We start from the raw sequence: 72,089 nt of genomic DNA on the forward strand, positions 1-72,089 counted from the left end.
ATATTTTGTCCTATGTTGTGTTTTATTATTCAGTTTGTTTCCATTTAATATGTATCATTATTGCTTATGTTTCTGCAGCAGGGCAGCACAGAGCACACTGGCAGTTAGTGGAGACAGAAACCAAACATGGATCCTATGAAGAAGAGAAGATGGGGAACATTTCTTTGTGGATTGTATATCATTATTTTGGTCAGAATTTTAAAATGTAAGAATTTAAAGGGACATTAAACCAAAACATGTAATTCCCCTTAAATAAATTATTGAAACAACATTTTAGTATATATAATTTGATTTTATTGTGATTACTACTTCTACAAAGTGATTGCTTAGTGTAGTGCACAACTTGTTTACAGCTAATCCAAATTGGCCACAATCACTCAGATAACAGCATACTTGAAGTAAATGTTGTGGTTTTTATCTGCTGACATTAATTATTAATAACTAGTCTTCAAGCCGTGTACACGGGCCAAAATGTGTCCAACTCCCGATCCCCCATATACTCGGATCCCCTTTCCCTCCTTCCCCCTCGCTGCAGCTCTCAACATTTTCTTTTTTCTGCAGTGTAGTGTTTCCACCCGCTCCCTCCCCCTTCCAGCCCCCTCCAACCCAATCCCCTCTCCCTCCTTCCCCCTCCCTGCTGCTCTCAACATATTCTTTTCTCTGCACCGTAATAGTCCCAACCGCCCCCCTCCAGCTATGGGCCACCTACCTGCCTCCCTCCTAACCCTCCCACACCACCAACGATCGGCACCACCGGTGCTTAACGACCAGCGCCGTCCTCGCACAGTCTCTACTGTCTCTACTGCGCTGGTCGTTAAGGGGTTAAGGCCAGGTATGTTTGTCTCGCACTGCAGTCTGTGCTGCGCATGACTGCATCGAACAAACATACCTGGCCTTTTATAAAATAGGACTATTAAAGGGATGGTAAATTCAACACCTTTATATTTTGCAATTCGATGTGAAATTTTAATTGATGAAAAACATAAATTTAAAACTTACTTTACTAACTTATATAACTGCTACTTTGCTACTGCACGGTCCGGCAGCCAAGACACTAAGGGGCCCATGTTTCTGGCGAGCCGTCAGAACCTTGCCAGAAACACCAGTTATGAAGCAGCGGTCTAAAGACCACTGCTCCATAACCTGTCTGCATGCTCTGAGGAGGCGGACAGAGATCGCCTGAAATCAACCCGATCGAATACGATCGGGTTGATTGACACCCCCCTGCTAGCGGCCGCGAATCTGCAGGGGGCGGTGTTGCACCAGCATTTCACAAGAGCTGCTGGTGCAATGCTGAATGCGGAGAGCGTATTGCTCTCCGCATTCAGCGATGTCTGTCGGACATGATCCGCTGATCGGATCATGTCGGACAGACATTTCATAAATAGGCCCCTAAGACACTGTTTTCCCCATGACATTCTCGCTGTTGTCCAATCAAAATCGTGGCATTTTGGCATGTTTCACTGAAAAACAAATGGATCCTTTGCGCATGCGTTACCAACGTCATGCGCAAAAGATCTGTGGTTTATTTTTTTTCATTGAAGCATGCCACAATTTGGATTGGACAACGGCAAAAACGTCAGGAAAAAAAAAAGTGTCTTAGTGTCGGGGCTGCCGGAGCGTGCAATAGCAAGTAGCAGTTATATAAATGTTACTAAAAACTAAAATTTATGGGGTTTTTTATCAATGAAACTAATATTATTTTTAAATTTCACATTGAATGGCAAAATATAAAGTTGTTTAATTTACCATCACTTTAATAATTGTTACATTTTTAAAAGTAGTGGGGTTTTTTTGTATTAAAAGTTTTTGCTTGCATTGCACTTGTATAATAATAGGAACATAGCATTGTGATTGCTTCCTTGTATTTATGTGCATATTAACACAAATACTAACACAATAAACTATTATATACATATATGATCCTCCTTTAATATTATAAAAGGGCAATACTAAATTAAAGGGACAGTCTAGTCAAAAATAAACTTTCATGATTCAGATAGGGCATGTAATTTTAAACAACTTTCCAATTTACTTTTAGCATCAGTTTTGCTTTGTTCTCTTGGTATTCTTAGTTGAAAGCTAAACCTAGGTAGGCTCATATGCTAATTTCTAAGCCCTTGAAGGTCGCCTCTTATCTGAATGCATTTTGATTTTTTTTCCCAACTAGAGGGTGTTAGTTTGTGTGCGCCATATAGATAACATTGGGCTCACACCCGTGGAGTTACATAGGAGTCAGCACTGATTGGCTAAAATGCAAGTCTGTCAAAAGAACTGAAATAAGGGGACAGTCTGCAATAGATACAAGGTAATTACAGAGGTAAAATGTGTATTTATATAACTGTGTCGGTTATGCAAAACTGGGGAATGGATATTAAAATGATTATCTAACTTTTTAAACAATACAAATTCTGGTGTAGACTGTCCCTTTAAGCAAAATTAATCAATAAATATTTAGCATATAAAAAGGAGATTAGGTTAACGTACACATCTCTGGGTCTGCACAGCACCAAATGCATTAGAGGCAATGATGTAACCTTATGTACTAGAAATGTAGCTTGCTTTATATGTGTATACATAAATTGGAGTTTAATTAATATATTTCAGCATTTAAAATCCTTAAACCTGTTGTATAACTGGAGCTATTAAATATGGAATTAATAAAGGTCTCCATAAAAAAAAAGTGTGCAATGAAAAACCCCTAATACAGTCAATGGGAGGTTTCAGAGGCATATCTAGAACTAACTGGGCCTTGGGGCAAAGGCTACAACAGGTCCCCCCAGGGGATAGGCAAGGTGTCCGTACACGGACACTGGTGTCCGTGACTAGACCTTGCAGTGTCTGCCACAACCTTAGTATATATTTTATTTCTGATTAAATAAAAGGAATAAAAAAAATTATGTAGTGTGAATAAAGTTAGTGGCTTGTCAAGAGACTGCTAGTGATATTGGGTGATAAGTTATGGAATAAATAAAGCCTGAGTGAAATACTGGATGTGTATCTGCATCTGTATAATAACACCCAGCTCTATACAGACACAGTAGTGACACTGGCACATGCGTATAGCCAGACAAAGGCTGGTTATAGGGTCAATGGTATGTGCATCAGTATAATAACACCCAGCGCTATATAATGACACAGTAGTGACACTGGCACATGCGTATAGCCAGAGGAGGGCTGGTTATAGAACCAGTGGTATCTGCATCAGTATAATAACACCCAGCACTATATAATGACACAGTAGTGACACTGGCTCATGGGTATAGCCAGAGGAGAGCTGGTTATAGGATCAGTGGTATCTGCATCAGTATAAGACCCAGCACTATATAATGACACAGTAGTGACACTGGCACATGGGTATAGCAAGAGGAGGGCTGGTTATAGGATCAGTGGTATCTGCATCAGTATAATAACACCAAGCACTATATAATGACACAGTAGTGACACTGGCTCATGGGTATAGCCAGAGGAGGGCTGGTTATAGAACCAGTGGTATCTGCATCGGTATAATAACACCCAGCACTATATAATGACACAGTAGTGACACTGGCACATGGGTATAGCCAGATGAGGGCTGGTTATAGGATCAGTGGTATCTGCATCAGTATAATAACACCAAGCACTATACAAAGACACAGTAGTGACACTGGCTCATGCGTATAGCCAGAGGAGGGCTGGTTATAGAACCAGTGGTATCTGCATCAGTATAATAACACCCAGCACTATATAATGACACAGTAGTGACACTGGCTCATGGGTATAGCCAGAGGAGAGCTGGTTATAGGATCAGTGGTATCTGCATCAGTATAAGACCCAGCACTATATAATGACACAGTAGTGACACTGGCACATGGGTATAGCAAGAGGAGGGCTGGTTATAGGATCAGTGGTATCTGCATCAGTATAATAACACCAAGCACTATATAATGACACAGTAGTGACACTGGCTCATGGGTATAGCCAGAGGAGGGCTGGTTATAGAACCAGTGGTATCTGCATCGGTATAATAACACCCAGCACTATATAATGACACAGTAGTGACACTGGCACATGGGTATAGCCAGAGGAGGGCTGGTTATAGGATCAGTGGTATCTGCATCAGTATAATAACACCAAGCACTATACAAAGACACAGTAGTGACACTGGCTCATGGGTATAGCCAGAGGAGGACTGGTTATAGGATCATTGGTATCTGCATCAGTATAATAACACCCAGCACTATATAATAACACAGTAGTGAGATTGGCACATGGGTATAGCCAGAGGAGGACTGGTTATAGGATCAGTGGTATCTGCATCAGTATAATAACACCCAGCGCTATATAATGACACAGTAGTGACACTGGCACATGGGTATAGCCAGAGGAGGACTGGTTATAGGATCAGTGGTATCTGCATCAGTAAAATAACACCCAGCACTATACAAAGACACAGTAGTGACACTGGCACATGGGTATAGCCAGAGGAGGGCTGGTTATAGGATCAGTGGTATCTGCATCAGTATAATAACACCCAGCACTATATAATGACACAGTAGTGACACTGGCACATGGGTATAGCCAGAGGAGGGCTGGTTATAGGATCAGTGGTATCTGCATCAGTATAATAACAGCCAGCGCTATATAATGACACAGTAGTGACACTGGCACATGGGTATAGCCAGAGGAGGACTGGTTATAGGATCAGTGGTATCTGCATCAGTATAATAACACCCAGCACTATATAATGACACAGTAGTGAGATTGGCACATGGGTATAGCCAGAGGAGGGCTGGTTATAGGATCAGTGGTATCTGCATCAGTATAATAACACCCAGCGCTATATAATGACACAGTAGTGACACTGGCCCATGGGTATAGCCAGAAGAGGGCTGGTTATAGGATCAGTGGTATCTGCATCAGTATAATAACACCCAGCACTATATAATGACACAGTAGTGAGATTGGCACATGGGTATAGCCAGAGGAGGGCTGGTTATAGGATCAGTGGTATCTGCATCAGTATAATAACACCCAGCGCTATATAATGACACAGTAGTGACACTGGCCCATGGGTATAGCCAGAAGAGGGCTGGTTATAGGATCAGTGGTATCTGCATCAGTATAATAACACCAAGCACTATAAAATAATGTTTTTAATTTCAAATGTACCTTGGTGTCCTTCACTAAGGTCTGTACTTTGGAAAATGTCCGCCACAGCCTTTGTCTGTGCCTATCCCTGGTCCCCCCATTCCAATAGCACCCTTTCTAGCTGGTTTTAATCAACGGGGCTGAGCAGCCACATATGAACAAAAGCAGCTAACTGTGATTCATCCTTTCCCCTTGGTTAGTCCACACATAGGGGTCTATTTAAAGGGACATGAAACCCCAATTTTTTCTTTCATGATTTAGAAAGAGTGTGCAATTTTAAACAACTTTCTAATTTACTTCTATTATCTAATTTGTTTCATTCTCTTGATATTCTTTGCGGAAAAGCATATCTAGATAGGAATACATGCACGCTAGCGCAAAATACATTTTCTTGGAACTTGTGATACGAACGCAACCCAAAAAGCGCAAAAATTAAAATACAAGCAGAGTTTTCGCTTAATAAAATTAGGTAAATTATCATACACAACTCCTTTTACCATGACTTATTGTCAGTTAAAAAAACAAACACAAAACAAACAAACAAAAAAAAAACAATGATTATTATTCTAGTTTCATTGGATAACTTTAAAAATATTAAAGCTTTACATAGTTAACAATTTAAACATTTCAGTATTTATTTAAAGTGATGTTCACACAATTTTGCCTATGTAAATTAAAAGAAAAAAACTAAGAAAGAGCAATCAGTGTGGTTGTCAGATAAGCCGGTTTGGTTGCATAGCAACTCTTGTAAACAGACAAGAAACTACTATTGTTCGTACAAAAGCAGTGATTGGTAAATCTGATTATTATGTCACTTCGCTGTTTTCCCTGAAGATTAACAGCAGCATTATCATTCCAGGTAAATACCATATTGCTGTTTATCTTGTGTCTCAAAATATTATCTATGCTGAAAGAAAATGATCTAAAATGATCGTCATTACAATAACTGAGCTCTGTTTTGAATGCCACTGATAGCAAAACTGTGCTTTAAGAAAACTATTGAAATGTTGCTATAAATTGATCTATTTGGTTTTTACTCACTTTTATGCACAATAGCAGACTTCCTCCTTATATTGCCCAGTGAGTTCGGCTTTAGAAGTTAAAGGGATAGTAAAGTCATAATTTAACTTTCATGATTCAGATAAAACTTGCAGTTTTAAACTACTTTCTAATTTGTTTCTACTCTCTAATTTGTTTTGTTCTCTTTGTTGAAAATCTTAGGGGAAACAAGGCACTTCTTCAAGCTAGCTGCTGATTGGTGACTGCAAATGTATGAATCTTGTCATTGGCTTGCCTGATATGATCAGCTAGCTCCCTGAAGTGAATTGTTTCTCCTTCAACAAAGGATACCAAAAGATTTAAGCAAATTTGATAATATAAGTACATCGGAAAGTTGATTAAAATTGTATGATCTATCTGAATCATAAAAGAAACATTTTACATTTCATGTCCCTTTAACAGATGAGGAATTATATGGATTTACTAAAGGGTATAAATATTATACTCTTTCAAGAAAGGGACATTTAATCTTAAGAAAAATAATTAAGTTGCTTATAAAATTACAAAAAAAAAAATGCCATTAATTTTACCCTGGCAATTGTGTCTTCTGTTATATTGTTTTTAAGCATATTTGGCAAATCTGAATGTGAGTTGCTAATGTTGTCTCTTATTTAAGCGAAGTGGGTGTGTTACTGCAGTAACCATGGGTGCTGCAAAACAGTTGTAAATGTGGCTATTGTAGGAAGGAGTTACCATTATGAGGAGGGGGTTCTTGGTTAGTATTTTATTGTGGTGAGAGATCTGTGGATTGATTGTAAGTTTGAAGGCACATGAAAGTCCAAATGATGTACAACATTGTTACAAACTCTGCTGCAATAGTGTTCAAAATATGGATATGAAGCTGTTAAAGTGGTTGGGGGTCACAAATAGGATTTTAATGTGGTGGGCGATGCAGATTGTATAGTGGTAATAATGCTATGGCAAAAGAAAGAGTTAATTTTAGCGCTGCAGAATCTGTTGGCACTCTACAAATAACCGATAATAATAACTTTGCTAAAGGTGTGCGAGAAAAATTAATGTGACAGCTAGTCTAGTGACCATAGGATCCCTAATACATACTGTAGGTACAACATATATACCAAGGTTCTATCTTCTGAGGCTGGAAGATCTTTCACACAAGGTCAAAAGAAGTTGCATTTTGTCAGGTTGCAGAAAGTTGCAACTGGCTTAAATGGACAGTAAAGTCAAAATTAAACATTTGTGATTCAGATGGAGCATGCAATTCTAAACAACTTTCCACTTTACTTCTATTATCTAATTTCCTTTGTTTTCTCTTGATATCCTTTGTTGAAAAGCACATGCACACATTTTTAGCATCAGCACAGCACTATTAGGAGCTAGCTAATGATTGGTGGCTGCACACATTTGTCTATTGTCATTGGCTCGCCAGATGTTTTCAGCTAGCTCCCAGTAGTGCATTGCTGCTTGCTCAACAAAGGATACCAAGAGAATGAGGCAAATTTGATAATAGAAGTAAAGTAAAAATTGTTTAAAAGTATATGCTGTATCTGAATCGGGAAAGAAAATAAAATGTGGGTTTTTATGTCCTTTTAATATACAGCCTCTGTAACAGTGGCAATTCATTACATAATGTTAGTAAAAGGCTGTCATTATTTTTTTAAAATGTTTAAATCCCATGGAAAGGTGCTGGTCAGGGCCGCCACTAGAAATTTTGGGGCCCCTGACTCAACCATTGATCAGGGCCCCCCCCCCCCTCCTTTGACATGTGCAATTTTTGACCAAGTGACTAAAATGTATATGCACTTTATTCTTAATTGTCTATTTAAACTTGGAAATGTTGTAAAGGTAGTAACATACACACACAGACACACTCATACAGTGAAACACACACACACTCACACATAAGGATTCACATATAGCAGACACACGCAAAGAAACACACTCAGACACAGAAACCCAATCAGACACTTAGCACTTGTTTACATTGACCTGACAAGTAATGAGGTAAACTACAGTTTTGTAAAAAAAGGAGATTTAGAAAACAAAATATGGAGTTCTGATTATCTTTTTCTAAAGGAAGATGACAACTAAATTATGACAACAGCATGTAGTGGCTGAAAGGAAGGGCCCTGAACTGCCTAAACAATAATTTAAAGGTTAAATGGTGGAGTGGTTACTTCCGGAAAGGTCTTGTTAGTCTCAAAGTCTGTAGAAAGATGTGAATAATTAGTAGTAAGGTCAAAATATCCTAAAAAGGAACAGACAATGGACACACACACACAAACTCAAACTTGCACATACACCCAAGGAAACACTGACAGAGACAGCCTCAGAAAACACACAAAGACATATACACACACACAGAGAGACACCCACATGAAAAACACAGAAAGACATACATACACACACCCTCACTGAGACATCCACAGAAAACACAGACATACATACATACATACACACAAACACCCTCACAGAAACACCCATAGAAAAAGCTCAAAGACATATGCACACACCCTCACAGACATCCACAGAAAATGCACAAAGACATACACACCCACCCTCACAGAGAGACCCACAGATAAAAAATACATACACATAGAGACACAAACCAAAGCACAAAGACATAAACACATACACCCACAGAAACACTCACAGGAGGAAACATTTATGCACCTTGCATCCCCTAAATCAACAGTGTGTGACATGCATGATAAAAAAATGCAGAAATTAAGAGATCACTTTTTAAAGAATCATATTTGTAAATGTGCAAACAAAAATAATTCTGTGAATTCAAAATTGTACATTAATGAGCTGGGTAGATGGCTAGATGAAGAAAAGTACCTTTAAAAGGTTGACATATGTTTGTTTTTTTTTTTTTCCCATTTTCCCCAACCAAGAGCACCACTTCAAATATAGTGTACAAATTTTCCCATCTGTCAGCTGTACTTATAGATTTTGAAAATGCTGTACTCTATATGGTCTTGGTGGGACCATAAGCTGTGGTACTTATACCATTAGATCTGGTTAAATGCAGGATTTAGGCTTGTTGGTATGTATTTCAAAACTAAGTCAGCTGTAGTGTAAACTGAACAGTTTTAAGTTAACCTGTCTCATTTCAAACACTGAGCAATCTTAGTCTGAGAGTATAAAATTTTATGCAGATGTAAAAATCTTAGATAAAATGCCTCCTTGCATCTGGAAAGTCCTTGCATAAAGGGGCAGTAAACTGGAATGTAATATATATATATATATATATATATATATATATATATATATATATAATGCATATCTGCCAAAAGGGCATCTACCATTTGTGTATTGAGGAGGAAACATTTCTGCATGCTTTTAAATATAATATTTCTACAGCATTGTCAAATAATCATAAATACACTGCTGCTAAAAAAAAATGTTTTTATGGACCCCTGGCCCCACCATACAACTACTACCACACTGAAGTTACAATCCAAAATTGCACAAAGAAATAAAAAAACATTTGCTAAGTAAGTCCACCTCCTCTTCAAATGAAAGTGATCTGCCGTCTGACTCAGGCACACACTGTACAAAGTGCCAAGTCTGTCTCACACTGAGCATAGTGGTTTAGTGCACACTAAGAAATCCTCTCAAATGCTAATACTTTACTACTTGTAATAACATTTCCCATGATCAATTAGCACTCTGCTGTAGTACCCACTGGTGGCTGCAAAAATTAAAAAAAAAAAAATTTTTTTTTTTTTTTTTTTTTTTTAGTTCTTGCCTCATGGGGCCCCCCTGGCTCATTGGGCCCCTGACAGGAGTCACCCCTGTCACCCCCTGATGGCGGCCCTGGTGCTGGTAAACTGGCTTACTCAATGACAACTGCGATAAGGAGGACACAGAACTGGCACTTTTAAGGGGGAAAACAGGATTAATTATGTTAGTTATAGAAATTACAGGGGTCTCTTAAAGATACCCTGGTGCTACCCACTCCTGATAAGTACAATGTAGGGGTATGGAGCTAGGAAAGGGAGCTATAGGGTGCAGCTATTTCTAAAATATGTAACTTTATTTTAACAGATTAAAATCTATTGGAGTTTAAATATGACCAATCAAAAAAATAAAATAATATATATATATATATGTACAGTATAAGTGAGAAAAAATATAAGTATTTTTATATATATATATATATATATATATATATATATACTATAAAGCATAGTATATATCCATACCCACTAAATCAAAAAAGAGCTGCGACTTCTCTCCCCCATGTGGCAAAAAAGGCCTTGTTTAGGAGGATTCCTTCTCAGGATGAGGAGAAGGGCTTGTAGGAAAAAACTGCAGGATGATGTCAGAGGGAAATGGCCCCAAGATTCCCGGCCGATAGCTGGATACCTCAGCATCGGGTGGGGACACCCCTCACACACCACCAACAGACAAGGAGTTAAACAGGACTTTTCAGTCAAGGTAATGCGTTTCGGCCCGTATATGGACCTTTATCAAACCGGAAAAAGAGCTGTAATGACGCGTTACCTTGACTGAAAAGTCCTGTTTAACTCCTTCTTGGGGCCATTTCCCTCTGACATCTTCCTGCAGTTTTTTCCTACAAGCCCTGCTGGTTCTTCTCCTCATCCTGAGAAGGAATCCTCCTAAACAAGGCATTTTTGGCCACCTGGGGAGAGAAGTCACAGCTCTTTTTGGGCTTAGTAGGTATATATACTATGCTTTATAGTATATATAAAAAAATTACTTATATTTTTTCTCACACACACACATATATATATATATATATATATATATATATATATATATATATATATATATATATATATATATATATATATATATATATATTGGTCATATTTTAACTCCAATAGATTTTAATCTATTAATATAAAGTTACATATTTTAGAAATAGCTGCACCCTATAGCTCCCTTTCCTAGCTCCATACCCCTTTAATGACAACTGCAACAGGATTATTATGACCTTTCTCTTAGAATATGAAAAGCAATAAATGTATATGCATTTGTGTAAAAGCAGAAATATATGCAATCACACGTTACTTGGTATGTAAGTTTGATATTAATGTTTAATGTTGATATTATTGCTTTCAATTGTGTTTATAGAGCATTACGTACTGGCTACAATGGACACCAGTCTAAACATTTGTGTACAAAATCTATTCTCTATGGAGTCTACAAGTACACTTCCAAAATGCAAGATATTAACAAGTGATATCTATAACTCAAAAAAACTCTCATGTCCTACAAAAGAATCATACCCAACAAAAAAGCAGTCTAAACAGCTCCAAGCAAAATACATTAAGAAAATATCTGAAGACCTTCACTTTTCAAAAGAAGTTGTTAAGGATCGAGGGTTGGCGTGTCTTCCCTACTATGAGTGGGATTCTAAAGGTATCTATGATGTCTCTGATATTTTGCCCAATTTAGAGAGGAAGAGGCTATCAACATTTTTCCCAATTCAACACAAGCTCTGTCACATGAGAGGTGCATTACTTTTTAGACCAAACAACAGAATAAGCTGCAGTAAATTTGGGAAAAGTATATGGATGAAACCTAAAGCTAAAGAAAACCAGATAATTAGTTATTCTCTTCCTCCTAAGACTCTAAATCAAGATGTTTTCTTGACTGAGACTGAGACTCAAGAGGTTCCATTAACAATTCAAATGAAAAGAAAATCTGACTTTAGTAAAACTACTTATCAAATTGAGAAATACTCAACATGGAATTCAATTTCTCTAAATAATGTGGAAAAGACCACTGGCGATTTGTTTGTGGATAAGTATTCTAATAATGAAGAGGTTAAAAGTAGACTGTGTCAAAATGATGACTTAAATTTCTCTGATAAGCTTATCAGGGAAGAAAACATGATTAACAGAGCAGATGACCACATTCAAGAAGAAAAGAAAACTGAAATGCCTCTTCCTGTCTATTATAAGTAAGATGTGTTAATTTCTCCATGTTTTGGAAAATGTCCTTCCTTAGATTAAAGCACATACAGTTTGAGCGCCAATGTATTAGTGATATTATAAATAAATGGTATTTATACAGTGATCATTAGATACACATTACAACTTAGTCCTATGTATGTATGTGCACTCATATACTGGCTCCACTTATTTTAAAGACATAAATAGTGTAAAAACCATATAGATGACATATAATATGTACATGAGAAAATGGATAATACTCACATACAGTATACACATATACAAATATAAACCCCTCAAGTATCAAGTCCATATACCTATGGAAACTCGCAATCAATATTGCGTTCTTGTTACAGCTGATGATTCGGGTGGCGATGCTGCTATTAATCATACAGGTGTTGGAGCACCTCTCAAGAGAAACATGTGAAAACAAAAGGGAAAACAGCGCAAAAGCCACTCTAAGTGTATACTGTTTAAAATCAATTTTTAATACATAAAAAAACAAAGACATCAGCACACTCACATGTCAAAACCTCAAAAGATATGAGGTATTAAAAGCACAGGAATCGCATATGCTGCGATAAAGCACTTTCAGCAGTATGTCCGTGGATGTAATGTTCCGGTGTACATGTGCTCAGGACACAGACCCTCGGGGCAGTGGTAGGGATTTGAAGACACCAACCCCTGGCCCGGGGAAGAGTATCCTGGACGTGGATAGATGATATTCTGTGATTCATAGTTGCTAGAAGTTATTGTAGAATAAATGGAGAGTGCAACATTTGTATATAATATATTGTGGCTTCACTGTGACTTATAGTTAGTTAATAGGAGTAGCTGCAGGATTCAATGAGAGAAAAATATAGCAATGTGGAATGTTCAGGCTTCAGAGTAAACTGGTAGAAGATTGACACTTAGATGCAAACTAAGGTTTGTTGCAGGTTCACAGTACATAATATTATATAGAGCTGTATGTCAGAATTAAGCAGGGCAGCACAGGTGATAGACAAGTTGCAAGATTTAGGCATTAATTACTGTTTGTGCATATATATGCAAACTAAGGTTTGTTGCAGGTTCACAGTACATAATATTATATAGCGCTGTATGTCAGTAATAAGCAGAGCAGCACAGGTGATAGTCAAGTTGCAAGTTTAAGGCATCAATTACTGTTTGTGCATATATTGGAGAATCACATAAAAGCTTTTAACTGAACACATAGATGCAGAGTTCTGAATATGTTAACATATTTGTAGAAGGATATTTCAGCTATGACAACTTGTAGCAGAGAATAGTTATAAAGTTCTGAGTAATATGCTGTTGTAATAATTAGAGAGTGATGATAACCAAAAGTATACTTGATTTATAATAAAGTTCAGAGTTTGTTAAAGGGATACTAAACCCAATTTCTTTCTTTCATGATTCAGATAGAGCATGAGATTTTAAGCACCTTTCTAATTTACTCCTATTATCAATTTTTCTTTGTTCTCATGCTATCTTGATTTGAAAAAGCAGTACTGTAAGCGTTAGAGCCAGACCATTTTGTGTTCAGCACATGGGTAGCACTTGCTGATTTGTGGCTAAATGTAGCAAACCAATCAGCAGCTCTACCAAGGTGCTGAACTAAAAATGGGCCGGCTCCTAACCTTTTATTACTGCTTTTTCAAATCAAAATAACATAAGAACAAAGAAAAAATGATAATAGGAGTAAATTAGAAAGTTGCTTAAAATTGTGTGCTCTATCTGAATCATGAAATAAAAAATGTGGGGTTAGTATCCCTTTAAGTAGCAGTGTCCAGGTAACAAAATGGAATTATTTGGATACTTGCGATTTGATGATTTTAAGAAGAGGAAATAGGGAAAGCTGAAGCTTGAATAAGTTGGTAGAATTCATGCAGGATCAGCCACAGACCTAAGTTGTTTTCAGGAACACAACTTCAAAGTTAATGCAAAGCACATAAGACCTGAGAAGGCTTAAAAAGAGGCTGAGGGAATCAGGTGCATGAATGATTAATCAGGCAGGCAAACTGAATGCAAATACTGCCCAAAACCAGCATGAGTGTCAGAATCAGGGAAGGCAGTCTTAAAGGGATAGTGACATTAGGCTGAGATATGTTACAGTGGATAACCTCTCTGTGTCATTAGTGGAGAATTCCTCAGTCCGTAATCCAATACGGTCTAGTGATCCTGCTACTAAAAATAAAACATCAGTGAGGTAGGAGGAAGAAAGAGAAGAGGAAAATGGGAAAGGTAGACGTGGTAAGATGAGGGGTGAAATTAGCACGGACTGAAGGGGATGTGAAGTGAAAAGCTACAGTCAGAACTAGAGAAACAAGGCAAGGAGCATAACTGTGGGGAAGTTACAAATCTAGAGAGTAATTAAAGGGGTGCTTAAAAGATGAGAAGATGGTAGAGACTGATGGATGAATAAAAATAAAGAGTACAGAGAAAGGAGGTAAAAATAAATTAAAATAAAGGGGCAGTAAAGTCAAAATTAGACTTTCATGATTCAGATGGAGCATGTTATTTTAAACAACTTTCCAATTAACTTATAATATCAATATTGCTTTGTTCTCATAATATAATTTGTTGAAGAGTAAAGCTAGGTAGGCTGATAGGAAGTCAGGAGTGTGCACACTTCTTTTGGTCTTTAGCAGTCTATGGCAGCAGTGTTTGCAACTATGTATAACATTGCTATAAACAATGTAAACACTGCTGCCAGAGACACATGCACACTCCTGAGCTCACTTAGGACTACACTTTAACAAAGGATACCAAAAGAACTAAGCAAAATTGCTAACAGAAGTAAATTGGAAAGTTTTTTTAATTTTTAAATTTTTTGAGGTGCCAACGTACAAAGAAAACAGTAAATTTAACAAGTTTAGTACAAGACACTTTAGGTAAGTCCATTCACGTTACAGAGTATGCAAATAACTTTGTGTAGAAGTGTCCTGTATGAGTAATCAACCAGAGGCTGGGGGAGCACAGGGGAGGTGTGAGGCACCTCAACTTTTCATTTTTACTTTTCCATAGGTTTTTGGTGAGAGTCTAGAGTTTCTTTACTGAGAGTATATGTTGGTTGGGAAAGCTTTCAACCAACTACACAATTGGTTAAACAGATTGTGGGGAAAATAAATGTGAGATAACAATGTTAAAAGAATCATGTTGTTTCAGAAGCCTAACAATCTGGCTTCATTGATGTAATATATAAGAATATAGTGCAAGTGTCTTAAAGGCTTCTCTTGTTTCCTGGAAAGAGAGGGGGGGGAAGAGAAAAAAAAAGAAAGGTGGGAGGGATAGAGTGTGAGTAAGGTGGGGATGGGGTTTTGATGGCCTTAGGATTAGACCTTTACTTCCTTACGATTTTTATGACGTCTAGGGAGGGGAGGAGGGGAGGGAAGTCTAAGGGTTGGAGTTAGCGGATCGTAGATAGCTCTTCCAAGGGGCCAAGATTTCTGAATGTAGGTCTATGGTTCCTCGGTTGAGGAAAACTGCTTCTTCCATGGTTTTAAAATATGAAAGAAGTTCGTCACCTTTTGGATGGCGGGGCGCCATTGGTTGTTTCCAGTGTCTAACTATCGTTAGTTGCTTTGCCATCATGAGGTATATGAATAGGGATTTCTGGGACTTGGGAATTTTAGGGAGTTCTAAGTGGAGAAGATATGTTTCTAGACACTTACTGGTTGTGAGTGAAAGGAGGTCGCACAAGTGTAGTACTTTCCTCCAAAGTTGTCTAATTACTGGGCAGCTCCACCAAACATGGTGGTCTTTCCCTTTTCCCCCTGATTTTTCTAACAGGTCTATGGGTTAGTTTGGGATATTTTGTGCAGTCTGCTTTTGACCCAGTGCCATCACATCAGGAGTTTGAAGTATAGTTCAAAGACCGTCACACAGTGTATAGTCTTTCTAGTGTCTACTATAGCCCTCATCCAGTGTTTAGTTTCAATCTCTTTATTGAAGTCTTTTTCCCAAGTTAGTATGCTATGAATTTTGTGAAGGGTTGGACAGTCTAGTAGACATTGGCAGTGTACTGTTAGCGGTCTGTGCCCCTGAAGCCCTGCCTTCCATCTTGTTTCCCAAGTTGTAATAGGTCTGGGGTTTATGCGTAGGAACCCCCAACTTTTTAGTAGGGATCGAAAGCGGATCTCTTCAAAGTGCAACCTGGTGGGGATATTGTGTCGGGTGATTAATTCTGGGGTGGGGGGATAACCAGGTCATGCCACTGTGTAAGTCACTCGTTGTTCTGATGTTGTGGTTGGACCAGCTGTTGGGGTTAGAGTCAGGTAATCCATGTAATAGACCTCTAATACTGTGTAATGGGGATGGGTGAGGGGCGATCATGACAAAGTGCCAAAGTGTATGCCATTGTTCTAGACAGTGTTTGATAATTGAATTGACTAGGGGTATAGAGGATTTACAGTGTTGTAGAATCCAGATAAGGTCAGATAGTAGGAGGTGTTGGGGTAAAGAAGCTTGTTCTATCTCGTACCATCTTGGATGCTCACCAGGAGTGCGCCATAGGGATAAGTGCATAAGCATAGCTGCTTCATAATAAAATTTAAGGTTTGGGAGGCCAAGACCTCCCCTGTCAATTGGAGCAAGTAGGATCTTGCGCAAGATCTGTGGGCATGAGTTTGCCCAGACATATGTTTAAAAGAGATTGGTAGGTGTCTAGGAGTACAGCCTGCAGTTTAAGTGGTAGGCATTGAAATAGGTAGGTAAGTATTGGGAGTAACATCATTTTGAAGGCTGAGATCCTACCCAAATTGGAAAGTTATTTAAAATACTGTGCTCTATCCAATCCATTTAAGTAACATTTTTACTTTAATGTCCCTTTAAAAACACCAGTTCAAAATGTAGAAAAAGTGGAGAAGAAAGATAAGAGATAAAGTAAATCAAAGAAATGGCAAAGTGAGATGAAGATAGTTATAGAGGACATACATAAGTACTAAAGGTAAATAAAATAATAGCAAAGTGAGATATAGGTAGTTATAGACAGATATAGAGGACATACTGTACATCAGTACTAAAGACAGGGGAAATTAAGATAAAGGATGATATATGTATGGGAACAAAAAAGTGAGTGAGAGTTAAAGGGGGACAAGCTGTACAGAAATAAGCTTGAGGGTGATAGAGGTGGTTAAAAAAGGACTGAAAAAGGGGAAGTGGATGATAGCATTATTCAGCAACTAAAAGATCTGGGAAAGAAATAATGGGAGGAGGACAAATAAACATCCATCATTTCCTTTCAGAGTAATTAGTGTTTTGAGTATTTTGAGAAAAGCTCTCCAAGTTGAAAGAAAAATCAGTGAGATCTGTAGGGCAAAAATGTTTAGATAATTATGCTTGTATTTGAGAGACAATTTCACACACACCCATGGAACACCCATGTTCAGCCCCTTTTATGATAAAAAAAAAAACAATTACGCTTTGTATTTTGTACTTATAAGTATGAATTTCTAAGTGTTCTTTGCACATCCAGTGTAATTATGATCTACGCTGTGCATATTTCGTTGAAAAAGATTTTTATTGTTTTTTCCTCAATCATTATAACATAACATGTAGGTTATCAGGGCTTGCATTGACAGTTCACAATCTAAATGATAATTCTAACATTACAACACAGGTGTTCAATGATGTGCTAAACAAAAATGTGATATAAGCATAGTACAAGGAAATAAAGTTCATGTCCATACTGTCAGGGCCTTGGCCACGGAAACACTCAATTCGGTCTGTATCAAAACCCACTACAAAGGCACCCAAATGACCTGTAAAACTTAAGAAGCATTCCCTCATCCTACTAATCCCAGAAAATCTTTCCATCCTCAGGGCAATATAACCGTTATCAAGGCCTAAAACCTTGAATTATGAATATTAGTTAAGTGCTCTGAGCATTATGGTGCGTAAATTAGGTAATCTCTCTTATCTAGCCTCTGTGAACATGATCCACGGTTCCCAGACGGATATAAACTGCTCCTTGGCATCCAATAAATCAGCTACATTACTGCTCATTTGGTAATAATATTCAATTTTGTTTCTAATAATCTGAAAGGAGGGAATTACTGTTTTCCAATATTGGGCTATATTCAATCTAACTATTGTACAGATAATAAATACAAACTTGTTTTGTGACTTATTAAACCCTGGTATAGGTTCATGCAAAAGGGCCTGAGTAGGAGTCACCTTAACGGATCTCCCAAAAATATCACTTAATAGGGTGGATGTTTGTGACCAGATGTCAAGGTCCTGGGGACAATATCACCACATATGTGAATATGTTCCAAGTTTGTCACACCCTCTCAAGCACTGCCTTTTACCCGGCTCAGAACTGTGTAATCTGGAGGGGTGGAAATACCACCGAAATGCTGTTTTCATATAATTCTCTTTTAGGTGTGTGCATAAAGAGAAGGAGGTCCCCGTATGTAAAATAGTGTTCCATTTATCGAATGGCCAAGTAAAATTAAATTCTTCCTCGCACTTCTGCATAAAGGGGAGTTTGAGTGCCCTTAATGGGGAGTTGAAAAGAACATATAACCTAGAGATATTGCCGTGTGATCTCTGTTCTGACAGACATATCTGTTCTAAATAAGTGATATTCCCTGTGTATGAGCTGCGCAGCACATCAGCCACCCTCGCCCTGAGCTGTAAGTAATGAAACCAACTGGGTTTGCCCTGTTCATTAAGACTAGTATATGTGTTAAAATCCATAAAAGTCTGACCCCGCAAATTGTCCGCGATCCTGTATAGCCCCCTATTAGCCCATTTATCTTGGAGTCCTAAATTAAATGTGGATGAGAAAGTGACTAAAGGAGTTGCCTTAGATGCCTTAGGGATAAGCTTAAATTTAGAAGTTAAAAAGTCCCATAATGTAATAGAGTGATAGAGAGGAAGGTTCTCCAGACAGCAGGTCTATGGGGTAAGAGGGCATCCCTGTCTAGTTCCATTTGTGATAGTTATAGGCTTTGATTTGAACCCTGCAATTTTAACAAACGCTGAAGGATGCGAATAGATAGTTGAGATTTCCTTACTAAAATTACGCGTTATACACATCGTGACAAGAACCCTGTCCAAGTAATCCCAGTATATGCGGTCAAATGCCTTCTCTGCATCCAAGGAGAGGAACAGAGAAGGCACCCCATTCACCGATGCACAATTTATCAAATCAATCACTTTTCTGACATTATCTGGGGCCTCCCTATTGGTTATAAATCCTACCTGGTCCGGATGGACAAGTTTGGGCATTACTCTGTTAAGTCTAGAGGCTAGGATTTTGGAAAATATCTTAATGTCTTGGTTTATCAAAGAAATCAGACGATAATTTCTGCAGTGCTGTTTACTTTTTGCCAGGCTTCGTAATAACCGAAATCCGGGCCAATAAAAATTATTTGGGGAGAAAGCCCCCTACCAACATGTGATTAAATGTGCTAACTAATAAAGGACCCAGTTCGTCCAAAAATAATTTGTAAAAAGCACTAGAGTATCCATCCGGACCAGGAGCTTTTTTGACTTTTAAATTTTTAATCGTTAGTCTAACTTCATTGAGGGTGATCGGTGCATTTAGGTTGCCCAGATCAACTGTGTCAAGTTTGGGCAAATTACACTGACTCAAAAAATCTTGAGATTTAGTTGTATTAACGAGATTGTTAGTCCCTCGGGGTAGGGCATACAAGGACTGATAGTATGAAGCAAATGTGTCTGCTATTATCTGCGGGTGATTAGAAGTGGACCCATCCGGTTTCTGAAGTTGTGGAATAGTTGTTAGCTTCGTAAAGTCTTTTAACTTATTAGCCAACATTTTGTAGGGCTTATTGGCATAAAAAAAATACTGTGTATCTACGATTTTAAGGGATCTGGCAGTTTCCTGGGACAACAACCTATCAAGCTCTTCTCTCTTAGCAGTTAAAGTTCGAATTGTTGTGTTACTATGGTTAGAGCAATGTTGTATATGTAATTGCTTGGTCTCCTCTCTGAGCCTCTCAATGAGTGCTTGTGCTGTTTTTACTTTGACACTAGCTTCTCTAATCAACATTCCTCTAGTAAAAGCTTAAAGCGCCCCCCATGTAAAGGCAGGGTTCTTTACTGACTGGAGATTAAGCTGAAGGAATCCCCCAATTTTTTTCTTCAGAGTCTGAAGAAATATTTTATCTTTGAACAAAGAGGAATTTAAAGTCCAACTTCAGTTTCTTAGGGGGTCTATCAGGCCTGATAGTTTGGTGAGCACTAAATTATGATCTGACCAAGTACTGACTACAATGTCAGTAGTTATAATTAAAGGTGCTAAGATCTGGCTAACCAGGATATGGTCAATTCTCGAATAAACCTTATGAGCTGTGGAATAGAAAGTGTAATCCCTACTGTTACCATTGTGCACCCGCCAGCTGTCTAGTAAATTGTGGTCCAGATGAAATATATATTAGTATCTTTCTAATATTTTGGGGCTGGGAAGAAAGTCCAGTACCAGACCTATCTAGCCCTGGATCTATCACTAGGTTGAAGTCTCCTCCAATAATTAAACAATATTGTTTCCAATATGTCAATAGTTTACTAATTCTAGACAAAAACTGATCTTGGAACTCATTGGGAGCATATACATTATGGCCTTTCGTCTTTTCACATTGGAGTGGAGTCCCCTGACATTATGTGTTATTACATTAAGTGTCATTAAGGGAATGGACTAAAGGTTGCTTTCAGCATACTAACATTGCTATACATTTCTACAGACATCAGCAAAACACTTCTAGGAGGCAGTACAAATGGGCCCAACCCTCTTGAACAGAATACCTCAGTTATATTTTGTCTATAATGCAAATATAATTGGTACCTGAAACCTGGTTGTCGTCGGAGACCTGACCTGTCGAGGAAAGAAATTTGAACATTGCCAGTATATTTGGATAACCTTAAAACAAGAAAAATAACCAATAACATGACAAACCCGACACTCGGGTTATTTAACTCTGAAACTGTGGGTGACCTAATGTCCCCCTTAAATTTAGTAAGAATTGTATGATAACTTCAGTGGCCTCAATGTGGGGGGAGGGAAAAGAGAGAAGGGTTAGGGAAGGTGAAAACCGTAAACTGTGATCACGTCCAAACTTGGTAAAAACCTAGGGGATGTACAAGGACAAGTACAACCCCATCTTCACAGCCCCCTAAACTGAGGTATTAACAACTCAAGTCATCTCAACAATGACCACTGTGACCCTGAAGGGTGTCTTCAAGTGGGGCTTTCCCGTTCTTGTCTAGATCTGGAGTTCTTGCCATGTCTGCTCACTGGTGTCCAGTCTCTTGCGATAGCTTTACGCTGTGGTTTTGGGGGAAGAAGACACCTCTGCAAGATTATTGTCCAAGTTCAATTTTCCTAGGATGGCCTGGCCCTCGGAGAGGGACGAGCACGAGTAAGATGTTCTCTCAAACATGAAGACCAGCTTCAACGGAAATCCCCACCTGTACTTAATCTGCGCCTTAATCAGAGCCGAAACCACAGGTTTGAGCTCCCTTCTCCTCTTGAGGGTTGCTGGTGAGAGGTTGGTGAATAGTTGCAGATTATGGCCTTCAAAGATGACTTTAGGTAGTTTATGGACTGCCTGCATGATTTGATCCTTGACATGGAAATAATGCAGCTTGTTGATCACATCCCTTGCAGCTGATGGTGTAGGTGGCCTGGCAAGTGTCCTGTGCACTCTGTCCATGAGAAATAGTGAGGAATCCACTTCCGGTAGTATTTGTTTAAACAGCTTCAAAAGTGTTTCCGATAGGTTATTGTAAGATTCGGGGAGATTACGTATTCTGATGTTAGATCTCCTGGATCTATTTTCAAGGTCTTCTAAAGAATCTTCCAGCCTTTGAATCTGTTCTTGCTGTGATTGAATGGTTGAATGAAGATTGGGTATCTCATCTGAAATGTCGTCAACTCTGTCCTCTAGAGCTTCAGTTCTGTCTCCTGTGTCTGAAATGTCTTTTTTTAATTCAGAGAGAGCGGCTCTCATCTCTTCTTTAAATAACTACTTTATGTGTTGCAGGAGCTCACCATTTGGTGGTCACAGTCAGCGCTGCCGGGGGACTTTTAGGAGAAGATTGCTGGAAGTCCCTATCAAGAGAAAGGTCCCCAGCTCCCTGCTTCTTTTTGAGCTGAGACCTTGAAAGGCAGTCTTTACAGATTGATTTCTCCCCTTCATTGCAAGAATAGAGCTGTATATTGCAAAATAAGGCTTGAATCTCAAATCAGGACACTATAGAGCCACCTATTTGGCAAGTGTTACAGAGGGTACATAAGGAAGGGAATCCCCCAAGTCCACTGAAACTGTGTTTTTCTAATACTGCTTCATTACTGTAGGCTCAGACATTTCTTGCATTTGGATTAGTGGTGAGCATCGGGGTGTCAGCTCTTAGACTTACTTGAGAAATCTCCCTCGGTGTCCTGTGCCCAAGGTGGTATCTCAGTTCTAGGGAGAGAGTGGACAGATAGTATAAAGTCTCTTAACTGCATTATACACCCCTTCAGGTGCAAAAAATCAAACGTGCATAACGGACCACAAAGCCCCTCTCCCCAGGGATGATGTCCTCACAGCACGATGCCGGAACAGGGAACTTAGGATATGACCCTCCAACACTCTGGGTGGCGGGAAAAGGAAGGGGAGGGAGTGATGTCTCTATGGCTGAAGGGCAACACCGGCGGAACAGCCAATAGAATGCGAGCTCAATCTGATTAGCTGATCGAATCAGCCAATCGGATTGAACTTGATTCTGATTGGCTGATTCCATCAGCCAATCAGAATATTCCTACCTTAATTCCGATTGGCTGATAGAATCCTATCAGCCAATCGGAATTCGAGGGACGCCATCTTGGATGACGTCATTTAAAGGAACCGTCATTCGGCTAGTAGGCGTCGGGAGAAGAGGATGTTCTGCGTCGGATGGAAGATGATGGCTCCCGAAGAAAGAAGATTGAAGATGCCGTTGATAGAAGACTTCATCCGGATCATGGACCTCTTCAGCTCCCGCTTGGATGAAGACTTCATCCGGATCATGGACCTCTTCAGCTCCCGCTTGGATAAAGACTTCAGCTGGATCATGGACCTCTTCAGCCCCCCGCTTGGGCTTGGATCAGGACATCGGAGGAGCTCTTCAGGACGGATCGGTGAACCTGGTATGGTGAAGATAAGGTAGGAAGATCTTCAGGGGCTTAGTGTTAGGTTTATTTAAGGGGGGTTTGGGTTAGATTAGGGGTATGTGGGTGGTGGGTTGTAATGTTGGGGGGGGGGTATTGTATGTTTTTTTTTACAGGCAAAAGAGCTGAACTTCTTGGGGCATGCCCCGCAAAGGGCTCTGTTCAGGGCTGGTAAGGTAAAAGAGCTTTGAACTTTAGTAATTTAGAATAGGGTAGGGCATTTTTTTATTTTGGGGGGCTTTGTTATTTTATTAGGGGGCTTAGAGTAGGTGTAATTAGTTTAAAATTGTTGTAATATTTTTCTTATGTTTGTAAATATTTTTTTATTTTTTGTAACTTAGTTCTTTTTTATTTTTTGTACTTTAGTTAGTTTATTTCATTGTAGTTATTTGTAGGAATTGTATTTAATTTATTTATTGATAGTGTAGTGTTAGGTTTAATTGTAGATAATTGTAGATAGTTTATTTAATTAATTTATTGATAGTCTAGTGTTAGGTTTAATTGTAACTTAGGTTAGGATTTATTTTACAGGTAAATTTGTAATTATTTTAACTATTTTAGCTATTAAATAGTTCTTAACTATTTAATAGCTATTGTACCTGGTTAAAATAAATACAAAGTTACCTGTAAAATAAATATTAATCCTAAAATAGCTATAATATAATTATAATTTATATTGTAGCTATATTAGGGTTTATTTTACAGGTAAGTATTTAGCTTTAAATAGGAATAATTTATTTAATAAGAGTTAATTTATTTCGTTAGATAAAAATGATATTTAATTTAGGGGGTTGTTAGTGTTAGGGTTAGACTTAGCTTTAGGGGTTAATACATTTATTAGAATAGCGGTGAGCTCCAGTCGGCAGATTAGGGGTTAATAATTGAAGTTAGGTGTCGGCGATGTTAGGGAGGGCAGATTAGGGGTTAATACTATTTATTATAGGGTTAGTGAGGCGGATTAGGGGTTATTAACTTTATTACAGTAGCGCTCAGGTACGCTCGGCAGATTAGGGGTTAATAAGTGTAGGCAGGTGGAGGCGATGTTGATGGGGGCAGATTAGGGGTTAATAAATATAATATAGGGGTCGGCGGTGTTAGGGGCAGCAGATTAGGGGTACATAGCTATAATGTAGGTGGCGGCTCTTTGCGGTCGGCAGATTAGGGGTTAATTTTTGTTGGTAGCTGGCTGCGACGTTGTGGGGGGCAGATTAGGGGTTAATAAATATAATATAGGGGTCGGCGGTGTTAGGGGCAGCAGATTAGGGGTACATAAGGATAACGTAGGTGGCGGTCGGCAGATTAGGGGTTAAAAAAATTTAATCGAGTGGCGGCGATGTGGGGGGACCTCGGTTTAGGGGTACATAGGTAGTTTATGGGTGTTAGTGTACTTTAGAGCACAGTAGTTAAGAGCTTTATAAACCGGCATTAGCCCAGAAAGCTCTTAACTACTGACTTTTTTCTGCGGCTGGAGTTTTGTCGTTAGAATTCTAACGCTCACTTCAGACACGCCTCTAAATACCGGAGTTAGAAAGATCCCATTGAAAAGATAGGATACGCAATTGACGTAAGGGGATCTGCGGTATGGAAAAGTCGCGGCTGAAAAGTGAGCGTTAGACCCTTTTTTGAATGACTCCAAATACCGGCGGTAGCCTAAAACCAGCGTTAGGAGCCTCTAACGCTGGTTTTCACGGCTACCGCCAAACTCCAAATCTAGGCCTTAGTATTGTATTAACAAGCTCATTAAAATTAACCAAAATTAAAAATTAACTGATAAAGAATAAGTGAAAAGTGTCCTAGTTATAATAACCTCAAATGAAAAAACCCAAACCCATATACAACCCATATACAACAGAAATGGGCACTCTTTTAATAAAACAATGAAATTGGATTTATCACATACAATACATAGTGGACTAGATTCATAGATGCTCTGGTTTTCTGAGGGGCCTTGTTCTAAAGTTGAGATCAAGTTCACCATTCATTGAACAATATTTCATCTATCTTTTGCAGCTTAATGTTAGTGGACGTTCCTGTCATAAACATCTATTGTTGCTTAGAGTGCCCAATACCAATACATGATATCTTGTATATTAGCCCCTTCACTACCGGAGATTTCAGAGGAGAATTTTTAGCATTTTTGAACAGAACTAGAGCCTTTTTTTTTCATTTACCTGCCAAAACTATATATATGTTTTTGTTTTTAAGTAGACAACCCAAGGTATTGATCTACTCCCATTTTGGTATATTTCATGCCACCAAATTTACCAAATGCTATCAAATAAAAAAAAAATTAACTTTTTTTACAAACTTTGTGTTTCTCACTGAAATTATTTACTTACTGCTTGTGCAGTCGTAACACAAATGGTTGTAAAAGGATATCTGGGATCCCCTTTGTTCAGAAATAACAGACATACATGTCTTTGCCATTGGTTTTTGGTAATTAGAATGCCACCGACTGCAGCTGCTCATCACACTTCTATTATTCCCAGCAATGAAGGGGTTATTCAGGTAGCTTGTAAAGTTAATTTTAGCTGTAGCATAGAGAGTACCATCCCACCCCCTGATCCCTACCTGATCTCTCCCAAACAGTTCTCTTTCTTCCCTCACCCCCAAAATGGTCACCACAATCTTAGGTACTGGCAGACAGTCTGCCAATATGCACTTTATTTTTTATTATTATCATTTTTTTATTTTATTTTTGCAGTGTAGTGATCCTCTTCAACCCTCCCACCTCGCTGATCCCCCCAAATAGCTCTCTAACTCTCCCCCTCCCACTAATTACGGCCATCTTTAGTACTGGCAGCTGTCTACAAGTATATATATATATATATATATATATATATATTATTATTTTTCTTCTCTGTAGTGTAGTGGTCCCCTCACCTTCCCCCCTCGTTAGCTAAAAAAATGACCTGTCTGATTTCTTATGGTAAAGTAGTTTTGGTGGATAGAACAAAAGGTATCTGCAGGGGCTGGCTGTGGGTGTTCCAGAGTATTCTAGAAGCGTGGTCAGGATTTTTCACCCACACCTCAGCCCAGCATGCAGAATTTATAAAGATACTATTGCCCCTGTAAAGTATCCTAGTGTTATCTCTTGCTTTTTCAAAGCAAAGCTGAAAAGGATGTCTTGTTTCTCTTTTTCTCTCATTTGCCTTTAACTGTTTTTAAGTTTTCTTTTTTTAACATGTTATAGAGGACTGTTTTATGGAGGGAGTTTTCCCCCACTTCTAATTCATTCAAGGTTTTAAGGTGTTTTTGTAAAGCTCTTGATTCAGATAGAACTGAATGTAATAGACTAAAATGTAATTTTAAGACACTTTTAAATTTACTTCTATTTTAAAATTTTATTTTATTCTCTTGGTATCCTTTATTGAAAAATAATATGTAAATATCCTACCCCATTGTTTCTCAACCAGACTCATCAAGTACCCCCAACAGGCCAGGTTTTCATTATAGCTGAACTAGTGCATAGGTGAAATAATCAGCTGATGGGTGAGAGCAAGTTAGAATCCATGGTTACTGATCAGCTGAATACTTCACCTGTGCACAGGTTCAGCAATAATGAAAACCTGGCCTGTTGGGCATACTTGAGGACCGCGGTTGAGAAACACTGTCCTACGCTACTGGTAATTGTTGGCTATACACATTTGTCTCTTTTAATTGGTTCACCAGATGTGCTCAGCTATTATTATTATTATTATCATTTATTTTTTATAGCGCTGCCAAATTCCGTAGCGTAGGGTACAATGATAGGAGTATACAATGACAAGGATTTGTGATAAATACAAAACATAACAAAACAAAACAAATCTATTACAGGAGGAAGAGGGCCCTGCTCCGGAGAGCTCACAGTCTACAGCAGTCTACTGGTAGTCTTGTTTGTTTTATCTCCAGTTTGAGTTTCTCTAAAATAAAAAGGGGTCTTAAACCACACCCACAGCTTGCTAAGCACCACCCCTAGCTGCTAGGAGATATTTAATTTTTTTCTTTCGAGACCTTCTGCAAAAGAATGGAGAGATGAAAAGAGACAGATACCCAAATAACTAAGATTACAAGATACTCTATCATCTTTGTATTCACTCATCTCTCTATTCTTTAGTAAATGGGCTTCAAAGCATATAGGAATTAGTCCATTGAGACTGGAGAAGCTTTTTCCAAATTTAGTGAATCTAGGGATGTAAGCAAGTGAGATTGCTTAAAGACACGTTGTTAAAATGGAGAGTAAACTTACCTGTGTTTTCATTTCCTGAATAATACTACTGTATTGTTCCTACCTCACATGGCTCACTGTTTTCTTATGCTCCCTAGAGTAGACAGCTTTAATACATGTACAGATTGAGCCACCTACTCAACAGCAAGACATAACTGGTTGTAATAGTACTAATTGCACAGTATTGACCATAAAAGGCAGCATTTTTTAAGGGAGGGACAGTATACACCAATTTTCATATAACTGCATATAATAGACACTACTATAAAGAAGGATATGCACCGATACTGATTTAAATGTCCATTATAAAACCATTTAAAAATGTACTTAGAAGCTCCCAATCTAGCACTGTTTTGAAGAGGTTAGGCTGGGACACCCACTGAAATGGATTGTGAAAGCAAAAAGAGCAGACGCTCCAATCTCCACCGCTTATGTAAAGACAAACAGGAGCAAGTCGAAATCTGTAGACCTCAGTATGCATATAAATCTTTGAGGCTTGGTTAGGAGTATGAAAATTATGAAAACATTTATGCAAAGAGAAATCTAGTGTACAATGTCCCTTTAATTTAGAAGTACTAAACTTGTCAAGTTTAGGGAGCTAATACAACTTGTCAAAGAGAAGTGTGAGGATTTTACGTTTCAACTGCTTTGCAGTTTACCCTGTGCAAGGATACTAATCAACTACAAAACAGATCTACCAAGGCCAATAAGGCAGCTTCTTCTTCATTTTTTATATCCCTACATTTTATTTCTGCTAATGTAAGACAGAAAACGGTCTCTTTTTTTGCTGTCTAAAATATACTATGCACAGCTAGTACTGTTAAAGTAGTGATGTCTGATGTAGACAACTGTCAAGAGCTAATACTATAACAACCAGTAATGTCTGATTGTAGGGTACTCTATGCATGTAATATAGTTGGATAAGGAGTAGGGTGTTCACCTCGGCCATGTTTTCCTGGACACTTATGAGTTACGCATGCTGCAGGGTAAGCAGGGACATCTCATGAATAGTGCTGATGAACAGCACAATAAATGTTCCTCCTTGCACACCCTGCAGCATGTGTAACTCATAAGTGTCCAGGAAAACGTGGCTGAGGTGGTTTATCTACAACATATACTTTAATGGTGTTTTTCTGTTGCAAATCATTAGATACATTTTTCTAAGGGGTCGTAATCAACCCCATTGTACTTTGTTTTCTGACTACAATGTCCCTTTAATTGGAAATTCATTTCTTAACATATAATCCCCTGTTGATTTTTATTTATTTATTTATTTTGGTCTCAGGCTACCAAATTATTGTACTGAACGTAAAAAAGTTGACGAAACATGTAGCAAAAATAAGACAGCAGAATCACTGGTGGTCAAGCATTTTGAATTGACTCCAACACCAAAACTACAGGATATTATGAATCCAAAAGCTGGAAAATATATCTATTCAACGGAAAACAAATTTGAAGAGGAACTCTATTCTGGTAAATATGATTGAATTCTGAATTACATTTGTTAGTTTTCTAATGGAATTTGTAATTTTCTATGTAATAAATAAATAAAAATAAACCAGAACAAGCTATTTGATTGGATGTTGATAGTCTCTCTATGATAGGATGTGGTTACTGGGAAATTTTTGAGGTAAAATATCCTCCAATTTTTTTATTTAGGATGCTCATGTGGTACTTTCTAGTCAACTTTTTACATGTATACAAAAAGAGAAGCTCTCTACCAGGAACACTCAGTAGCTTGTTCAATGGCAAGTTAACGCCCAGGAGCAGCCTCATTTTAGATGTATGCAGCATTTGTGTAACATGTCCCTTATTGGAGGATTGTGCTGATTTGGAGTTGAGTTACATTTGGGTACATTCTGTTCAAGCTGAAAAGCTTATTTTTTTTCTTCTGATTAAATCTATAGGGAAATAAAGACCTAGTTCACAAGTAGTACACACAGGAGTCATCATATAAGGGACATTTCTGTGTCTGCTAGTTCTTTATAAAGGCTAAATTTGTGTGACTGCATTAATTAGGGAGTTGGTATTTTTGTGAGGTTGTACTTAAAGGGACAGTATACACTCATTTTCATATAACTGCATGTTATAGACACTACTATAAAGAATAAGATGCACAGATACTGATATAAAAATCCAGTATAAAATGGTTTAAAAACGTACTTAGAAGCTTTCAGTTTAGCTCTGTTAAAAAGGCAGTTGGAAAGCCCACTGCAAGGGGGACACTCCCCCTCCCCCTTCTTTTACATATGAAAAGACCCTTTACACAGACAGGAGCAAGCTGGAGAAGGTAGCTGACGGTATTCAAATAAATTTTGGGGCTTGGTTAGGAATCTGAAAATCAGAGCAATGTTATTTAAAAATAAGCAAAATTATACATTTAAAAAAAAACAAAAACTTTATGGGCTTTATAAATAGATCATCTACAAAACATTTATGCAAAGAAAAAATGAGTGTATAATGGCCCTTTAAAGGGACAGTCTACACCAGGATTTTTATTGTTTAAAATTATAGATAATCCCTTTATTACCCATTCCCTAGTTTTGCATAACCAACACAGTTATATTAATATATGTTTTACCTCTCTGATTACCTTGTATCTAAGACTCTGCGGACTGCCCCCTTATCTCAGTGCTTTTGATGGACAGTTTAGCCAATCAGTGCAGACTCCTAAATAACTTTACGGGAGTGAGCACAATGTTATCTATATGACACACATGAACTAGTACTGTCTAACTGTGTAAAACTTTCAAAATGCTCTGAGCTAAAAGGCGGTTTTCAACGGTTTAGAAATCAGTTTGAGCCTAGCTAGGTTTAGCTTTTCAAAAATACCACCACAGGAACAAAGCAGATTTAATGATAAAAGTAAATTGTATAGTTGTTTAAAATTGCATGCCCTATCTGAATCATGAAAGTTTAATTTTGACTAGACTGTCCCTTTAAACACAACTTTACAGTTTAACAGCTTCATCTGGATATACCGACCACCAATACTGTTTGTTTGAGAGAAGCTGAAAAAATGGTTTTGCTAATAATAAATGCTGTTTACTATATGACAACAATAATTATCGATAAAAAAAGATCATGTGACCCTTTCCATTACTGTCGCTGTAACAGATCAAACTATGACCTCCTCCCACTGCATTAGTCCTACTGCAGCATATCTTAGTGCACTTTACCGCCCACCTCGCCTAAAGTATGAAAACCAGTCAGAGCTTTTTTTTTTTGTTTGTTTTTATTGAGGTTTTTATACATATTGACAAAGAAAATGTGTGTACAAGACATTTTCAGATCAAGACATAACAGTGATTATACAATAATACAATGCTTTGTTTCAAAACTAATTGAGTGAGAGTTGTAACTTGCAAGTCAGATGAGACATGGTAGGTAATAATAAACAAGCAAATATCAACCACAAAATAAAACATATACAAATGAAACCTCATTTTTCTTAAGGATTATAGAGTTTGATGAAACTACAACATATCTCTTGTTACTTGAGGAATTAACAATCCACCTTTTTAGATAAATAAGGGCAGTATGGTTCTCAGCAAAGGAAGTTTTGTTCCGTATGAATGGTATGATGAAGAGTATAGGCATAACTTAAAAGGATTAAGATTTCAAGTTTCACTTGTAAGTGGTGCTTATCAATTTTGCCAAACTAGGTAGGGAACATAAGGTTAACACTCTGCTATAATGTAAGAGTTGCTGTTATAGGTGGTGCTAATAAATTAACAGAATAGTTGAAGAATTACTGTTAAGAGAATAAGAGGCTAAGTAGGGGTGCGGTATAAGCAAGATAAACCGCTTAGTTAGTCCTCCCTAACTAGGGGGCACATTTCAAGTGGTGGTGGGGGGGGGGGGACGGGGGACGGAGGTGGTTAGTTAAATATACTAAATAGCATAAACTAAGAGTCATGCGTCTATGTAACACATGGTAAAATCGGTATATAGATCATATGATAAGAATAGAGTGCCGGCATTGAAAATATCTGAGGAACAAAGCCTGAAACTCAAGATCACTCATGTGTAGAGTCAAGCTAGCTTTTGTGGGACTATTACGATGGTCTACATAAAGCTATTGGAGGATAAAGTGTGACACTTAAAAGTTAACAGGATTAAAGGGAGCAGGGGACTTGTACATATTAAGTCATTGCCCTGGAGGGGGCTGCGTAGAGATGGGGACAGGGTGCTAATTTTCAGTGATAAATTTACGGGTGACTAATATAATTCTGTTCAATAGATTACTTGGGCTTAAACTGTGGTTGCTGATATAGACGGTAGCCTGTATGTACGTTCTAAAAAAAGATGCCAAGCAACATATGTAAAGGCATTATCTGAGCCAAATTCAATACTCTGGCTAACAGGTATTTCTCTATGGTACACTGATGAGGAGCTATATAGGTCAGAAGTTGGTAATAAATAGTATACTTTCTCCCTTAGAATGATGTAAACGTGCCGCCCCGGCCGCTGGAAGCACGCCACTTAGGGTAAAACAATAGCTTAAAAGGGAGAGGTTTGTGAGAGAGATATTGGAATTTTATAAGTTCCAAACAGCTGCCTAAGATTACATACCTTATAAATTCGCTGACTGAGCAATGGGACAAGATACATACCTACTCAGCTTAAAGAGTAACACAGCTATGTATAGGTAGCTCAAACAACAAATATTTATCGACAATAACAACCCCAAGATTTATCCTTAACAGACAGAGTCTTGTGTACACATGTGCTAGGTACATCCAAGCTAGTTCATTGTATGTCCATATATGATGCTTTCTAGGGAAACATCTGGTTGTGCCCATAGTACTAACCAGTCAGAGCTTTTTATGTTGATTAATTCAGAACTCTCCATAACAAAATAAACTGCTGTCACCCATCTAATAACTTCCACAGGGACGGGCAAGCAAAATATAGGGCTCTATGTAGGAAGAACCATGCAAACAAATCTACATTTGCTTGCACAGCACCTCCCCCTGCAAACATGTTTGGGGTGATTTATCTTTGCCAACTCAAAAGTGAAAGAGATGTTTAGAAGCAACAGTCATATGACCGCTGCTTCCTAGATTGCGGAATTCAGACTCACCCTGCAAGGGCTCCATAGTGGCATTCACTGCTTTGTTCATGGAGCCCATACTGTTAATTTTAGTTTTAAAGTACAAATCTCATTTCAATAGAATAAAATCTATCCAGAGATAAGAAGCTTCCAAAACATGGGGCCATCAGATCAATATTTTAGAATCATTAAGGGCCACATATAAATTTATGGCTATGAAACACACAAATAATATTTTTTCTAAAACTGGCTAGAGGCACATGCACAGTTTTAGGTAAGATTGTAGGGCACCCTCTGTTGGCTGTTTTTCACCCCAGAATGCTCTTTTATATTTTTTTCAATGCCCATTTCTTTCCAAAAGCATGGAGAGTCCACAAATCCATTCAATTACTAGTGGGAATTCAACTCCTGGCCACCAGGTGGACGCAAAGAACACCCCAGCAAAGCTTCAAGTATCCTCCCACTTCCCACAATCCCCAGTCATTCTTTGCCTGTGTACATCGTTGGTGGTGTGTGAAGTTGGTGTCTGAAGTAGATCAACTTGTTAATCCTTTAATGGGTACTTTTCCCTGCAAGTAAGGACTGGTGCTATTTTGTGTCCATGTAATCCTCTTTAGTAGGAGTAATGGTGTCTTTTAGCAGTTGGAAGATGGCGAGGTAGTCTTTGCTTACCTTCCAACATTTATGCTACCCCTATATAGAAAACCAGGGTTGGTTACTCTGTTTTTAATTTGTCTACAGGTCCATGTCAGAGGTTAGCTGAATCTGTCACACCTGTTGCTGTACCTGCCTTACAAGAGATCCACAGGTAAGTGCTGTTGCCTTCTAGGTGAGAAGGATGCAGCACTTAGAATATTTCTTTGAAAAGAAAAAAAAAATAGACTTTTAAAGGATATAAAGAGAACAAGGTGGATCTTTTTGCTTTTTGGGACTGGATTTCCCTTCAGTTGGGGGATTTATTTTGGACAGGAGATCAGGGCACTGCTCTGTCATAGGTGAGAGAAAGGCTCTTTTTTTTGGTTATATGGGGTTATGTTTGTTGCAGTTTACCCTTGTTTGTTTCAGGGTACTTTTTCTTTAAGGAGGTTTGGTGGTTCTTTTTTCCCCTGTTTGCACGAGTCTCTCCAGCTTTGCTGGAGTGTAGAGGTGCCTGTACTTAAAATAATAAATAAAAAATAATAAAATAAAAAAGTTAAATAGTTTTTTTATGTTTGGGCATTTGATATTTTAGTTGTGTTGGGCTATGGATGCTGATCCTAAGCTTTCCCTGTCCTTTGACAAATGTCTTTACTGTGCAGATGCCCAGGTTATACACCCTGTGCAATTTTGTTCCTCTTGCCTAAATAAAGTGTTATTGTCTAAAGATAAGGATACCCTATCTGAGCCTTCTTTCTCTCAGAATACTTCTGCAGTTTCATGCGGCTTTTTGTGGAGGAGGAAGAGAAAATCTGAGAACATTTCTATGAGTTCTGATTCCGCCAAGGTTGATTTGGTCAATCTATCTCAGTTATCTAGCAAGGATCAATCCTCTGCAGCTTCTGAGGGCAAGATCTGATTCTGAATCTGTGGTTGCTAGTACAGTAGATTCTGAGGAGGTTAATTTTAGATTTTAGCTTGAACATCTCTGTTTACTTTTGGAGGAGGTTTTGGCAACTTTGGATAACTCTGAAACAATTGCAGAGGCTCCTAAAAAGGCTAATAAGCTAAACAGAGTTTTGATGTCAACCCTAAGTCTGTGGAGGCTTTTCCTGTTCCAGATCACATGTCTGACATTATTTCTCAGGAATGGGAGAAGCTGGGTGTTCCATTTTCCCGTCTCCTGTGTTTAAAAAGATGTTTCCTGTTGCTAGATATTTGGCGCACCGTTCCTAGAGTAGAGGGCGCAATATCCACCTTAGCCAATAGAACCACTATTCCTCTTGAGGATAGTTTCTCCTTCAGGGACCATAAGAAGGATATTTCCTCCTTTAGCTTTTTTTTTTTAAGAAGGATGTTCTTACATCAGGGTTTGGAATGGCAACCAGTTGCTAGTATTGCGACAGTTGCTGGGGCCAGGGGCGAAAGGGTGGGGGCCCAGCTTAAAAATAAATAAATATATTTTTAAATAAAAAACGTTGACCTGCCACTGCCTGCACTGATATCATGTGAGTGTGACATGATGCCTCACTGGTGTCTCTGACTACAGGGGTTAGTCTTTCTGTTTTACCCATTGGTGTTTATGTGTGTGTGTGTATGTGTGTATGTGACTGTGTGTGTATTTATGCATGTATGTGTATGTGTGTATGTTTGTGGAACCAGCAAATTACAGACCTTGTTACTACAGCAAGGGCGGGCGGGGGTAAACAGTGTCACTATACAGTACCACTATATACAGTACGGGGGGGCTGGACCATGTCACAGACTACTGTGATCACTTTATAAAGTACTGGGGCGGGTAGGGTCAGGCCAGTCTTTCTGTTTTACCTATTGGTGTTTATGTGTGTGTGTGTGTGTGTGTGTGTATGTGTGTCCCAGATCCTTGGGCAGTGGAAATAGTCTCCCAGGGATAAAAGATAGGTTTCAAGTCCTGTCCCCCAAAGGGCAGATTTCTACTATCAAGATTATCTGTAAACCTCTCTGGGAGTGATTGTCCCAGTTCCTCTAGCAGAAAAGGGTCAGGGATTACATTCCAATCTTTTTGTGGTTCCCAAAAAAGAGGGAGCTTTTTGACCCATTCTAGATTTCAAGTGTCTCAACAAATTTCTCAAGGTTCCATCCTTCAAAATGGAGACTATCCGTTCTATTATCTCTCTAGTTCAGGTGGGCCAATTCATGACCACCATAGATTTGAAGGACGCGTACCTTCATGTGCCTATCCACAGGGATAATTTCAGGTTCCTGCCGTTTGCCTTTTTGGACAAACATTTCCAGTTTGTAGCTCTTCCTTTCGGGCTCACCACTGCCCCTCGGATCTTTACAAAGGTTCTAGGGGCTCTTCTGGCTGTGGTCAGATCTCTAGGCATTGCAGTGGCACCTTACCTGGACGATATCTCGGTTCAGGCACCATCTTTTCATTTAGCAAGATCCAATACAGATTATCTGTTGCCAATTCTCCACACTCACGGGTGGAAGGTGAATCTAGGGAAATGTTTCTTGGTGCCGTGTACCAGGGTATGTTTTCTGGGGACGTTCATAGACTCAGTATCTATGAAGATTTTCTTGACGGAGGTCAGAAAATACAAACTTCTTGCTACATGTCATTCTCTTCAGTCCTCTATCCGTCCTTCAGTGGCAGTATGTATGGAAATAATTGGTCTCATGGTGGCATCCATTTGAGACCTCTACAGTTATGCATGCTCAGACAATGGAGTAGAATAGTGCTAGACACTCAGACAAGAGATTTTCTGTCCTGGTGGATCTCCCAGGATCATTTGTCCCAGGGTACAGGATTCCTAAGACCATCTTGGAAGATTGTGACCACGGATGCCAGCCTGTCAGGCTGGGGAGCAGTTTAGGGTTCCTTGAGAGCTCAGGGTCTTTGGACTCAGGAGGAGTCTTCTCTCCCTATAAATATCCTACAGTTAAAAGCAATCTTCAATGCTCTGTTGGCTTGGCCTCAACTGAGTTTGGTCCGGTTTATCAGATTCCAAGCATCACTTCAGTAGCATATATCAACCATCAGGGAGGAACTCAAAGTTCTTTAGCGATGAAGGAGGTGACACACATTCTTCTGTGAGTGGAGTTCCACAATTGTCACCTTTCTGCCATTCATATCCCAGGGGTGGACAACTGGGAAGCGGATTATTTGAGCAGGCAGACTTTTCATCCAGGGGAGTGGGCTCTTCATCCAGAGGCATTCTCAATGATAACCCTAAGGTGGGGAATTCCAGAGTTGGATCTGATGGCATCTCGTCCAAACGCCAAACTTCCAAAATACGGGTCAAGATCAAGAGATCCTCAAGCAGCTATGTTCGACGCTCTAGCGGTACCTTGGGACTTCAGTCTCACGTACTTGTTTCCTCCGTTTGCCCTTCTTCCTCGGGTGATAGCTCGTATCAAGCAGGAGCGGGCGTCGGTAATTCTAATAGCCCCAGCCTGGCTTCGCAGAATCTGGTTCGCAGATCTGGTGAGGATGTCGTCGCTTCCCTTTTGGAAGTTGCCTCTGAGGAGGGACCTTCTTCTTCAGGGTCCCTTCCTCCATCCAAACTTAAATTCTCTGTGGCTGACTGCTTGGAGATTGAACGCCTAGTCTTGTCCAGACCAGGGTTTTCAGTAAAGGTTATTGATACTATGATTCAGGCTTGTAAGCCTGTTACTCGCAAGATTTATTATAAGGTATGGCGTGAATACCTTCATTGGTGCGGAGCTAGGGGTTTCTCTTGGAGTCAGGTGAGAATTCCCCATATTTTGTTTTTTCTTCAGGAGGGCCTGGAGAAGGGCTTATCAGTCAATTCTTTTGCATAAGTGTCTATCTATTTTGCCAGATGTTAAATCCTTTGTCCAGGCCTTGGTCAGAATTAGGCCATGTGTCCATGGAGCCTTAATCTTGTTCTTAGGGTTCTGCAGCAGGCCCCGTTTGAGCCTATGCATTCTGTTGATATTAAATTGTTGTCTTTTCGAAAGTCTTGTTTCTTCTGGCTATTTCCTCTGCTCGTAGAGTCTCTGAGTTTTCGGCTCTTCAGTGTGACCCTCTTTATCTTATTTTTCATGCGAATAACGTGTCCCTTCATATTAAATTAGGATTCCTTCCTAAGGTGGTTGCAGACCGCAATATTAACCAAGAAATTGTCGTTCCTTCGTTCTGTCCTAATCCTTCTTCTCAGAAGGAACGCTTGTTGCACAATCTAGATGTTGTCTGTGCTCTGAAATTCTATCTGCAGGCTACTAGAGATTCTACTGCCCTTTTTGTTGTATTCTCTGGTAAGAGGAAGGGTCAGAAGGCCACTTCTTCTACTTCTACTCCTTTTGGCTGAGAAGTGTTATTCGGTTGGCTTATGAGACAGCTGGACAACGGCTCATTCCACTAGGGCTGTCTCTTCTTCTTGGGCTTTTAAAAATTATGCTTCTGTGGAACAGATTTGCAAGGTGTCCTCTTTTTCCAAATTTTACAGATTCAATGTTTTTGCCTTAGCTGAGGCTTCCTTTGGGAGGAAAGTTCTTCTGTTCTTCTTCTGGTGCCTTCTGTTTAGGTCCACCTGTCTTGTGTCTCCCTCCCTTCCATTCTGTGGACTCTAGCTTGGGTATTGGTTCCCACTAGTAATTGAATGGATTTGTGGACTCTCCATGCCTTTGGAAAGAAAATATAATTTATGCTTACCTGATCAATTATTTTCTTTCCTGGCATGGAGAGTCCATGACCCGCCCTTATTTTAATCTTAAAACGACTTTTGTCATTTTCTAAAAATCCGGAACCTCTATATCCTTTGTGTCTTCTTCTCTTTCCATGATTCCTTGGCTGAATGGCTGGGGATTGTGGGAAGTGGGAGGATACTTAAAGCTTTGCTGGGGTGTTCTTTGCCTCCAACTTGTGGACAGGAGTTGAATTCTCACTAGTAATTGAATGGATTTGTGGACTCCATGCCAGGAAAGAAAATAATTTATCAGGTAAGAATAAATTTAGTTTTTTAGTTATGCTTTTTCCACAGAAACTAGTGCAGAGGGACAAATGTAGCCCACAGGCCGCCAGTCCACCATCCCTTTATTTAAACAATATATTTTAACATATAATTACATTTTTTCTTATTCGACATAACATATTTTTACATTTTTTCTTATTCGACATAACAAAAAAAAAAGACTGCACCCAAAATAAATTTTACTTTACTCTTCAAAAAGCTTATTTTGTTATCTGCTTAAATAGGCATTCACCTCAAATTGTAATTTCCCATAAATAGTTTATTAATAAAAAAAAAAGTTGTTATTTAGCATTGAAAACATTTTTTTCTCACTGGTCTCAGTGAAGTTGAAGTGAATACTACAAAATCCAGAACCCATTCTAGACACAAATGCTTGATCTGTGTAGGAGCTAATTTACTGTATATGTGTCCCTAATTGGCCACAGCAGAGGAAATATGATAACGTTTTTAAGCAGTCCCTGGACTGTAAAACAAGGCAAAATTAAAAAAAATTAAAGCATGCATTTTGAATGCAAATATTTAGCAATGAAGTGCTTAATTACTGATATATAAAATAATATATGAAAAAGGCATTAAGCACACAATATATTTTATAAACAAAGTATTGACGCCCTCTAACCATGGGTGCCACCATGTTGAAATCTGGCTTTCAATGTATTCCAGTGCTATCATGGTTGCACATGTGCAGCATTTCTCTTTCAGATACCTGCAGTGAAGCCTAGGTTTGAAAATGGCAGCACCCATTTTAAGAGGGAGGTGCATAAAATGTATTTAGTATTTTTTTTTTTTTTTTTTATTGTATCACCTTGTATTACATACTGTATAGTTAACATTAACAGAGCTATACAGGATTACATGAATCAGTAATTGATGATAGAACTTGTATAGTTAAAGTAAAACATGTGAGTCTAATTCCTGAAAGTCAGGTTATAATCTGCATTGTCCTCAGGTTTTGAATATGCAAAAACGGTGTTTATCCACTTAGCTTTCTTGTGGTTTCCTTTTTGGTTTATAAGGACACTGTCTTTATTTATTGGGAAAAGCCGGGTTTTAAGTTGTTCTCTTTTAAGTAGCTCTTACGATTGTCTTTGCTTAATTAAATAACAAAGTAATTCTTACATATTTTTCCACTTTTTGAATAAAGTAAATTAAACAAACAAATATTAACATTAACATAGTAAATTGGGTTAACTCATAAGATTCAATAATACTGGTTTTTGGTTAGGTGATTTCACAGTAATACCTACTCTCTTTAAGTCCATTTCACTCCGACCCCCTGGGTAGGTCCCCTGGTCTTGGTATCTTTCTCAACAGGGCTTCGAGTTGTCCCTGTGTCTGTCTTAAAGGGCCATAATACCCAAATGTTTAAACACTTGAAAGTGATGCAGTATAGCTGTAAAAAGCTGACTAGAAAATATCACCTGAACATCTCTATGTAAAAAAGAAAGATATTTTATCTCAAAAGTTCCTCAGTAGCCACATCCCATTGTAAAGGATTTCTAAGCAGCATATTAGTATGTCTGTCCTGGGACAGCTGAAAGGATGAGCCTCGTGCACTCTCATATTATTTCACCAATCAGGTAAAGGAAGCTTACTATGAAATCTCATGAGAGTTAAGTAAAATCTCATGAGATCACAGTAAGAGTTCATGACCTCAGCACTGCTGATGCTGATTGGCTGCAGTTCATTTCTTCATTTTTTTTTTTTTTTTACCTGCAGCTGGGAGCAGCTGGGTATAACTTTTTACACAGAACTTACTCTGCTGAACTGAGGAGATTGTGAGGTAAAATATCTTCCTTTTTTACATATAGATGCTCAGGTGATATTTTCGTGTCAGCTTTTTACAGTTATACTGCATCAGTTTCAAGTGATTTAGCATATGAGTATTATGTCCCTTTAAGGTGTTTATGTCCATAACTGCCATTCCCCTCTAAGTTGTGCATTTAGGATATATTCTGTGTTTCTAAGGGGAGCTATAATCTGTTTCTGAGTTGTGTTAGATAATGAGAGTATATAAGGTTCCCATTTCTTAATTAAATTAGCTGTTCTTGACTTTACGTCTCCTAAGTAGTCTGCTTGTTCACTGAATACTTGTCGGGTTAGTGTGTGTTTTAGTATGGTGAGTGTTGGGTCTCTTTTCCAGCCAGTGAGAGAATGAGTTTCCTTGCCATCAGAATGATGTTTCCTATTAATCTCTTATGTATAGTTTAGGGGTATTTGGTACCTAGGAATAACACTTTTTCTAGGGAGAGGTCTATCTTAGCTTTACATATAGAGCAAAACCAGTGGGAAGTCATATGCCAGAATTTCTGTAAAAGTGGGCATTTCCATATCATATGCATAAGGTCCGGCTCTAGGTGTTGGCATTTATTACAAGTTTGGGGTTCGTTGGGTTTCCATTTTTGATAGTCTTTAGGGGTAATGTACGCGTTATGTATGAGTTTCGTGTGGGACTCCCTTATGGCCATTGAGAGGGTAGTTTTTTTAACTGTGTCAAGGCTCTTTAAGATTTGGGTTTCTGAAATAGTTGCTTCTAGTCTATTTGACCAATCTACTGCCAATTGTGTTACCATTTTATTATTGCCTGGGGCTTCTTGGAGTAAATTGTAAATGGGTGTTATGGATCTAGTGCCTTGTTTAGCCCAATTGACAATTCTATCTACTTTTATTGTGTGAGGTCCAATTGCTTGTGAATCTATTTTGTATGTAGTGTTTAGCCTGTAGGTAGGCAAAATGGTGTTGTCATGGTATGTCATATTTGTTTGCTAGTTCCGTGAATGAGACTATTGTGGTGCTATTGTGCATCAGTAAGTGATGAATTTGTCTTAGTCCTTTTTGTTCCCAGATTTTGAAAGGCAAGGTGGTCAGTCCCGGCATGACGTTTGGGTTGCCTCTGAGTGGTAAGTATTTAGACTTGTGTGGTGGTGTTTGTAGGTGTTTGCATAGTTTATGCCAGGCCCTAATCGGGCCTGTGAATGGGAGGGGTCCTTGTAGTTTTGGGTCAATTTTGTTCATTGGTAGGTGTGCTAGGAGAGCTAATGGCCAGGGTTTGATAATCTCTTTTTCAAAATCTAATGCAGTAAAATTGCCTATGTCTAGCCACCAATCCTTCACATATTTAGTTTGTGCCGTCCAATTATAGTTTTAAAGGTTGGGGAGGCCTAAACCCCCTTTTGATGTGGTAGCAGTCAGTTTATATAGTCCTATTCTGTTTTTTCCCTTTCCAAACAAAATTAGTGATAGAGGAGTTTAGTGTCTGTAAGTCTTGCTTTGTTAAAGGTTCTGGTATAATTTGAAACAGGTAGAGCAACTTGGGAAATATTATCATTTTTATAAGATTTACTCTTGCTGAGAGAGCTAACGGTAAGGGGTTCCAGGTGTTAAGTAGGAATTTGATTTCTGATATTAATGGTTTATAATTTGCTTCATACTAAGCATTCATGTTGTTTGAAAGTTTAATTCCCCAGGTATGTGAAGGTAGTGGTTTCTTGTTTAAAGTCATAATTTCAAATGTTTTGATTGTGTTGAGGGGTGAGCCAGAGGAATTCGGATTTGGCTTTATTTACTTGATATCCTGAAACTTTCCCAAATTGCTCTATCATAGTCATAATCTTGAAGGTATTAATGTGGGGGTTGCTAATGTACAGTATTATGTCATCCGTGAACAGTGAAAGGTGTAGTTTTGTTTTTCCTATTTGTAAGCTCGGGATCTGGTTCCTAATCTGGATGGCTAGTGGATCGAACAATAAGGGAAATAGTGGGCATCCTTGTCGGGTACCTCTTTTAAGTGGGAAGGAAGGGGATGTGTTTCTATTGATGAGGATAGTTGCTGTGGGGTTAGTGTAAATAGCTTTGATGGCTGTTGTGAATTGGCCTCGAAACCCACATTTTTCTAGCACTGTGTATAGATGATCCCATAGGACTTTGTCAAAAGCCTTTTCCACATCAAGCACGAGTAAGCTTGCTTCTGGTAAGTCTTTGAGAGTGTCTTCTCTTCTCATTTTATCATAAGAAGAAAGGAATAATTGCAGTTTGTGCACATTGCAAACTGATGACCTATGCTTTACAAAGCCTTTTTGATCAGGATGGATGGTAAAAATAGGGGCTAGTCTGTTTGCTAAGAGTTTAGTGAATATCTTGTTGTCGGTATTGAGGAGTGAGATGGGTCTATAAGAACTGGGGAGTAATGAGTCTCTGTGTATTTAGTATTAAGTGTCCCTTTAATATCACTTTAAGGGTGATTTTTTCGTAAGAAAATTTTGTAACAGAAATAGACGTCATGACTATCTTAAGATCTTTATCTTTAATTCTCAGGTACCGGTAAAATTATACACCAGAAGGGCAAGAAATGTATTGTCATGAAAAGCAACAACCTATATGATAAACATCTTCAAGAAACATTTCCCAGATCTTATCAAGAGTGGAGTTTTGTAGAGGGTGATGCAGGTAACTCTAAAATGTACCTGAAAATGGGACAGTGTAAACATTACTTATGATTTATTACCATACTTTTTTTTTTATTATTGGTCTTTCTGTGAGACCTGAAAGAGGTGCGGTTCGCTGGACTGGTCTTCCAAGTTTAGTTCAGGATGAAATTACTAGGAGTTCAAGTTTAACAACTGACAAGAAAACCATGAATCAAGAGAAAGAAGCTGAAAAGGTGCAGAACATATCTTTAAATGGGAGACAAGTCTTACAAAATATTGTGGCACAATGGAGAGCTGCCTGGACCTTGAGTAAGTAAATGTCACTCAGATTCTATTGATATCATAATTGTCACAAAAGCTAAATTTAAAATATTGACATATGTTACTGAGATATTCCAAAAGTAAACATGCTGAAAAGACAAATATAAAGCATTATTTTTAGTGTTGGGAAACTCCCACAATTGCTTACATGATGTAGACATCCACAAAGGGAACAGGGGAAGCATCTGGAGTACAAAAAGGAGAAAAAGAAAAAAAAGGCAATTGAATGTCCATTTTTTTTTCTTTTAATTCCCCTGAATATAGCTATTTTTTAGATGAAGAAGCACAGTTTTCTATTAGTTAAATAGCATTTCGGAATTTGCAGTTCACTATTTCCCTCTCAGTATTGTGCTACTGCAGTTTTGGACTCTAATTCCCAGCATGCATTGTACAGTCGTGGGGAGTGAGCTTCCTGGAAGGCAGAACATTTTGCATGAGCTCACACCCCCTCTTGTGTTTGTGCTATGAGCTTTGTAGGTGGATTTCCTTTTTAACAGCAGCAAAGAATAAGGTGTCTCATTAATGGCAATGTGATCTGAGTTAATACTTTCTGTGCAGAGTCATCCTACTCTCCTCCTACATAATGGAATAGTTTGTTAAACGTTTTGGCAATAGCACAATTTATTTTGCATATTTTAGTTAATGCAATGTTAGAAAATTTAAGCTTTATATGTATAGGTTAACTTATACTGGTTCTTTTGTGTTTAATTTTGATTATGTTTGTCTTCTTTATAACTGTATAATGCAACAGATCAAATAAGCAAAGCACTAAATAATAAATGCAACTAAATGTTCCTACTATGTTCATTTATAAGTTAGGAGTCTGGATAAAGACATTCATTTTATTACCCTGCTTATAGGGATACTAAACCAAAATTTAGTAGTATGGTCAAAATTAAACTTTCATGATTCAGATAGAGCATGCAATTCAACGCAACAATCTAATTTACTTCTATAATACATTTTTCTTTGTTTCCTTGGTATCTTTATTTGAAAAAGCAGGAATTTAAGCGTAAGAGCCGACCCATTTTTGGTTCAGCACCTGGGTAGTGCTTTCTGATTGGTGTCTAAATGTAGCCACCAATCAGCAAGTGCTACCAAGGTGCTAAACCAAAAATGGGCCTGTTCACAAGCTTACATTCAAATAAAGATACCAAGAAAATGAAGAAAATTGATAATAGGAGTAAATTAGAAAGTTGCTTAAAATTGCATGCTCTATCTCAATCAGGGAAGTTTAATTTTGACTAGACTTTCCCTTAAACTGATCTTTGTCAAATTAGTTGTCCAAAATCTTACTTGTTGGGAATATTTACCACTCTTAAAGGAACAGTAAACACCAGACTTGTTGTTGTTTAAGAAGGTAGATAATCCCATTCCCCAATTTTGCATAACCAACACAGTTATAATAACACAGTTATAATAATATACTTTTTACCTCTGTGATAACCTTGTCTAAGCCCCTGCAAACTGCCCCCTTATTTCAGTTCTTTTGACAGACTTGCATTTTTAGCCAATCAGTGCTGACTCCTAGGAGCTTCACGTGCCTGAGCTCAAAGTTATCTATATGAAACACATGAACTAACGCCCTCTAGTGGTGAAAAACTGTCAAAATGCTTTCAGATTAGAGGCAGTCTTCAAAGTCTAAGAAATTAGCACATGAACCTCCTAGATTTAGCTTTTAACTAAGAATACCAAGAGAACAAAGCAAAATTGGTAATAAAAGTAAATTGGAAAGTTGTTTAAAATTGCATGCCCAATTTAAATCATGAAAGATTTATTTTGACTTTACTGTCCCTTTAAATTGTTACATCCTACATTGGGAATACCATAAATTCTTAAACCCCCAAACAGATATACAAACATAAAATATAATGCATTTTATAAGGGCCTTTATTAGCAGGTGAGAAGTTCACTGTATATATATATTTATTAAGATCATATAGGTGATGATTGTTGGTCATTACTTTTCTCAATAGGAAGTTTGCTTCTCTGCACAGTTTGTCATATACTGTTCCTATTGATACCAGATGCCTCTGCCTATTTAAGTATCTCCTTAAATAGTTAGAATGTTTCCAAACATCCTGCCTTATAATTAGATCTTGAATCAACAAGATATTTCTCACATATTTTGCTTTACAATCACCACCTAGATAGTAATCTCCTACAGAAACAGGCTTCATGGCTTTTTCGTGCATTATGTTTACCTGTGTTGTGCTTTACATTTTCCATGTATGAATTATGCCCATTGAGTAATAAGAACAAAACTCATATAATTATTAGTGTATGTGTTTAGTATAAATATGTTTGTGAACTAAGGTGGCTGTTGGAAAGAGGCTACGCTGGAGCAACTGAAGAGGGATCTCAGTAGTCTGCACAGTGCGCAGAAAATCTCAGCACTTATAACCATTGCTTCTGCTGCAGTGAGTCGGCCCCAGAATAAAACAGATTCTCTGTATAATGGTGAGGATGTGCAGTAGTAAACTCATGCAAAACAACCATAGTGGTATCTGTGTAGGACTTACATTAATCATTTAACTGGTTTTCTCTTAATATCCATGTGTATAAGGCGCATCTAAAGGAGTCCATTCTATTCCTGATGTACCAGAAGATATGCAAGAACTCATCTCTAGTTCTCTGAAAGATGAAGAAGCCCTTGTAAAGATGGCAGCAGCATTGTGTCAATATGTTGTACGAGCAGTGAGTGACGAGGCGAGGACTATTATGTTTGCACAACTGCATCATGGTATTTTCTCAATTTACTCCACAACTAAACCCTTCAAATTTTGACAGTTGAATAGAACCAATATGCCAGTGTAGATCATTCATCCTGTGCACACACACAGCTTTCACAGAAATACATTTCTCCTTTACATTTTGCTTTTTTAAAGCCACATTTTTCCTTTAATGATTCAGATACAGCATGCAATTTTAAGCAACTTTCTAATTTACTCCCGTTATCATTTTGTCTTCGTTCTCTTGTTGCTATCTTTATTTAAAAAGCTGGAATGTAACGCTTAGGAGCTGGCCCATTTTAGGTTCAGCACCCTGGATAACGCTTGCTTATTGGTGACTACATTTAGCCACCAATAAGCAAGCATAACCCAGGCTCTGCACTCCAAGAGCATAACTGAGCATTCTGCATATGTGATTAAGGTATTCCTTCAAATTCCTCTCCACTGGTCACAGCAGCAGACAGGGACAATGAACTGTGAGTCCTGACTATCCTTTAGGATCTAGAACAGTTAAGAAGTCTGGGTTTATTAGTAGTGAAAAAACTACTGTTATTAACACTACTGTGTTCAACACAAGGGGGCGCAAAAAAAGCATTTACATAAGTAAATAATGAAATAAGATCAAGAATCAATATAGCAGCAAATGTAAAACATAATGTAATGAAACATAAATTTATAAAACATAAATGCAAAGTCTTATCGAGTCCATAAAAAAAACATCTGTGTGGTCCGGGGAAAATGAAAAATCCCAAATGGATTGGGTGTACTGGATCTTGAATCTGGGCTGCTTCTCTCAAGTTAAAGGGGCACTGAACCCAAATTTCTTCTTTCGTGATTCAGATAGAGCAAGAAATTTCAAGCAACTTTCTAATTTACTCCTATTATCAAATTTTCTTTATTCTCTTGGTATCTTTATTTAAAATGCAAGAATGTAAGTTTAGATGCCGGCCCATTTTTGGTGAACAACCTGGGTTGTCCTTGCTGATTGGTGGATAAATTCATCCACCAATAAAAAAAAGTGCTGTCCAGAGTTCTGAACCCCCCAAAAAAAAGCTTAGATGCCTTCTTTTTCAAATAAAGATAGCAAGAGAACAAAGAAAAAATGATAATAGGAGTAAATTAGAAAGTTGCTTAAAATTGCATGATCTATCTGAATCACAAAAGAAAAAAAAATGGGTTCAGTGTCCCTTTAAAAATGAATCCAAAGAAGAAACTCTGTGAAAGAAGATCACAAGACAGAGGGCGCCTCCTAGTGTAACACTGTGATTACAGAGAAATGTGCAGATATCTTGTGTTGTTGTTATACTCACAAGAGCGGCAGCACCCTGTTTTGCTGAGTAGAGCTTACTGGGATCTCTCAGTGTTCCAGCTCACTGGTCCCAAGCCAGGGAACAAGAGTATGCAAACTCCTGGTGTCAGCTAGTTCCAATCCGGAGCTGACACCGGGAGTTTGCATACTCTTGTTCCCTGGCTTGGGACCAGTGAGATTTTCTTTATTAGTAGTGACCATACTTGCTAGTAGTAAAATATGCATTACATGTGATGAAAGTAGCTTTACACTAAATGCAAACCTACTAAGCTATATTATTAGACAGTGTGACACAAAATGGTGAGCCTCATATCCATATCACACTAATTTAGGTCTGCGTATAGGATAGTCCTGTCAGTTTATAATCAAATGAATGTCTATATAATAAGCATCTGGTGTTAATTTAATTTAAATTAGATTAATAAATGTTTTTACAGACCCTAGTTTACGGTACCTTTTAGAATGATCGTGCAGTCAGAATTTATTGCATTTGTACAGATTTCCCGATATTAAGCATTGTACACTAAAAACATATATGTAAAAGCACTTTTCAATATCACTTGCAATGACATCTAAAGTCTGCACTATTTTTAACAAAATAGTAACATAGTAACATAGTAGATGAGGTTGAAAAAAGACAGAAGTCCATTGAGTTCAATCTATACAAATCGAAAATATATACAAAAAGCTCCAGTTAAGCTTAAATAATCCCACTAAAAGGTGACCCATTTAATACTAGCAACCATATCCATGAATTTTGTTTATAGACAGAAATGTATCCAAATAATTTTTAAATGTATCTAGGGTATTGGCATTCACTACCTCCTTTGGTAATGAGTTCCACAATTGTATTGCTCTTACAGTGAAAAAACGTTTCCGTTGCAAGAGATTAAATCTCCTTTCCTCCAACCTTAAATTGTGACCTCTGGTCACAAACAATTTTCTTGGAATAAACAGAGCTTCTGCCATCTCTGTATATGGGCCTTGAATATATTTATATAAAGTAATCATGTCACCTCTTAAGCGCCTTTTATCTAAAGAAAACAGACCCAGTTTGGCTCATAGGTTAAATTCTCCAATCCCCTTATTAGCTTTGTGGCCCTTCTCTGAACTTTTTCTAGTTCTGCAATATCTTTTTTTGCGATTGGTCCCCAGAACTGCACTCCATACTCAAGGTGAGGTCTTACCAGGGCTTTATATAGTGACAGAATTATGCTTTCCTCCCTTGAGTCAATGCCTCTTTTAATGCATGCTAGTATCTTATTAGCCTTTGAAGCTGCTGCCCTGCATTGTGCACCCATCTTTAGCTTGTTATCTATTACTACCCCCAAGCCCCTTTCCTCCTGTGTTTGGCTAAGTCTTGTCCCATTTAAATAATACGTAGCCTACTTATTTTTACTTCCAAAATGTAGAACCTTGCATTTTCCCGTATTAAATCTCATTTTCCATTTACCTGCCCATACTTCTAATTTTTGCAGGTTCCTTTGTAACGAAAGTTCATCCTGCTCTGACCTAATGACCTTACATAACTTAGTATCATCTGCAAAAATAGAGATGTCGCTATTTAATCCTAGCTCCAAGTCATTTATAAAAATATTAAAAAGAATAGGGCCCAGCACTGATCCCTGGGGTACTCCACTGATTACCTTTGTCCAATCTGAGTATGATCCATTTACTACTATTCGTTGCTCCCTATCTTTTATCCAGTTATTTATCCACAAACTAACATTTTCAGCTATTCCCAGTCCCTTAATTTTGTGCATTAATCTCTCATGTGGCACTGTATCAAACGCCTTTGCAAAATCCAAGTATATCACATCAACTGATTCCCCTTTATCTATATTTTTACTTACTTCCTCATAGAATCTAATTAGATTAGTTTGACATGATCTATTTCTCATAAAACCATGCTGATTAGAACTCATAATCTTGTTTACACGAATATGATCATCAATATAATCCCTTATAATCCCTTCAAATATCTTCCCCATTATTGATGTCAGACTAACTGGTCTATAGCTTCCTGGATCATCCCTACTTCCCTTTTTGAGGCATGGGTACCATGCCTGAGGATAATGAGTCTTGAAAAATTAAGAGTAGAGGTTTGTCTGTAACAGTGCTACCTGGTAAATGTTAAAAAATAAATAAAAAATGCATCAGTGAAAACAAACAAGATCCCTTTCTTGATTATAACATCTAGCTAGAATTTTACCACAAAACAGAAACTTTATGCTGGCTGATTCAACTTGATACCAGATGTTAAAATAGCTGAACACAAAAACAAATATTACATAAGACCCTTTTCTGCCATATCATTGTTATGGATATTAAAGCACATTAGTGATAATGATATCTGATTTATAGGTACTGATGCTGACAGCTGGGCAGCAGCTCAATGTCTAGCTTTGGAAGGTGAACACAACCATCTTGTGGTGAAGAGGATTCTGACACAGCTGTTTGAAGTCACAAACAAGGAGACAGAGGAACAGGCCTGCTATTTACTGAGTGAGCTCAGTGAGAGCACAGTAAGTGTGCATTAGAATAGACATTGCTATACAGGGGTCCTCTTTACAGACATAGAAAAGTCAAAATGAAAATTGCATGATTCTGATTTAGCATGTCATTTTAAAGGGACATTTCAGCCAACATTGAAATTCACATGAATACATTGCTGTTTTGAAAATAATCATTTTGTGATATACATGTATTAGTAAAAATACTTCTAATTAAAGATATAGCTGTTTGAGCAGTGTACTTAAGTATGCACCATGCACCAGCATTTTAAACACAGCACTTACTCAAAGAGTCTTACTCAAAGGTGCTTGTACCATCTGGTAATTACTGTTTCTTAATTGCTGAGATGATGCAAGCCCCACTGGTGTTCTGAGCAGCTGCTGTATTTAAAATGCTTGTGCACTGAGAATATCTAGCTATGCTTTACATGCAGAGAAAAGTATTAACACTAAAACAGTGATAACTTTTACTAGACACATTTTTGCCAATACATTTATATTGTAAATATGCTTCTATTCATGTAATTCATAAATGTGCATTTAAATTTTGACCGGAATATTCCTTTAAGAAACTTTTAAAATCACTTCTATTTTCCAATGTACTTTGTTCTCTTGATATCCACTGTGGAAAAAGAATATGTACATATCCTTCACTAGTGGGAGCGAGCTGGTGATTGGTGCTTGCTCACATTTGTCTCTTGTGATTAGCTGACTAAATGGGTTCAGCCAGTAGTGCAGAGTTGTTCCTTTACCAAAGGATATCAAGGGATTAAAGCATATTTGATAATATAAGCAAATTGGAAAGTTGTTTAAAATTGTATGTTCTATCTGAATCCTGAAATAAAAAAAATAAAACAAATGGGTTTGTGTCCCTTTAAGGGAAAATCGAATGTTGGTTACAAATAATGATACAGCAGCAATGCATTATTAGGACCTATCTGAACACATATGGTGAGCCAATGACAAGAAGCATATATATCTAGCTACCAATCACTATCTAGGTCCCATTAGTGCATTGTTGCTCCTGAGCCTACCTAGGCATGCTTTTGAACAAAAGATGCCAAGAGACCAAAGTAATTTTGATAACAGAAGTAAATTTAAAAAGGTTCTTAAAATTCCATGCTCTTTCTGAACCATGAAAGCTTAATTTTTACTTTTAATTTGTCCCTTTAAACTCCAAAAAATACTAACATGGCACAAGCATTAATGAACATCTTTAATACATTTCATGGAGTGTGTTAGTTCTTTTATTAGCAAAAAGTGAAGCAAGAATATTATTCTCTTAGGCTGTATTTACATTGTTGCTGATAATTTTATGTGGTTTATGTGCAATACATCTGAAATAGCCACATTAAACCTATATTTATAACTATTATATAATCTGTGGGTATCGGGGTTAACATACATATATGTATCTTTAATATATGATATCTCATACAGCTAATAAGATCTGCAGAAAACATGAGAAAATGTTATGATCTAGAGCAACACCTGGGTTAAATGAGTTTATAGCTGTATTTTTTATCCTTTAGAGCTTGGTCCATGCTATGTTGGGAGAAGCATTGAACAGTCAGAATTGGAGACATCGGATTGTGGCCTGCAGGGCTCTGTCTCGGCTACATGGACTTGTCAGTTGGGTGAGCATTTATCTTCAATATAACTAATATTTTTTTTTTTTTAAATATATGTACATATTATTCTCAGGGTAATCTTTGTTTTGAATAAATCATTTTGTCTAGCATTTATTAACTGTTTAAAATCCCTTTAAGTAGGAAGCACAGTGCCTCATTTCATAGCGCCTTGATAGATATATACACTTGCAGAGTGGGGCTGCTAAGTGCTGAAGCTAATACTACAGGATATAAAGGCATTTTAGGCAATTGGGTTCTTCCAACTATGTGGCAACAGTTTGGTAAAGACTGTTTCCTGTTCCAGCAAGCCCTGTGCATAAAGAGAGGCCCATGAAGACATAGTTTGACAAGTTTGGTGTTGAGGAACTTGAGTGGCCTGCAGAGAGCCATGACCTCAACCCCATTGACCAAGTTTGGGATGAATTCTAGCTATGGGAAAAAAAACAACATTACGCATCCCTGCTTTAAAAGGAGAGTAAAGACCTTGTAATTACAAGACATTTTTGTTGTGTTTCTATAGAATAACGTATCAGCAATGTCTTAATGTTTTTAGAACAAATCAACATCCTACAATTATTTTGTTAATAGCCAAACTCCACCCACTATTTGCCTTAATTGGAGGAGTCAATCTGGGCTTAAAGGGACACTAAAATTTTCTTAGCTTAGATGCCTTCTCTTTCAAATAAAGATAGCAAGAGAACAAAGAAAAATTGATAATAGGAGTAAATTAGAAAGTTGTTTAAAATTGCATGCTCTATCTGAATCATGAAAGAAAACATTTGGGTTCAGTGTCCCTTTAAGTTTGCCGACAACAAGACTAATCATGGTCATAAAGTTAATATAAAGTACTCTGTTTTGCAGAGCAAACAATGTGCTTTTCATGTTCTAAGGATTAGAAATTGTTCAATTTTTCAGAACTAAATTACATTAAAAGGGGGCAAAACAAATATATTGCAAAGCTGTTTCATTATGCATGTTATAAAAAAAATCTCAAGGTGTTTACTGTCCCTTTAATAGAGTGCAATAGACATAAGACTAGGGTGACCATATTGCCGCTTTAAAAAGGGACACATATGACATATGTCAGGGTTCTTATACAAAACATTTCTTTAAACAGCCATGAAAACAACCCTTACATATGTATTTTTCATATGTGTCCCTTTTTAAAGCGGCAATATGGTCACCCTACATAAGACTGTTACTAGGAACATTACTAGGTACTGGATCCTAAGAAGATAAATGTTTATGTTTGCTGCAGGATTTGAGAAATAAGCTTATCCACCTTATGTGGGAGGACTGGAAGCCTGCGGTGCAACAAGCAGCTGCACAAGCCCTAGGCAAGATGGGTTATGGGAAGGATGTTCATGACCAACTGAGGTGGGTTCTCATTTAAAGGTATTGCTGTGCTTTAGAAATATTATCTTATTATTTAATAACCATAAACATTACTAATATGTAAGCATTTTATATTAGTATTTTACCATTCACTGTATAAAGTGTACGCTGATATTTTGCAGAGAGAATTTAGAAAAAGGTAATTGGAAAGAAAAGGTTCAAGCTCTGTCTCTGATTGGCTGGCTACAACTTATGACTGCACAGCTGCTTCCTGGCTTTCTTCAGTGTTTCTCTGATGATTTTGTAGCTGTCCGCAAAGAAGCCTGTGTCACCGCTGGTTTGCTGAAAATCAAAGATGAGATGGTGAGATTAGAGAGGGTCTTGGTAGTGCCTGTTAGTGATGGCATCAACAATCTAAAATTAAACAGAACAATGTTCAGCAGAGGAAAAAGAGATTTCTTAAAAAATACTTTTCAGATTCTTCCCATTGAATAGATCTTCTTTCATATTAAACTGAATTGAAAAACATTTAACTTTTTTTTAATAAATTGTGGTTTTTTTTAATTGATGTGCATGTCCCTATCCACCAATAAGTATGTGATCTTGTGTAACAATTGTGCACAAACATGCTATTCCTGATAATTGTATTTATATATAACTGAATCCTTGTACTCATAAATATTGTGTGTAATATTATATACAGTATGTGCTTTCTTATGCATGACAGAAATTGGGTTAAATGTCTCTTTAAATACAACCATCAATATTTTAACACTTTCTATGGTTCTCTTTGTATACTCTACCTTTCTCTTTTTCAAGGTTCAGAATTGCCTTTATAAGTTAATTCAGAGTGATCCACTGTGGAAAATTCAAGCATTTGCCATCAAAGGTGAGTAATTTTAGCCTTATTTTTCAAAAAAAGATAGCAAGAGAACGAAGAAAAAGTAATAATAGGAGTAAATTAGAACGTTGCTTAAAATTGCATGCTCTATCTGAATCACGAAAGAAAAAAATTTAGGTTCAGTGTCCCTTTAGTTGAATAAATAATTTTTGTTTCAGAAAATTAGTTTAGTTAAGTTTAAAAAAAATAAATAATTTTGGCAAATTAGTTATGTTAAGTTAAATCGTTTTTTCGGATCCGTTAGTTTTTTCGGATCCATTATTTATTCATATGCATTATTCTATTCTGAAGTTTAGAATAGAATAATGCATATGAATAAAGAATGGATCCGAAAAAACGATTTAACTAAACATAACTAATATGCCGGCGATTGCAAAAACAAAATGATCTAAAACCGCTGCCGCCACCCACATCGCTAGCACTAGATAAAGCTATTAACCCCTAAACCGCCGTCCCCCGACATAGTCGACACTAACTTAACCTATTAACCCCTAAACCGCCGCCCCACATCGCCAACACTACCTAAACCTATTAACCCCTAAACCGTAGTTCCCCGACATCGCCGACACTAACTAAATCACTAAATAAAGCTATTAACCCCTAAACCGCAGTTCCCTGACATCGCCGACACTAACTAAACCTATTAATCCCTAAACCACCATTCCCAAACATCGTCAACACTAACTAAACCTATTAACCCCTAAACCACCATACACCCACAAGGCCAACACTAACTAAACCTATTAACCCCTAAACCGCCGGCCCCCACATCACAACAACCTAAATTAAACTATATTAACTCCTAAACCTAACACCCCCTAACTTTAACATAATTAAAATATGCCTAAATTAAAGTTACAATTATTAACTAACTACCTATTTAAAAGTAAATACAAACTTACCTGTGAAATAAAAATAAAACCTAACAATACTAAAAATATAAAACCTAGCATTACTAAAAATTAAAAAACCTAAGATTACTAAAAAATTATAACTACAATTACAAAAAATAATAAACACTAAAATTACAAAAATAAAAAAACCACCATTACAAAAAATAACAATTTCTTTTAGGTGCAGTACATCGTCCCACCCCTTGCTCGCTCGCTCTCTCTCTCTCTCTCTCTCTCTCTCTCTCTCTCTCTCTCTCTCTCTCTCTCTCTCTCTCTCTCTCTCTCTCTCTCTCTCTCTCCCCCCTCTCCCCCTCTCTTTTGCTCTCTCTCTCCCCTCTCTTTTGCTCTCTCCTCTCCCCCCTCTCTTTTGCTCTTCTCTCTCTCTCTCCCCCCTCTCTTTTGCTCTCTCTCCCTTCTCTTTTGCTCCCTCTCCCCCCTCTCTTTTGCTCTCTCTCCCCTCTCTTTTGCTCTCTCTCCTCTCTCTTTTGCTCCCTCTCCCCCATCTCTTTTACGTTCTCTCCCCCTCTCTTTTGCGCTCTCTCCCCTCTCTTTTGCCGCGCTCTCTCTCTCCCCTCTCTTTGCCCTCTCTCTCTCTCCCCCCCTCTCTCTTGTGCTCCTCTCTCCCCCTTTCTTTTGCGCTCTCCCGCTCCACCTCTCTTTTGCGCTCTCCCGCTCCCCCCTCTCTTTTGCTCTCTCTTCTCCCCCCCTCTCTTTTGCTCTCTCTCTCCCCCCTCTATCTTTTGCTCGCTCTCCTCCCGCTCTTTATTTTGTGCTCTCTCCCCACTCTCTTTTTTGCGCTCTCTCTCCCCCCTCTCTTTTGCGCTCTCTCCCCCCCTCTCTTTTGCGCTCTCTCCCCTCTCTTTTGTGCTCTCTCCCCTCTCTTTTGCGCTCTCTCTCTCCCTTCTCTTTTGCGCTCTCTCTCTCCTCTCTTTTTGCGCTCTCTCTCTCCCCTCTCTTTTGCGCTCTCTCTCTCCCCCCTCTCTCTTGTGCTCTCTCCCCCTTTCTTTTGCGCTCTCTCGCTCCACCTCTCATTTGCGCTCTCTCGCTACACCTCTCGTTTGCTCTCTCTACCCCCTCTCTTTTTCTCTCTCTCTCCCCCCTCTCTTTTGCTCTCTCTCTCCCCCCTCTCTCTTTTGCTCACTCTCTCCCCCCTCTCTTTTGCGCTCTCTCTCCCCTCTTTTGCGCTCTCTCTCTCCCCTCTCTTTTGCGCTCTCTCCCCCTCTCTTTTGCGCTCTCTCCCCCCTCTCTTTTGCGCTCTCTCTCCCCCTCTCTTTTGCGCTCTCTCTCCCCCTCTCTTTTGCGCTCTCTCTCCCCCTCTCTTTTGCGCTCTCTCTCCCCCTCTCTTTTGCGCTCTCTCCCCCTCTTTTGCGCTCTCTCTCTTCCCCTCTCTTTTGCTCTCTCTCTTTACCCCTCTTATTTTTTCTCTCCCCCTCTCTTTTGCTCTCTCTTTCCCCTCTCTTTTGCTCTTTCCCCTCTCTTTTGCTCTCTCTCCCCCTCTTTTTTTGCCCTTTCCCCTCTCTTTTGCTCTCTCTTACCCTCTCTTTAGCTCTTTCCCATCTCTTTTGCTCTCTCCCCCTCTCTTTCTATCTCCTTTCCCTCTCTCTCGCGCGGACCACTCCCGCTCACACCCCAGCCATGCCCACTTCCGCCCACCGTCACCGTGCCCGCAGCAGATCAGTTAGACTCTAAGGCCAGGTGTGTTTGTCCTCGTGCTGTCTCTACTGACAGCTTCGGACAAACACACTTGGCCTTTTATATTAAAGGATTATAATAATACATTATACTTACTTGGAGCCATGCTATATTTATAGTTACTATAGGACATTATACTGGGGATTTACGGTCTTGCCCTAAGTCTAATAATGTAGAGAGCTCACAGATTTGAAAACAATGTATTCAGGTATTAAATACTTATATATTTATATTCTGGTGGATTATTTTGTGTATATATAAAAATAAAATGTAAATTTCTTTAATTTTACCCAGCTGTAGGCAAAATTGGACAAGTAACACCCCATCTAAAAGATCTTCTGTTGTGGGCATTAAAAAGTACAGAACAAGGAGTGCGCATGGAAACGTGTCACTGTATTGCCGCTCTACATATACGTGACACAGAAATACAACGTATGTTGCAGGATATGCTGATCTTGAGCCTCATGAGAATGTGAGGAGGTAAGAGGTCTTTTTCATGAAAATCATCTATAAAAAAATAAAATAATCATTTTTATAAGAGTATCTTATCCCAAGAAAATAAAAATATATAAAATAAAGTGCGAAAAACATAACATCATGTGATACATTTTTGCATGGTATAACTTTCTAAGTATTATTTTAAAGGGACGTTCCAGCCAAAAATTGGAATCTACATGGGTGCATTTAAGTTTTGAATAGAAACATTTTTGTAATATACATGTATTAGCAAAAATGCTTCTAGTAAAAGCTATATCTGTTTCAGAAGTGTATTTAAGTATGCACCGTGCACCAGCATTTTAAACTCAGAGAGCCTAAGGTGCTTGTACCATCTGGTAATGACTCAATTTGTTAATTGCTGACATGATACAATCCCCACTGGTGCTCTGAGCCGCTCAATATCTAGCTCTGCTTCACATGCACAGAAAAATGCTAACACTATAACAGTGGTAACGTTTACTAGAAGCATTTTTGACAGTGCATGTATATTGTAAATATGTTTCTATTCAAATAAGTAATTCATCTATGTGTATTTAAATTTTAACCGGAATATCCCTTTAATGTATAATTCATTTGCAACAAGACAAATACAGGTAGAAAACCCTTTATCCAAACTGCTTGGGACTAGAAAAGGTTTGGATTTCGGAATAGTGTGGATTTTGGAATAATTGCATCTTTAAAATGTTACAGTTGGGAGAGGGCATGGAACCAAGTGTAAACAATACCTTATGTCATTTAGGCAATATTTACATGTCATAATACAGCTTGTACATGTGACTTAAGTAGTTTTCTATCATTTTTAAATACTTTTGGTACTTACAGGCAGGGAAAATAGTAATTGTTAATAATTTTATTTAAAAAAAAAATCTAAGTGAAAAAGTTTGGATTTCATAATAAGTTTGGATTTTGGAATTCCGGATTTAGGAATTCGTAACTGTATTGTCTGTAAACCACCCAGCGTTACATTAATAAGTGGATAAAATGACATTTTGTCTTCATCTATGCAGGGTAGTGAGCCAAACAATAACGTCTTTAAACATTGAGCACAATGGGAGACCAGGAGATGATATTAAAGATCCAGCAGCAGGTAGATATGAATTGCTATTTTATATGAACATATCTTAGATTTTATGTTATACCTAGCTCAAAAAATATACAAATCTCTTAACAGTGAAAGTGATGTGTTTATATTAAAGGAACAGTATGGTGTAAAATTAATTTCACCTTAATGTGTTTCCAAATTGCTCTTTCATGTTTATTTTTGTATATAAAATAGATGCTTTCATCTTTTACGCCACAGCCTACTAATATCTAGATTACGAGTGCAGTGCAATTTTTCACATCTGCTCGCTCATTAAATTCACTAGACAGAGGCATTTTTTGCACTTCTGGTAGCGTGCGTACTGCGTATTACAAGTTTAAAGTATAAAGTTTTTGCACGGGGCACTGACCCGACGCGCGCAAGAAGCTGAACTTCAAATATTGCGGACCGTGTTCCCCCATAGACTTCAAAAGAGAGCGAAAAGTGGGAAAAAACTAACAACCATACTCGCTCACAAAACCCAATTGCGTTTAACCAAGTGCCCTTACTAGTCATGAAATAGGAATTTTTCACATTCCAATGTTTTTCACATAGCAGCATATGTTCTGTTAATTCATAAATAAATATTTCTATATATCTCTGATGTTTTTTTTGTAAAATATATATCTATATGATTATATATAGATATATACAGATATATAGGAATATCTATTTAAAAATATTTAGAACATATTCCCTTTTGTGAAGAACATTGGAATGTGTAATATTTACAGTAAATAGTTAAAAACTTTATTAAAAATTAATATTGCATATTATTTTACATGTTTTCAGCTACTTGACTGCAAAGGGTTGCAATACACTTATATATATGTCTATATTTTTTATACATAAGTACTTATCTGTTTATACAGTATGTGTGTATGTATATACTCGTGTGTATATATATATATATATATATATATAATATATATATATATATATATATATATATATATATATATATACTGTATATATACAAAAATATACACATATTAATACATATGTACATTCAAATAAACATATATTTATATACATATTTAGACATTTTGTATGTATGTATCTCAATGTTTAAGCCATTTGCAGTCCTTTTTTGTCTAACACCTGAGACCTCATATCTTTAAAACCCTTATAAACTTTATACAGTGTTATTATGAGTGTAACTGTACTTTCAATTGTATTTTTAATTTGTTTTGTGAATCTTCTTATCTTGCATAATAGTTAACCAGATCTCTGAAGTTGCACTAACCCGACTTGTGTTAAATTAATTGCGCTCAAGCAAACACATTTTACTTTAAACGCGTAATAAGTGCGCACACATAGAGCCGCAATAAAATTCTTATTGCTCGCATGCAACAGTTAGCACGTCACTCATATCCAGCCATAAAATGGGCAGCACTGCAGGGAAATAAATCTCCTTATTTTATCACTTTCTACAAAACATAAATGCTTCCTTAATGTATATCTGTCAGTATACCAAAGCCCAAAATGTAGGGCCTGATGAACAAAAACTCACCTAATGCTATTTTTTTAAAAAATTAATAAAAATCTTGGAAATGACAGAATGGAATCTAAGGATATATATATAGGGCAAGTGCCTTGTTTGCCTAGGCCAAAATATGCCCCTGATATATATATTTTAGATTCTATTCTGTCATTTGCAAGATCACATGAAACAACCTCTTATGCACTTTGAATAATTCATATACAAACACAATGCAAGTTACTTGCTGTACAATACCTATAATGTATTTATTTATTTATATATAGAAGAAGAAGAGATGTAATGTTAATTAATCTAATCTCATCTGAAGGATTCATTATGTTGTTTTTTTTAATGTTTATACACATGCAACAATGATTAAATGTTATATTTAGGGCCAGACAAACATACAAAGTTACTGTGTGTGCTGTTCCAGGTATCTAAACTATGTCAAAAGGAATTGCTGATTCCCAAAATACTGAATCTAGATGACAAACCTTAAAACAGGACAGAAGATGCAACAGAAAAGCCAAAAGACTTCCGCCTCATGCCAAAAGCTATAAGAAAAACCATGTTTCTGTTAAAGGACCAGTCAACCCAGTAGATTTGCATAATCAACAAATGCAAGATAACAAGACAATGCAATAGCACTTAGTCTGAACTTCAAATGAGTAGTAGATTTTTTTCTGACAATTTTAAAAGTTATGTCTTTTTCCACTCCCCCTGTACCATGTGACAGCCATCAGCCAATCACAATGCATACACGTACCATGTGACAGCCATCAGCCATTCACAAACGCATACACACTTATTCTTGCACATGCTCAGTAGGAGCTGGTGACTCAAAAAGTTTAAATATAAAAAGACTGTGCACATTAGTTAATGGAAGTAAATTGTAAAGTTGTTTAAAATGACATGCTCTATCTGAATAATGAAAGTTTAATTTTGATTGAGTGTCCCTTTAAGTAGAGTGGGCCAAAATGTTTATAGACACTAATACTGTAATAGATAAAATGTTGGTGCAAGAAGGATTTTTATAAGAAAGAAGTGGAAATAAAACGCAGTATGAAAATAATAAATATATATCAGCCAAATGAATTGTATATAAATCAAAGCAATGATCTGTGAGATACTTGTATGTATGTACTTGCTGAAAAGCACAACGACCAGGAAAGCAAGGAAATTAATAAAACTCTGAGATCAGGTGACAAGAGTGACATCGCTAATTACATGACATCACCAACTGCATCACTCAAAACATTTTTGAATTAGTTGTTGCTAGGCTGAAAGGTTTTAAATAAAGAGTTCAAATTCATATGGACAGAAGATTTTTGATATTTTGTTTTACATGGATGATTTATGTGTAACTATTATTATGATGTGTTCAGGTCCTCAGTACTTTCTCAAACTCTAAGGGATGATTTGGAATTTACATCATTCAAGGACTGAGTCATCTCCATTTGTTGCAGATTGTTGGACACTGAAGGCTAAGACTTTACTCATTTTGGATGATATATCACTCTGGATTTTCATTTGTTATTGGTATAGCACAGAATGTTACTATCCACTTGATTCTGTATTTTTCCTTTTTTATCGTTGTTTGATAAGTGATTGTTTTTTTTATGTTTGTTTTTTTAAAAACATCTGGAAATAAATATCTCTTGAATCAGTGAACAGCTTGGCTTGCTTTAAAAAAAATACTTAAAAGGACAAAGGGATACCTAAAGAACAAGGCAATTTGTACAATAGAAGTAATTTGGAAACATGTTTAAAATGTCACGCTCTACCTGAATCATGAAAATGAGTTTTGACTTTACTTTCTCTTAAGGTCTGCATATCTGTTCAATACTATTGGGTGTAGGTAGGGTTACCATCTCAGCCATGTTTTCCTGGACATTATGAGTTACACATGCTGCAGGGTAGCAGGGCAGAACATGTATTATGTCTCTGGACATCCCATAAATAGTGCTTATATACAGCACAATAATAACACGCTAAAAAATGCAATTTCCCGCAGGAGAGGGGAAATTAAAAGGGAACATCCGGCACTAATAGCAACATTTTTTTGAAGCGCATTACAAATCAAATTATGCAGTTTCAGTGTAATTTTCCTTGCATTCATGCCTAATTTCGCAAACAGGTATTTTTCTTTCACTTACCTTAGCTTAAAGGGACAGTCTACTTGAAAATGTTTATTGTTAAAAAGATAGGTAACCTTCTTTTAAACTAAAATAAAAAAGCTTTAAAGGAATAGTAAACACCAAAAAATTGTATTGTTTAAAAAGATAGATGAATCCTTTATTACCCATTTCCCAGTTTTTGCATAACCAAGATTATTTATTAATACACTTTTTACCTCTATGATTACCTTGTATCTAAGCCTCTGCAGACTGCTCCCTTATCTCAGTTCTTTGGACAGACTTGCAATTAGCCAATCAGTGCTGACTCATAAATAACTTCACGGGATCCAATCAGCCATAGGATGAGCTTGCATTCTGTTGGCTGATTCCAATCAGCCAATAGAATGCGGCGCTCATTCCTATTGGCTGATTGGATCAGCCAATAGGATTGAAGCTCAATTCTATTGGCAGATTGCATCAGCCAATAGGATTTCTTTCACCTTTAATTCCGATTAGCTGATAGAATTCGGGAAGAAGACTTCGTTTGAACAGGGATGCTTCACGCCGGATGTCTTGAAGATGGACCCGCTCCTCGCCGGATGATGAAGATAGAAGATGGCGTCTGGATGAAGACTTCTGCCCGTCTGGAGGACCACTTCTGCCGGCTTGGATGAGGACTTCTCCAGGCTTCGTTGAGGATGGATGTCGGCTCTTCAAAACTGTAAGTGGATCTTTAGGGGTTAGTGTTAGGTTTTTTTAAGGGTTTAATTGGGTGGGTTTTATTTTTAAGGTTTTGGGGGGGCTTTTTATGTTGATAGGGCTATTAGATTAGGTGTAATTAGTTTAAATATCTGATAATTAGTTTTTATTTTGTGTAATTTAGTGGTTTTTTTTGTAATTTAGGTAATTGTATTTAATTTAGGTAATTTATTTAATTGTAGTGTAAGGTTAGGTGTTAGTGTAACTCAGGTTAGGTTTTATTTTACAGGTAAATTTGTATTTATTTTAGCTAGGTAGTTAGTAAATAGTTAATAACTATTTAGTAACTATTCTACCTAGTTAAAATAAATACAAACTTGGCTTGTAAAATAAAAATAAACCCCTAAGATAGATACAATGTAACTATTAGTTATATTGTAGCTAGCTTAGGGTTTATTTTACAGGTAAGTATTTAGTTTTAAATAGGAATTATTTAGGTAATGATAGGAATTTTTTTATTTAGATTTCTTTTAATTATATTTAAGTTAGGGGGTGTTAGGGTTAGACTTAGGTTTAGGGGTTAATAACTTTAGTATAGTGGAGGCGACGTTAGGGGCGGCAGATTAGGGGTTAATAACTATAATGTAGTTGGGGCGATGTTAGGGACAGCAGATTAGGGGTTAATAATATTTAACTAGTGTTTGCGAGGCGGGAGAGTGCGGCGGTTTAGGGGTTAATATGTTTATTCTAGTGGCGGCGATGTCCGAAGCGGCAGAATAGGGGTTAATAATCTTATTTTAGTGTTTGCGATGCGGGGAGGGCCTTGGTTTAGGGGTTAATAGGTAGTTTATGGGTGTTAGTGTAGCTTTGTAGCGTAAAACTCATAACTACTGACTTAAGTTATGAAAAAAAGCTTGTAATATCGGTTCCATTGAAAAAAGACTTTACACAAATTGCGTAAGTTAATTTGCGGTACGGCCAAAAAAATGTGCAGGACAGCTGTACCTACAAGACTCGTAATAGCAGCGGTAATGAAAAAGCAGCGTTATGAGCCTTAACGTTACTTTTTTACTCATAACGCAAAACTCATAATCTAGCCGCATGTTTACTAATCAGCTGATTATTTCACCTGTGTTTCAGTTCAGATATCCTTAAAATCTGGCCTGTTAAGGAGGTATGAGAAGTGATTTGAAACCCCTGGGCTAGATGAAACTAAAAGACCTACAGGCTTAGATCATTCTGATACAAATTGCAACTTCATATGCCTAAGGAGCTCCCTGTTTGGCACACCTGCGAAGGCTGCAAAACTCATTTTGCAAAAGAAATATAAGAAACTCTTCAAATTTTGACTTTACAATTTCAAGTGTAGACCACCATTTGTCATAAATAAAAATGTTGCTACTTACATTGAATAACATTTTTGCATGTAATTTATGGACCTTTTGTGTGGCATAATGTCAATTTGCATTGAGTGTACCTGTTTGCATGTAAATTGTTTATATGAGTTTTTATGTGTAACACAATTCTGTTTTTTACAAAATAAATGCAATGTGCTTTTGAAATGCTTATTTTATTAACCACTCTTCTGTATGTATATATCTCACCATCATTTACAGAAATGTAGATTACACCCCTTAGAACGAGACATAGATCACAATCGGCTAGATTACGAGTTTTGCGGTATGAGTAAAAAAGCAGCGTTAAGGCTCATAACGCCGTTTTTTCACTACCACTGGTATTACAAATCTTGCAGGTTTAGGGGCACCGCACACTTTTTTGGCTGTAACGCAAATTAACTTACGCAATTTGCGTAAAGTCTTTTTTCAATGGACTTCCATAGCGCCGATATTACAAGCTTTTTCTGGGAGGCCAAAAAGTGAGCAGTACAGCCTATCCCGCAAGATCTAACGCAATCTAACTAGTCAGTAGTTATGAGTTTTACTCTACAAAGCTGTAGCATAAACTCATAACTAAAGTGTTAAAAAGTACACTAACACCCATAAACTACCTATTAACCCCTAAGCCGAGGCCCGACCGCATTGCAAACACTAAAATAAAAATATTAACCTCTAATCTGCCGCTGCCGGGACATCGCCGTCACTAGAATAAACATATTAACCCCTTAACCGCCGCACTCCCGCATCGCAAACACTAGTTAAATATTATTAACCCCTAATCTGCTGTCCCTAATATCGCCACAACCTACATTACAGTTATTAACCCTAATCTGCCCCCCCCCAACGTCGCCGCCACTATACTAAAGTTATTAACCCCTAAACCTAAGTCTAACCCTAACCCTAAAACCCCCTAACTTAAATATATTAATTCCTATTTAAAACTAATACCTATAAAAATAAACCCTAAGCTAGTTACAATATAACTAATAGTTACATTGTTATCTATCTTAGGGTTTATTTTTATTTTACAGGCAAGTTTGTATTTATTTTAACTAGGTAGAATAGTTTACTAAATAGTTAGTAACTATTTACTAACTACCTGGCTAAAATAAATACAAATTTACCTGTAAAATAAAACCTAACCTGAGTTACACTAACACCTAACCTTAAACTACAATTAAATAAATTACCTAAATTAAATAAAATTACCTAAATTACAAAAACAAACACTAAATTACACAAAATAAAAAAAAGACATTATCAGATGTTTAAACTAATTACACCTAATCTAATAGCCCTATCAAAATAAAAAAGCCCCCCCCCCCCCAAATGAAAAAAAAAAAACCCTAGCTTAAACTAAACTACCAATAGCCCTTAAAAGGGCCTTTGGCGGGGCAACTGCCACAAAGAAATCATCTCTTTTACCTGTAAAAAAAAATACAAACACCCCCAATAGTAAAACCCACCACCCAATCAACCAACCCCCAAATAAAATCCTAACTAAAAAAAACTAAGCTCCCCATTGCCCTGAAAAGGGCATTTGTATGGGCATTGCCCTTAACAGGGGCATTTAGCTCTTTTTTCAATTGCCCAAACCCTAAGCTAAAAATAAAACCCACCCAATAAACCCTAAAAAAGCCTAACACTTACCCCCGAAGATCCACTTACAGTTTTGAAGACCGACATCCATCCTCAACGAAGCCGGGAGAAGTCTTCATCCAAGCGGCAAGAAGTACTCAGCAAAGCCGGGAGAAGTCTTCATACAAGCCGGCAGAAGTGGTCCTTCAGATGGGCAGAAGTCTTCATCCAGACGGCATCTTCTATCTTCATCCTTCCGACGCAGAGCAGCTCCATATTCAAGACATCCGGCGCGGAGCATCCTCTTCAATCGAAGTCTTCCCGAATGAAGGTTCCTTTAAGAGATGTCATCCAAGATGGCGTCCATAGAATTCTATCAGCCAATCGGAATTTAATCAGCCAATCGGAATTTAATCAGCCAATCGGAACTAAAGGTGAAAAAATCTTTTGCAATGACCACTCTTGGACCTTAGTACATATAGGAAAGAAAATATAGCTTCTGAAATGGAATGTGACCAGTTTAATATGCTAATGTTAGTTAAAACTGGACAATCTGGTAGTCTACTAGGGGGCATCAAATAGCAGGGGTGCTGTAAAGCCCTCTAACAGCCATAAAACATTTAGGTGTCAGACACTGTAGTCCTCAGATTTTTTAATCTAGAGCAACTGCCAGTTTGGGGTTTGATTGGAATCTGTGTAGTGAGAAGTGAATAGACGTGTTTACCAATAAAAAACCCCAAAAAAACTATAACAGCCTGAGAATATATGCAGAGTGGGGGTTAGTGCAAACTCCTCTGATTAAACACATAAGCACTACGTGTTAATCAGAACTGATAGTGCAGATAATTATATAAACTAGAAAGCCTGTTAACTAATGGCATAATACAATAAACTTTTGCAGAACCATGTCAACTTCTAGAAAAAAGAGGAAAGTAAACCTTGCTCAGGAAGAGTGCAATAGAGAATGAATTAGGGAGCTTGGTTTAAATACAATGAAGGACTATAACACCATGTCTCATATAGAGACTCATCACACATGGACATATAATAGCGGAAGTTCCTTACAATGTCTAGATGAGTTCAGTTCGTTTGCGGGTTATTGAATAAACTTTAATAAAAGTGAACTCATGTGGATTAATAAATCTAGGAATAGCCTACAAGACCATCCATTTAAAGAGGATTGAGGCAATAACTTATTTAGGTATAGTACTTCATAAAAATCCGAAAAATTGGTATCGGTTGAACTTTTCACCATTATTTCTTAAAGTCATATCAGATTTGGAGTTATGGATGACATTTCCACTATCTATCACGGCCCGTGTAAATCTAATAAAGACATTCATTTTCCCTCGTCTACTTTACCCTCTTCAGAATCTTCCACTTTTTATTCTTAATAAGGATCTGCGTAGATTATATTCCTGCTGTTCCAAATTTATTTGGAACAACAGGAAACCACGTATTTCTTTAGATAGACTTATGCAATGCTTTGAAGCAGCAGGCCTTGCTTTTCCCAATTTTAAATTATATAATTGGGCTTGTCTAGCCAAAACGGCGATGGATTGGATTGTGGAGAAAGAATTAGTGTCGTCTATAGAGATGGAGACTTATATGGTTTCTCCTTGTGCCCTGAAAGCGATATTACATTGTCCTATTCATCTTTTACCAATACAGATACTCTCGCTAATTTCCATTAGAAACATTGTCGCGGCTTGGCAGAAGTGTTGTATAAGCTTGGAAGTAGATTACTCATTTTCGGTATTTTTACCGATCAGAGGAAATCCTCAATTCTCTCCCGGGCTTAAACAAATAGTTTTTAGAGAGTGGGCTGAAAAAGAGCTTAAATATATTTGTCAGATTTTGCCGCAAGATGGGCAACTAATTTCCTTTGGGATTCTTTCTCAACACTTTCAGCTACCTAGTTCCAACTTTTTTGCTTATTTACAGGTCCGTCATTTTATTAATTCATGTAAGTGGGATATGAGTGAATTGAATGCATGGTCGGATATCAATCTATGTCTTCAAAAATTTGCATTAGAAAACCCGTCCATCTCTCTTTTATATGATATTATGCTTTCTAAACAAGCATTAATCCTGTCAAATAAATTGATACTATCTTGGACTCCCTTTTTTCCTTCAATTGATTTTGGTAAAATTCAACGTAGTTTGATAAATGTAAAAAAATGTGAAATTCCTAGGAGTTGGAGAGAATCTCATCTAAAACTTATTAATAATTACTATATTTCCCCGTTAAGATTAGCTAAGTTTTATTCTACTTGCAACGGGAATTGTCCCCGATGCAACAAATCGAAGGCTGATATTTTACATATGTTCTGGTATTGCCCAAAAATTATACAACTATGGCGTAAGGTAGAATATTGGTTTAATTTACAATATAAATCAACTATTATTCTGTCACTTGATGAGATAATCTGGTTAGATGTTCCCAGTAATAGGGGCTTTTATGCTCATACTTTAAATAACATCATACTAGCTGTTAGACACCAAATTCTTAAACATTGGAAGGACACTTCAGCTCCTGGATTTTCGCAGATTTTACAAGAGATTCAAACTCAAATCATACATGAGTCAGTCCATCTAGAAACTATATCAGAAAAGAGAATAAAAATTTTCATAGCAGGCTGGCTCCCGATTATCAAAACATACCCCTTAGCAATACAAAAAGTTATTTTGATGCCATTCTTGTCTTCAAGCTCTTTTATGGACTTTGTAGCTTTAGATCTTTTCCCACATACATGGATAACTAATTATAGAGAAATATAAGGCTAAGTTTAGGGGACATAGATTTAGTCACAGACTTAAATTAGTGAGAGAGGATTTTGAGAGCTCCCTTTTCCCCTCTCCCTTTCCCTCCCCCCCCCCCTTTTTTTTTTTTTTTTTTTTTTTTTCTCTCTTTTTGGGTTGTATGTGTGTATGAATAGGTAGTATGTGGGTATGATCAATATTGTTCTAATTTGTTTTGAAAAAGGAAAAAAAAAGAAAAGAAAAAGCCAACATTTTGTACAAATTATGCTATTTGAGAGTACATTTTTTCCAGCTAATCAATGTATCTATCAAAAATGTATTTTTCGTTTGTTTGTTTTATGCTTTTCTATTGCTGTTACACCTGACCCTGCAGGGTATGTAAAGGTGGGATCTTTATTGGATTGTACTCTGTGTTGGAAATAAATAAATGTTATAAAAAAAAAAAAAAAAAAAAAAAAAATAAAAAAAAAAAAAAAATAGCGGAAGTTCCTGGCAAAGGGAATCCTTAGTCAAACTACAGGAAATGTTTAGCCGATATCAGCCCTGGGATTGTGGACCAAATTCTGCGCTTTATCTCTTTGCTTAACAGAGGCAAGCCAGGGCACTTTAATGATGCAGGGTTGTGGAAGTAGAGGCCCCAGTGGTATCGACATAAAATATATTGTCATGATCCTCCCGTTCATCGCCGTGTCGCAGCGGCTCCCGGATCTTCTCTGTGTGAATGACGTCACGTTGCTTATCAACGTGACGCGTCCTCTGACACTCCCTCTGATGACGTCGCCGCTCCTGCCTTTAAACCACGGCGGGAGATCTTACTCGGGGCCCGTTTGTTTGATTACCCTGGCGTTGTGAGTACTATTTTTGAACCTGTCTGTCTTTGCTTCTGATTCTGGATACCGACTACTGCCTGCCTGACCTAGCTTATGCCTAATCCCTACTACTGATGCCTGGATACCGACTACTGCCTGCCTGACCTTGTTTTTGCCTTATCCCTTCTACTGATGCCTGGATACTGACTCTTGCCTGCCTGACCTCGCTTTGCCTAGTCCCTTTATCTATCTCTGGATATATATATTGCCTTTGCCTGTCAGCTTCAGTCTTGTCCTGCTACAGCCTTGCCTTAAGTAAGCTTAATCTTTTGTTTGTTGCAAACCTACTTAAAGGGACATTTTCTTTTACAAACTGCTAAAAAGAACTTTATCTTTGTTTGTTGCAAATCTGCTTAAAAGACATTTACTTTTTCAAACTGCTATAAAGGATCTTTATTTTTTGTTTGTTACAAACCTGCTTAAAGGGACATTTACTTTTACAAACTGCAAAAGAGAACTTTGTCTTTTTATTTGTTGAAGACCTGTTTAAAGGGACATTTACTTTTACAAGCTACAAAAGAGAACTTTGCCTTCTTGTTTGTTGCAAAACCTGCTTAAAGGGACGTTTACTTCTACAAATTGCTAAGTGAACTTTTATCATTTGTTTGATTCACATCTTCTAAAAGGAACGCAACTCTTTTGTGGCTATTCTGCTTAAAGGAACAATTATTATTTTTTGTACCTATCATATTTGTTTCCTGAGTGGGTCACGTCCTGGTTATTTCTCAGTGTGCTAGCGTGTGTTCTATTTTTCACGCTAGCAGTTGGGTTAAACCCCGGACTGATTCCTAAACGGCTGACATTACAAACGGGCCATAAATGGACCCCACTGAATTATCCATGGCCGTGGCTCACCAGGGACAACTACTGGGATCTCATGCTACCCACTTGCAATCCCTGGATTCTAAGCTGGATCAAATAACTGCTTTATTACAAAGTTTGGTTCCTCCCGCACCTTCCAATCCTATTCCTAATGAGGCATTACCTCCTTTGATCCCAAACAACCAGTCTCAAGTACAACTGAGTCCCAGGATACCTCTTCCGGATAAAATGATGGGAATCCTGAAGACTGTAGGGGTTTTCTGAATCAGTGCCGTCTCCATTTCCGAAATAGCCCTACTCTCTTTGCTACTCCCTCTTCGAGAATTACATTCCTTATTTCCTTAATGAAAGGAAAAGCTTTGGCTTGGGTATCACCTTTGCTAGAAAAGAATGATCCTATACTTTTGGATGTAGATGCATTTCTCTCTGTATTTTCAAATGTATTTGATAAACCTGGAAGATCTTCCGCTGCTGAGGCGACTCTCTTAGATTTACGACAAGGAAGTCAACCGGTTTCTCAATACGCTATTGAGTTCCGCACACTTGCCTCTGAAACTACTTGGAATCAGGGAGCACTTAGAGCCGCTTTTCGTAAAGGACTTTCTGAGCGTCTCAAGGATGAATTGGTGTATCGGGAACTCCCAGAATCCTTGGAAGCCTTAATAAATCTTTGTATCAGTCTCGACGCCAGATTTCGTGAACGCCAACAAGAAAGGGATAGAACACAGAGGTCATCAACTCGAACTCCTTTTCGTTTGGCTCCTTGTTTTTCTAATCCAGTCACTCCTGTCTCTCCTAGTGGGAAGCATAAAATTAACAGAGACTGAACGCTTGAGAAGACGTTCTCTTGGCCTGTGTTTGTACTGTGGCCTTAAAGGGCATTTATTAAGGGATTGTCCTACCAGGCCAGTAAAAGCCAGGGCTTAACTTTTGTCCAGGGAACTGAGTTAAGCCAAAAAAGTTGTCATTCCCTATACAAGAAACTCTTTGTTCCAGTAACCCTTCAAGTTGGACATAGTAAGATACATACCCAAGCTCTTGTTGACTCTGGTGCGGGAGGTGTGTTCATTGACTCCACATTTGTCTCTACTCACGCTATACCCTTACTAAAGAAAAAGTATTCTGTTTCTGTCTCTATGGTTAGTGGAGATCCTTTGGGTTCCGGATTCATTCAGTTTGCTACTAAACCTTTACTTCTTACTGTTGGAATACTTCATTCTGAGACGATTTGTTTTGACGTCATTTCTACTCCTCAATTTCCCATCATTTTGGGACTTCCCTGGCTCCAAGTACATAATCCTATTTTTTCTTGGACTTTTGGTGAACTCACCTCTTGGGGCTCAACATGCCAGACTAAATGTCTTCAAAAGATCACTAAGTTACCACTCACTATCGCTCTCACAATCGAAACTCCGGACTCTCTACCTATGCCTTATCATGATTTTGTGGATGTTTTCTCCAAGAAGGAAGCTGAACGTCTTCCTCCTCACCGTCCTTTTGATTGCCCCATTGATCTTCTTCCTGGGGCTACTTACCCTCGAGGCAAGACATATCCACTTTCTAGACCTGAAAACGTGGCTTTGGAAGAATATATTAAAAACAATCTGGCTAGAGGATTTATTCAACCCTCCTCTTCTCCTGTAGGGGCTGGTTTCTTTTTTGTAGGAAAGAAGGATGGCGGACTACGACCCTGTATTGATTACAGAGGACTAAATCAAATTACCATCAAGAACAGTTATCCTCTACCCCTTATTCCTGAACTGTTTACTTATCTTCAAGGATCCACCATATTTACCAAACTTGATCTACGTGGTGCATACAATCTTATCCGTATACGCAAGGGAGATGAACGGAAGACTGCTTTTAACACTCGATTTGGGCATTACGAGTATCTGGTCATGCCTTTTGGGCTATGTAATGCTCCTGCGGTTTTTCAACATTTTGTGAACGAGATTTTTCGTGATTTTTTGAATATCTTTGTCATCATATACCTTGACGATATCCTGATTTTTTCTCAAAATCACCAAGATAATGTGCACCACGTCAGGAGAGTACTTCAACGTTTAAGAGATTACCATCTGTTTGCTAAGCTGGAGAAATGTTCATTCCATCAAAAATCCATACCCTTTCTGGGTTATGTAATATCTGAATCTGGATTTGAAATGGATCCTACTAAACTTTCTGCCATTTTGGATTGGCCTAGACCTGATTCTCTGAAGGCTCTGCAACGTTTTCTGGGCTTCGCCAACTATTACAGGAAGTTCATCAAAGATTTTGCTACTATTACTTCTCCTCTTACTTCTCTCACTAGAAAGCGGCAAAATTGTAAAGAATGGCCTCCTGAGGCTATTGAAGCTTTTGAGTCTCTCAAAGAAGCTTTTTCTTCTGCACCTATTCTCCGTCACCCGAATCCAGATTTTCAGTTCATCCTGGAAGTTGATGCTTCCTCTGTTGCTGCTGGAGTTGTTCTTTCCCAACGAATTCCTGATACTGGAAAAATTCATCCTGTTGGATTCTTCTCTAAAAAGTTCACTCCTTCTGAATGTAACTATGACGTAGGCAATAAAGAGTTGCTTGCCATTAAAATGGCCCTGGACGAATGGAGGCATTGGCTGGAGGGTACCTCTTTGCCGTTTACCATACTCACAGATCATAAAAACCTTCTTTATCTCCAAACGGCCAAACGATTGAATTCCAGGCAAGCACGTTGGTCTTTATTCTTCTCCCGGTTTCACTACAATTTGTCCTATATACCCGGTTCTAAAAACATTAAAGCAGACGCCCTTTCCAGACAATTTCAAGATACCCCAATTCCTGAGTCTGGTACCATTCTCCAACCTCATGAAGTCATAGCCCAGTTATCAACTTCCTGGTTACAAGATTTACAGTCTGCTCAAAAGAATCTT

At 37.8% G+C, this 72,089-nt stretch overlaps 1 protein-coding gene across 1 annotated transcript; it reads left to right on the plus strand.

Moving 5' to 3' along the window:
• The first annotated feature begins 11,260 nt into the window (after nucleotides 1–11,260).
• HEATR4 (HEAT repeat containing 4) lies at nucleotides 11,261–59,515 on the plus strand. The gene is given in 16 exon segments (XM_053711432.1): nucleotides 11,261–12,088; nucleotides 28,737–28,924; nucleotides 42,437–42,581; nucleotides 42,662–42,858; nucleotides 45,187–45,330; nucleotides 45,437–45,613; nucleotides 49,276–49,436; nucleotides 50,957–51,061; nucleotides 52,314–52,432; nucleotides 52,573–52,753; nucleotides 53,210–53,279; nucleotides 56,171–56,326; nucleotides 56,329–56,356; nucleotides 57,382–57,418; nucleotides 57,420–57,461; nucleotides 59,351–59,515. Coding segments are annotated over 16 exon segments (2,649 nt in total). The 5' UTR covers nucleotides 11,261–11,276; the 3' UTR covers nucleotides 59,438–59,515.
• Nucleotides 59,516–72,089: the final 12,574 nt, after the last annotated feature.

The sequence above is a fragment of the Bombina bombina genome, chromosome 1 (assembly GCF_027579735.1).
Source record: "Bombina bombina isolate aBomBom1 chromosome 1, aBomBom1.pri, whole genome shotgun sequence".
Taxonomy (NCBI): Eukaryota; Metazoa; Chordata; class Amphibia; order Anura; family Bombinatoridae; genus Bombina; species Bombina bombina.